Here is a 70,716-nt window from a genome sequence, read left to right as displayed (position 1 = left end):
GTCTACCTACTTTTATTGGTAGACCTCTGTGAACAAAGCTGTAGGTATTAACTTTTCTTATACACTGTATGACTTGTTCAAAGCTACTAGCAGTTCAACTGCCCTCAGATAGTATTCCTATTTGTTATTGCTTTTAAATTTTAGAATGCTACTATCCAATAATCTTGATAACAGTGGCAAACTTACCTCCCCCACACCCTATCCTTGTTGCTATGAAGGAAATGAACCTGTTGTGAATGCTGTGCTGTATCTGTATTTTTGTTTCTGTGCCTCTGAGGCTCTGACTCCATTTCCAACTGTGGTCCAATAATCTGTGTCTGCCTTGTCCAGCATGTCCCCAAAATTAATGGAGAAATCCCATCAATTGATGAAGCCACTATGGACCATGAAAGGCTGACAGAAAGGTCAGTCCTTTGGCTTCATTTCTTAGTGAATTACTACTACTGTTATGTTCTACAGTATGCTTGCTAGTGTTAAACTTATCATTGGCTCTGTTTGTCATTAAATGTCTTTTAGGCTTTGCATTTCCATAACAGGCTAGATTACTTGCATATAATAATATTATTTCTGCTCCATTAGTTTTTCATGCAAAACGTTTTCTTCTGGAGTAGTTCAATGTTCATTTATCATCTTTCAGGTTGAAGCTGTATGAGCTGGTTGAACACAAGGTGCAAGGAGATGGCAGCTGTCAGGTATCATCCATCGTATTCCTCACCCAAATAGTTATTTTTTCTTTCCTTCACCACCTCTTGTCTTCCTTTTTTCAAGTGATCTCTGCACTTTCTTTTTCTCTTCCCTTTTTCCGCCTTTTATCTCTTTTTTCCTCACAAATTGAGAGTCTGTATCACATTCACAACCAATTGATGCTAATTGCACGCCCCCAATTCCACAGTTCCGAGCACTATCAGACCAGCTTTACCAAAGTCCAGATCATCATGAGTTTGTGAGGGAGCAGATAATTAACCAGGTATTTAACCACATAAACTTTTGTTTCGCAATTGCTAGTCGTGTGTACATTTTTGTCTTTTCTCTGATAAACCATCCCTTACAGCTTAAAACTAACCGTGACGCCTATGATGGATACGTTCCCATGGCATATGATGATTACTTGGAGAAAGTTGCACGGTCAGTTCCACACCATGCCAAACAATTTTTTTTTTAGAATGGAGCACAGATTAAGTGCATGTGGATGCTTGTCTAACATGCATTTTACTGCTTATAAACTAACAGAAACGGTGAATGGGGTGACCATGTGACTCTACAGGCCGCTGCTGACAAGGTTAGTCTTTATACAATCTATGTTCCAGCTGTCATTCCTGGCATATCTTGTGTATAGGAGCTGACAAGAATGCTATTTTTTTAGTCGTCCTAATGTAATGTAAGACAACAATCTGGTGCAGTATGGAGTAAAAATCTTCGTGATGACATCTTTCAAGGATACTTGCTACATCGAGATCCAGCCTAAGGTTCAGAAGTCCAACAAAGGTAAACATTTGATCCTTGCAGTCCTCAAGGGCTAACCGCCTGGTATTTCAATCCTTTACTGGTTATTGGTGTCAGGCATCTAAAGTGCCTCCCTGCCTGTGGTTGCAGTGGTACTGTTGAGCTTCTGGGCGGAGGTGCACTACAACTCCATATATCCGCAGAATGGTGAGTAGGCGTGCCATTGGCATGCCGGGCCTTCACCACCAATGTATGCAACCAACATGCTATATATTGTCAGTAGTCTTTCTTTTATTTGAGTAGTAGTAGGAATCATGTGCAACCATATGCAAGCAAGCTCTGTTCGTTGTTGGTGAAGACGATTTGTGGCTTGTGAACACTGCAGATGCACCGAGGTCGCAGACGACGACCAAGAGGAGGAGATGGTGGCCGTTCTCGCAGCACCACCACCGTTGATGGCGGATGACAGAGGGCTCGGCGCATCATCTTCATCTCTGGGACTGGGATGGATGTCGGAGCGGTGGAGCTCGTCATGATTCAGGATCAGGTGGTGGTCCTGTGGGCCCGGCCATCGTCCAAATGATACAAGGGACGTACTTATGATTAATATATCCAGAGCAGACCATACCTGATAATTGGAATGGGATGAATGAAATGAAATAAACATGGGATGGGATGGGAATCGTCGTCCCGTACATAGTTAGAGTGGAGGCCGGTGAGTGCCAACTCAACTCTTGTATTGTTGTTTATATCTACAAATTTTGCCGGAATGAGGCTAGAATTATTGGGAAACGATTATGATAATAATGATGCTGATAATAAATTGGTTAAGAATTGAGATGACCCAGTTGCTGGCTGAGGTCTGATCATCATGAACAGAATGGAGTAAAGCACAGATGGATTTCTCAGTGCATCTGTTTACCTCCGGTAGAAGCGAAGAATATCGTAAAGGAAAACGCTGTACCCTGAAGTGGGAGTCTTTTCAAGGACCAAAGTACCCACAAGCTGTACCTTAGATTTAAGCCCAACAGTTCTTTTTGAAAGGCAATATCTGGTTTCTAGCCCAGGAGTCCAGCACATTCCTGTTCGCTTGGCTGATAAGTCTTGGCTGAAAAAATACGGCTTATAAGCCAAGCGAACATGACGATTTTTATTGGGCCCATGAGTCATTTCACAGCTGAACCATTTAGCCAATGGATAGATAGGCTGGTGCCAAATTAAATCACCATGGTGAACGCATTGAAGCCTTATTTTCGGGTCCGAGTGATTCTTTTGCAGGGTTACTGATAAATGATTAGTCAAGGCCATATAGTTATCTTGGACCTCAGATTTTGGATTTGGTATATGGAGCAAGGACATTCTCACGGTAGTGTCTATGTACAATTTGGTGTTGGGAGCACTTAGACTTAATGTTATATCTTCTTTTATAATTGACCATATTGTTAAGGCCTCGAGACCAGTAGCTTGATCAAAGTCGAAGCCAAGAGTATTTGGATGTACACATTTGATGTTGTGCCCCATCCCCAATTTCTTCTCTAAACCTAAAAGCTAAACCAAGAAGGACTAAATTGAGAGCCCCCTAATTTGGAAACCAAATTCCTTGTCGAAACTAGGAAACCCAAAATGGAATGAAAAAGGACAAAATTGGAAGTAAGAACATAAATAGAAGAGGTACCAAAGATCCAATCCGTGTACCCCATTGATGGTGGCAGCGCTCCATTGATGCTCCAGCCATAGGCGACACTCTGGTTAGATTTGGGGTTAGAGTTTAGGTTTATGGGAGATTTGGGAGGTTGCTTGGCGATAGAGGTAGGATGTGGGCAGGACGACGAGGTGGCACCGCCCATTGTGGTAGTGGTTAGTGGCAAAGTTTGGGCAAAATCTTAGAGGGGGTTGGATCTAGCAACTTAGGAACCAAGGGTAAACTAGGGGAGGGGGCACTAATGATGCACATATGATATTAGTCATGGGTTTACAATATGGTGATTAAGAATTTTTTAAAAGCTAGGGGGCCATGGCCTAGTTTGGTCTAGCCTATGCTTCGCCCCTGGTGATAGAGGAAGGCAGTTAGGAAGGGTTGACGCCATGGAAGGTTTGTCAAATTTGGTTGGGGGAGGACACGGCTGCGTTGTATAGATCAACAACACTAGAGGTAGCTGTGTGCTGGACGTAAAGATGTGATATCAGAGCCTATTTAGGGTAGTGGCCGGGAGAGGCAGGCAGGGTCATGAGATCACTTGGGTGTATGAGATACTACGATGGGAATGCAGGAGAACACAGATGGAGAAAGACTAAGTGGATGTAGAGAGGTTTGGATAGAGGAAGATAAAACTCTTGAATTTGTTTTATCCAAAGAGGTCTTTTTGTGCCGTGTCGTCTATTTCTAAATATCAATTGACTAAAAAGTACTATGGATAATTTTGGTCATTTCCTATCACCAAATACTTTGGAGATCATGCATATGTAGTTAGAAACTTGTTTTCGAATGGTCTGTGCACCGAAAATTATTTTACCACTACTGTTTCATTATGTGTTTGGGCCTAGTTGCTGTTCTTTCCTTTGTTCTGTTGGCTCCTTAACAGGGCCGAAGTTGGCCTGGCACAGGGAGGTGAAAGAGCATGGGTAGTTCATTGTAGCATAGGAGGTAGGGTTATATCGTCTCTTTATTTTTTTTATTTTTTTGTAACATTGATTTTCCGTTATCAGCAGTGATTTATTAGAGCAAATATTGAATTTATTTTTTATTTTCACAGCGCTGAAATTTTTGGCGAATTAATCGAGAGTGTCTTGTATTTTTCATTGTCCCCAAATGATTCGTGTTATCAAGCTCCTTTTTTCTCTCTCTCGCAAGGGATTGTTACATTTTTTGCCAGGTTAGGGTCGAGGCAATTAAATAAATTAATCATTTTGCTTGTTGGTGCAGGCAGTGGCGGAGCTTGGTCATGAAAAAAGAAGGGGCAATACGATATGAAGTGCAAAGAGAGAGAGGGGGGCAGATTAGTGTTTCATCACCACTTAAAATGGTCAAACTAAGAGTTTTATTAAGGATTTTTCTAGTTTAGAGGTGCCATGGCCCACTATGGCCTTCACTAAGCTCCGCCACTGGGTGCTGGCGAATTTTTTGTTTACACCTCAGATTAACAATGTAAACTCTATAATTTCTTTCCTAGGGTGATGTTAGCAAGTGTTCAGCCACTTCGCCACAAGGGAGATTGCTGAAGAGAGTATCATCGGTTGAACCCGGCACAATACATCTTCAAGTTACATATGAAAAAAATATAAAATAAAAAGATAATTTTTTTCTATCATATTCATTCATAGCAACTTTCTTCGATGTAGCCAATGCTCTAGAAGAATAGAGCATTGTTCAACACTGAAGCCAAAATGTAGTTTTCTGCTGAATGTAACAATCAACTAAAAAAATGAACATGTTGCAAATCCAACGTTCCGAAACTAGTCCAAAACACATATGAAGGATGAAAGAAGGCCAACAATTGCATTGCTGGGTACAACATAGGTTGCGGATTCATCACCTCCAACCCTTGATTCGTCATGTTGCATGTCTGATTTCCTCTCTGCGAGCATCCACGATGAGATTGATGATCTGAATTAGAGTTAGTGTCCAATTGCGAAGTGCCTAGGAGCAACCCTTCCCCCATGTAGACAATGGTCACATATTAACCTCCTACTAATGAAATGGATGTCTGCAACGTGGTATTGTCATGAAAATTACCAAAATCATCACACAGGTAACAAGATCTTGGGAAAAAAATCATTTGATTTTGTTAATAGATTTATATTTGGATTAAGTCTAAGCAAATTTGTGCCGTAGTAAATAAAAGATGGACCCTCTTCCTTTGTCACAGGCGAATTAAAAACTCACCGGAGGGAAGAAGGAGAGGGCCCTCGGTGGCGCCGGCGAGGAGCAAAAGGGCGGCAGCGGCTGGATAAAAAACAAAAGTATTGACCGGGTGGCGTTGTGAATAATGTTGCATGGCAAAATAGAACGGGTCCACGTGTACTCACGCGTACGTTGATGGATGGGTTAGTAGTCTGACTTTGACTGTGGAACAAGTCAGAGTCATCAGCAGCAGGCTACACCGTCCATGCATCTGCATCTACCACACCGTCCAGAGCCAGCCCTGACGAGATTCCGGCGAAGTTCGTTTCGCTGAAAAAATAGGTCAAAACACTGTTTTAACTGATTTATTATGAAAAAAAAATACTATTTCAACAAAATAAAATAACTTAAAAAGTATGAATTATAAGACAAACAAGCTGCACCGTCCATGCATCTGCATCTTCCTAGAACGATGCTAAAAATAGGTCTGTTAGACTGTCTCCAACAACTGTTACCTAAAACTAGTATAATGCCCGTGCTAACACAATAGATTTATCTTGAAGACGCACATGAAAACAACCAATGTTTTTTTTCTCCATAGTTCAACGTTTACACAATATCTTTGAGCATGTATACAATCCGGAAAACCAAGAAGTCATAGTAAAGTTTTTTCTCACATAACCATTTAAGTTGCATTCTGTCTAAATCCTTAATCATGACTTGGAGATTTTCAGGAAAGTTGTCAAATTTTGTATGCAGTGTACGGAATATAGTTAGAGAATATATGCTTACAGTGTTGATCGGTGGCAATCTTACACCATCTTATGACTTCATGAAATTGTATACAAGGAAGCCTCCTAATTTTCTGGAGATGAGCATTTGTTTGATTTATTGTACATAAATCAAATAACTATTTTGTGATAATAAGAAAGATGAAACATATTATAGATGATTACCAGTCTTTATGTTTTGGAACTTTTGTACCACATGCAGAGAATATTCGCTTCCTGTAATAAATATTGCCGTCCCACTTAGAATTTATCAGTTTCATAGCGAGACTGAACCTTTTAGCAATAGTGTGAAATGTAGCTATATATGGCATGATTTGAGCATAACCCTTGTAATATACATCATCTAGGAGTGGATCCATAATGTGTATAGTTTTCTTTTGCACAGTTTCCTTGTGTGCGGCCCGAAGATCCTGGGCGACCCGTGCGGACGGGGAAGAGGGAGGATTCGTCTCGTCGACACCTGCCCGTCGTGTTCTGCCGTGTCGGTGGGGGTGACGTGCTACTCCACTCTTGTTACACGATGGCTTTTAATTTTCGCTAGTATACATTTTTGCTAGTATACTGTCTGTGCTAACGCTATAGAAGCATTAGGGTATATACAAATTAGAACTGAAATATTATTGTAAAAAATTTGACAATACTACAAAATATTATTGTTGGCTTGAAATTTCAGAGGCCAACAAATCAAAACTGTAGTAACGGATTGGGCCGAATGCACTCAATTCTTTTCACCTTGATGATGCAATTCTTATTTTCACACACAAGCAATATTGATGCTAGACAAGCTGTTGAAGAAACACTCTGAATAATTCAACAATAAACTCGGTTATTTGGCTCCCAAAATTAACACGCAGTTCAACAATAAACACACGGTTCACTAATTTATCTCTCAAAAATAGAACAGAGTACTCTGGGCTTCAACATTCAATAATTATGTATCGCTACTTTTTTGTTCAAACCTAAGATGTTTCAGTACCAGCTTGTGTGATAACCCATTGCAGAATTACTTATGTAATAAGTTGACAAATGGTTATCTAGTATAATTTCTTTTCATAACATAATTTATCCAATCTCAGTTGCATATATGGTTTCTTATGATCTAAATATAGAACCAATGCACCAATGAAATCATCCATTTCTTATTGAGTACAATTTGGCATGTTATTCCTGCAAGTCTGCAACCTAAGGCCAAAACAGACTTCTCCTGATTTCCATGGACTCCTTCCGTCACCGTCACTCAAAATTCCTAGCAAAGTTTGCCACACAAAAATAGGAAAAATCATAAGAAAAAACATAATTGGATCAAAAGAATAAAAATATATAAGCTTCAAAAGTCTCACATGAGTTTCTAACTCTTGATATTTCAAGCAAATTCAGGGGGAAAACTATAGAGGGAACTTGAATTTACTTATCTAAACTATAAGCATAAGAATACCTTCTCTTTCCGGTATCTAGTTGCCACTCAACAAGAACTCCGTCCAAACCACCTAAAATAGAAAATTTGTCATTGAGAAGTACAGGTCTTCGATGAAAAAACTGAGTTAAATTGACCTACACAGAAGGTAAATGAATCGGTAAGCCAAACCTGAGAACAAGTATGCTCTGTCAGAAGAAAATTTGAGCATCTAAATTACCATAAAAAATTGAAGACTAACCAGGTTAGGCCTCCACTCTTTATGTAATATGTAATGACATTGACACAAGACATTTAGACAAATAGCATCTGGTAACACCCAAGACATTAGATTTATCAATGTAATCCCTTTTGTAGAAAACTATGGGGCTAGAAGATAAGAACTTACTCCTTCCATAAACTGCTTTTTAATTCAGACATGCTTAAAAATATGGGCTCAGCACCACGCCCAACCACCACCTTGGTGTTCTCTGATGTGCCTAATGCAATGTTGGTGAGCACTCATGCAGTTTCAAACTGCAGCAATAATTTACGTGGAACCTGTACAAGCTCCCAAATTAAGTTCAATGAAAATCAAGCTCCCAAATTAAGTTCAATGAAAATCAAGCACCCAAATTAGGTTCAATGAAAATCCAGAGACATCTAATTCTAGTGATCTAACATTTTAGCTTTGAACAATACCAGCAAGCTCTACACTTGCGATTTGAACTTGGAGATATTGGACTCCTGCAGCATCTCACTCTGCAAATAATGAAGCAAGGGCACCAAACAAATGAGCAACAATGTACAACCTTCTAGATTGCATTCACACAGTTCTTATGCTCCATAACAGTGAGGAATCTGAGATGCAGAAATGGCACCTAAGGGTCAGCATGTGCAACTTTACTTAGCCGGATAGGAATTGATATCTCACATGTAAAATTTCTTCTTGTCAATTAGCTGAAGGATGAGACAATATTGCAGTTCATGACATTAACACAAGTGTTGAGTGGGCTACTGGAACCATTCTAGATGTGAATTGAAACATTAGAAAACAATCTTTTAAGTTCTGAACTACAAGCACAGAGCTCCAGAAAACAATCTTTAAGTTCTGAACTACAAGCACAGAGCTCCAGAAAACAATCTTTAAGTTCTGAACTACCAGGAGTAGGAGCAGGTCGTGAGTCGTGAGGGGTCTCAATGACGGAGGACGGAATAAAATCAAGGTATGGTGAAGCCTATAACACGGACAATAAAATTTTAAATTGAAATAATAGCCTTAGAATCTAATGTTCTTGTACTCAACAGTTTATCACAACAGAATAATGCTATGGATGTTGAGGGAAAAAAATCCAAACGGAGAAGCTAATGTTCTTGTACTTAACAGTTTCAACATTGAATCCTGCAAAGACAAGCCAGTCCTATCATTCTATCAACAAAACTATAGTAAAGACATACAATAAGTAGAAAACAGATATATTTCATATTACTAACTTCTGATATACATAGGACGCTCCAAAAGGATGGCATATTATTCAGAAGCCGACTATTTGTCAAGTACTAAACCTACTCTCCAAACAATGCATTCCTACGTGCATATTTGGGAAGATACTTGTTTGAACAAAGGACAATTTTTATATTAAGAAAAACTACAAACAGAATGCATTCCATCTCGTAAAGTGTCAATACACCCCTATTGCATTCCAGCTCATATATTGCGCAGTCTATACCAGACGAAAACTAAATTGAGTGCGGTCACACAGCTAGGTACCTGTGCGAGTTGAGTTGGACCTCATCGATAGAAGCCGTGACGGAGCCATGCGTCCCACCCGTGCATCCCAATCGCCCGCCTGCATGCTATGGATCTCGACCGGCTACCTAGCTGCTCGCCCGCGCATCCTGTTGTTTATCTGGGTGCCGCCATGGACCCCGGCCACACGTTCGCAGATCCAGGCCGCCGGCCTACGAGCCACCGTGGATCCAGTCGGCCACCAGCTCGACCGCCCGCAGAACCCCGCCCACACACCGCTCATGTTTAGAGGCGGGGAGTCACAGAGGATGTGCTCGAAGAAGAGAATGTCGAGGAGGGAGATGAGTGATGACACGAGGCCGCAGATGGCGAAGATTCCGGACCAGCCTATGGCCCTCTGCCACCGCCACCGTACGCCATGGGGGCAGGGGGCACGGCCATAGGGAGGCTTCGCTACCGGTTGGGGCCCCGTGGGGTCACCCAGCCGCCGCACCACGAGCGCCCCGCAGGCCCAGGTGGCGTAAGCAGCCGCCGTGCCCTTCTCCAAACCCTAGGCGCGGGCGCTCCTACGCGTGGAGTGGAGTCGCCGCCGCCGTCTCCCAACGCCGCCTCGCGTTTTCGACTTCCGGCCCGCGAGTTTTTTGCGTTTATTTTCTTTTTCCTAGAAAAATCGAGACGGAGAAGGTGGGCTGGGGACTCGATCTCTCGCGCGCGGACAGAGCGTGGGGGCGGAGCGCGTGCGCGAGCGGGGAAACGTTTGAAGCCTCGCGTGACGAGGTGGAGGGCAGACACACTAAACATGAGCCGTTGGATTTGGATGAGTAATGAGAGAAAATGACTAAGAGATAATCTGATGTATCCGTTTTGATGGTGTTATATTATATTTTCTAGGTGCATTTATGGGTGTGGATGTAGCATAGGTCATGACTGTGGAGCAGGCATTTGTTGTGTGGCTGTAGATTTATTCTAACTGGTGTATTATAGGGTGGGGTAGATATAAGACTCATTTGACGTTTGGGTAGCGCTACAGGCAAATGGTTCGAATACCTATTTTTTTTGTCTTCTCCAACAACAAGACCTAAAAGAGAACCTTTTCTACAAATGAGTCTCCAGGAGAAAAGATACTCAGATTTGGATTATACCTCTCATGACACCCAAAATGGATCTTCCATATAGGTACTCTTTTGGAGGCTATATATATTCTGTTGGAGACTCATTTTACGTTTGGGTCTCCTAATGGATCTCCTGTTGGAGATAGTCTTATACTCAGTCAAATTAAACATGTGGTTAGTATCAATTGTGAAGATGATGCTTGTTGTGGTAGAAATTATGTTTCTTATAAAAACTTAGAGTACGTGTCCAAGCAACATCTACATATCTCGATCATAGCGGGCAGCCAGTGCGTGGGCGGGGGAGCTGGACGACTCAGAGCTCGTCCCCAAGAGGAGTGGTAGGCTTGCCGCCAAGAGCAGGCACAGGGAACAGAAGCCGGAGGCTTAAGCGCGGAAGGTGACGACGAAGCGTCTGGGGCTTGAGATAGAGACTGAGCTACCTGATGAAGCCTCCTTTGAGGAATTCTATATCGCCTTCAAACTCCCCCTGTCGGCGTCGACGAGGGAAGCCCATACATGTCCTCTTTCCGGGCAGGAACCCGCAGGCCTAGACGTTCGCTTTTGTCTTGCTGATTTGGTCGCAAAACACTTTTTCTATGTAATTTTTTCTAAGTGTATCCAGTAGCTTGGTGGTAGGGTGCGTTGTGTCACGAAGCCGTGTGATCACGCACGGGTGTATTGATAACTATTTTTCTTTTAATGAAAAATGGGTGAAAGGCCCGATCGCGAAAAAAAATCGATCATAAACTTTCTAGTGATCACTTAATCAATGTTTTCTGTTTATCGATGTCAAATCGATCGTCAGCAATGGTCGTCTCACCATCGATTGTATTTGTCTTGCAATTTTTCTTTTTCCTGCAATTTCTTTTCAACGATCGAAAAGGGACGGCAAACTGATAAACCTTGACTCATCCAAACAGATTTATTTTTTTATGGAACGACGGGGAACTAAGAGTCTCCACCTGATATATTAATATGTTAGTCGATGACTGGCGGTGAAAGGCCGAGTAGCCTGGTAGGACGAAGTCCTGAATGTTACAACAGAGAAAGGTCGATGGGAGGTTGCATAGAGAGCATTGCACTCGACATCAGAGAGGCAGATCGGAGACGAGTTAGTAACCTGCAGCTCCGGGTCACTGCAGCTTCTTTGCAGTTGGCTAGGAGACGTTCCAAACCGTTTTATGGCCGCTTGCTTTTGTTTTCCTTTCTTGCTGCATGGAAATCGTAATAGATTATTATTATTATTATACTATAGTTGGTGCATTAACGTCCTGATGTATATCAACAGACGTCCTGTTTGTTTGGGCTTGTTTGGTTTATAAGACATGACTAAAAGTACTATTGGCTGATTTGATGTGAGAGAAAAATATTGTTCATTGGCTGATAAATCATGGCTTATAAGCCAAATACGACCAAGCGAACATGCTGAGAGTGAGTGAATGCATGGACAACGTTCTTGGCGCCTGATTTCTCAATCAAACATTTTATTTCACCACTGAAAATATCTTCATGACACATTTCAATTATAAACTACACACTTTCAGATAAGTCTATCATATGAATGCGAATCTTTGATAATGTGAATGTAAAGATACGTGTACATTAGAAAGTACTTGCTTATATATTCTCCCCCGTGAATCCAGTAGCACCAATGTAGTGTAAAGAACGAAGCACAGCATTCCTACCTAAATGAACCACTTATTCTCCCGATTCGAGTAGAATAAAATATATGTGTGTATGTCACGTTTGGTAACAAGAAATAAAACTAAACAAGAGGACAAGATTTTTGCTCCAAAAAAAAAAACAAGAGGACAAGATTCCGACTAATAGCTAGCTGTGGTAGTGCATGAAAGCTAAGAGAAGATCGAATCGCAAGCAACACAAAGAATCAAATGTACAAGCAAGGAAGAAGAAAAGAACCCATGGCAATGTCCAATGGCCGCCTAATAACCGTTCATCCACTCCACCTTACCTTGCTTGTTGAGAATGGAGGCAATGGGAACATGTCGTTTGGCTTCCTTTTGACCTTGGCCGATAATAGATACCGTATGAAACGAATGATTTTTGTTTATATATATATATATTGTACTATAAGGAAACGAAGGAATTGAATTCACAATGCAAGGAGAAACAAAACAAAACTAAACTAAAGCCGCAGAGACCGTGCGTACGTACGCGTGTTCATCCATCAGCGACTGCAAGCAAAGCATCTATGCTTTACTATTGTCTATTGGCTTGCTGGACTCCCTTTTCTTTGCTTCCCTTTCCGCAATATTGGATTGGATGATGCAGGGCTATCCGATTCCAATCCGTGCTTTAAGTATCAAATTTATTTTTTGTTTATTTCTCTCTTATATTTTTACCACTAAACAACGACAATTTATTATTGTTGGCTCGATTTCGTTTTTTCAGAGATGCTCATGAAATAATATGTGTATGGAGAGAAAGAGAGAGAGAGAGAGAGTGTGTGTATATATATATATATATATATATATATATATATATATATATATATATAACTACTACTCTGCAGCTGGCTATAGAATAACTTATTCTGTAGCCACTTTAAGTTACGATAATTACTATGTTAATTTACGGGATTATAGTAACTCCTTACTAAGTGGTTTACTATAACGTTATGGTAAATATCGCCATGTGTTATATTAACCCAAATGTCGTAAATATGTATTGACATTATCGTAAATTAGTATATAAAATTATCGTAAATGGAGGTGGCTACAGAATAACTTATTTTGTAGCTGGCTACTTATGGAGAGTAAGTATATTCAGTAGCCAGCTACAAAATAAGTTATTCCGTAGCCACCTCCATTTACGATAATTTTATATACTAATTTACGATAATGTCAATACATATTTACGATAGTTGGGTTACTATAACACATGGAGATATTTAGCATAACGTTATAGTAAACCACTTAGTATGAAGTTACTATAATCTTGTAAATTAACATAGTAATTATCGTAACTTAAAGTGGCTACAGAATAAGTTATTTTGTATATATATATATATATATATATATATATATATATATATATATATATATATATATATATATGTTATTTCGTAGCCACCTCCATTTACAATAATGCCAATACATATTTACGATAGTTGGATTACTATAACACATGAAGATATTTACCATAACGTTATAGTAAACCACTTAGTATGTAATTACTATAATCTCGTAAATTAACATAATAATTATCGTAACTCAAAGTGGCTACAGAATAAATTATTTTATAGCCAGCTATAGGGTAGTAATTATATATATATGAGTTTATGCTGTGATTTGCCAAAAAAAAAAAATCTTACCAAGCTAAACATTTTCGCCTAGCCTCTTGAACAATTTTCTCTTGATGGCATGAACATTGTATTCTAACATGCACTAACGAACATTGGTCGATTTTATTTTTCTATTATTACACCGCTGGATCACATTATTATTCTAGTTGCTTCCATTGCAAGGATTCAATGGTCAGAAAGATTGATTATATTCATCCTAAGGTAGACGCGAAGAAAAATAAATATTCCTCATAAGGTAATGTAGCACTAGTTCCTCTCTTTTTTCTCTCTCTCCTTGTGCTTCATTTTGGAAAGGAAATTAAAATTAAAGACCTCGCATCTATCAATCCCTTTTGCAAACCTATCTGAACTTTAGGCCGCGCTGTTCTTATTATGGTTTTTGAAAAACAAACACTTATGGTTTGGGAAACGGATAATGCTCCACCGTGAGCGTCCGTCCCGCGTCTAGACATCGGATGTGACGTGGCCTCACGGTGTCCATGTATTGTATACTCCCGTCAGGTACTTAGGTAAAAAAAATATCCCACTCAACAAGCTAGCTCTTCTGCCAGATCCAGTCGAATCCCACTCTCCCTAAGTCCAGCAGTCAAAGCATCGTTCGTCGATGGCGTCTTTGTCCCACTCAGCCGAGGTCCGAACCCCCGGCGAGACTCGCCCGCACCCACGCTTGCCGGCGAGCCGTTGGAGTTGGCCGGCGTTTCTCGTGCCGTCACGAGCCCTGATGCGGTGGTGCACGCGGACTGCGTCATCCACGGCGTTGACCGCATCCTGGTCCCGTGCTATGTGTAGGAGGCCTTTAACCGCCGCCGCAACCTAGCGTCGATCTCCGTGCATGCTCCCGATGGGCACCCCCGAGGTGGACCCGCGCACACACGCTCGGGCCTACGCGCGCTGCTGGGTGCCCCATCGGCGCTTCCCGTGTGGGGCGCCACATGGCGCTAGGCCCCACCATCGCGCCGGCGCCGGCGCCCGGTCCAAGATCCGGGACACGCCACTTCGACGGGCAGGGCAGGTGAAGGACTTCATCCAGACGCTGCTGTTGTACCGCCGCTCTCCTCCGTGACCGCACCCCAGCCCTCATTCGCCCCTACCTCCTGCTCGACTACCCCGAGGCTCGCCTGACATGGTGGTCGGCGCCCACTAGAGTGTCACGCTTGGCATGTTGCAAGCGTATGTTTCAAGTGTTTCAGTTGTTTCAGAGGTATGTTGCAAGTGTTTTATGTGGATGTTGTAAAAGTAGATCGGGATGTTGCATATATTGTAATGGTTGTACACTTATATTGTAAATGTCTGTTTTAAATGTTTCATCTGTTTTTAGACATATGTTACAAGTGTGTTTATTTTGGATGTTGCATGTGTTTTATTTGGATGATGCATATATTTTGCAATTGCTTTTTGAAGCATTTTCTGGTGTTTTTACTAGTGTTTCAGACGTATGATGCAAGTGTTTCAACTGTTTCGAACGTATATTGCAAATGTTTCCATTTCGATGTTTCAAAAGTAGATTGAGTGTTGTATCTCTCTTCTCGTTGTCTCCTCCTCTTTCTCAATGCTGGTGATGTTTGGACGGCGTGGGCTCGCGTGGGGGCGGGCAGCATGGGTAGGGCGCGAGGCATTCGAGTGGCGCAGAACCCGAGCGAGCAGGGCGTGCGGCATGGAGCATGCGCGGGGCACGGGGAGCAGTGGTCCACGTGGGCCCACGTGGGGGTGAACGGCCTAGGTGGGGCACGAGTCGTTCGAGTGGTGTAGAACCCGAGCGAGCGGGGTGTGCGGCACGGAGCAGGCGTAGGGCGCAAGCCTAGGGCCGAACGTCCGAGCGCTAGCCTGTCCGTTTGGGAAATCAATCCATTCTAGATGAAGTGACGCATCATGCATCATGAGTCCATTCATGAAATTGAAATGACCTATCACATTCTTTATACTAATACTAATTATTAGCTTTGTGGTAGTGATGGATCAAATCATTCTATGTCACAAATCATAAAAAAAGTAAGATGATGATATAGGCCGCGCTCCATTCTACAAACCAAACACCTCTTTATCACCTGATTTTTTTTACAATGCTTATCACCTGAGTTGAGGCGTGGATGTAACCAAGAGAAGAAATAAAGAAGAGAGCAAGAAGGCACGAGGCCAGGACCGAGAGCACAAAACAAAGCAAAAAATCTATGGGAAAAAGAAATGAAGTGGGAACGTAGCTCACGAGTCACGAGGATGCTGTAACTGCAAGGGCTTGTCACAAATTCACGTTAGGGCCTCGTTCGCTGGTCTGAAACTTGATTGAAACTGGCTAGTTTTGTGAGAGAAGAACACTGTAACGGTTGGTTGATGAACAATATTTTGTGAGGAGGAGCAGCTGGCTGGTCTGGAAAAACCAGACCAGCGAACACAGCGTATGTGTTCATACACAAGCATCTACTCCATCCGTACAAAAAGACACACTTCTAAGTTTGAAGACTAGACAAACTTTCTCAAATATAACCTATTTTATAGAAAAATATTAAGATTTATGTTTTCAAATAAATTCTACTATAAAATATATTTAATAACCAATTTAATAATATTTATTTAACATAAAAAAACGTTAGTATTTATATATAGAATTGGTTAAAACTGAAATTATTTGATTTTTCGGAGAGGAAGAAATTATGTTCTTTTTGAGACAGAGAGTAGTCTCATGTGTTACATACCTGCATCTTTGTGCATAAATAGGTGTCGTGAATCCACGCATGGTTATTTTACTGGCTCATCTCCATTTTTTTTAATGTCCGTGTGGGGGTAGGAGAAGGCAAAAAAATGCGATAATGATACGATTAAGACACATGGATGGACGCCTCGCTCACTTCCGCAGCGCTCGCGCCCTTTCCTATTCTTATCGCTTCGCGTCCTGTCCCACACCCGATGACACGAACATCGTTGCTTCATTGGCCGCCGTCGGCTCCTTCCCCCACCCCGGCGACCTCCTTCCCACCCTGGCGTCCTCCTCTCCCACCCGGTGGCCCCTTTCCCCACCCGGCCCTCGACGTGGAAGCGTTGGCCGCACCGTGTGAAAGCTCTAGTTTGGTTTTGGTGAATTGATGAAACTCTAAGCGCTAACCTAGTTTATCTAAGTGACGTGGAAGTCGAGGAGGTCACTATGCTGACCGGACACAGGACCGGACGCTGGACCTGCTCGTCCGGTCAGTAGTGGAGCAGTGGCGCGGTCTCGGTCTAGTTGACCGGACGCTGGCGCGAGAAGTGATCGTACTTGTAGCCTCTGGGTCTGGTCAATGATGATGTATGGTGACGTGGCGGCAAAACTGTTGGTGCGCAACGACAGTGAGGACCGGACTCGGCCCTGCTTCCGGTCATGCTCCCTCGGACACGTCCGATCGAGAAAGTGCGGCTCTAGATGCTCTCTGGAAGTCACCGGACTCCGCATTGATGGAGCGTTCGGTCATTCCATCGGTGCGTCAGGTCGCTGGGTTGTCGCCTCGGGCGAGGGTGCGAGCGGACGCTGGGTGGCCGCGTCCGATCTCGGCGTGGTGCGTCTAATCGTTCATTAATTTGAGCATGTGATCGAGTTGATCGTTAGGATCGGATGGCGCACGTTTGAAGCTGTGACACATGGCAGCGATCCCACGACCAGGCGAGGGGGCCGAGCATCCGGTCGATCTGACCAGCGCGTCCGGTCACCACGCAGTGAGCTGCCCGTGGTGCCCAACGGCTCTATTTCGATGGGACACCTATATAAGGCGTTTGGCTGGCTCTAGCTCTCTCTCTCTTGACCATTTACATTGACATAACAACCTTGTGAGCTTAGCCAAAGCCCTCCCACTCATCTCCATCATAGATTCACCATCTTTATGAGATTGTGAGTGAATCCAAGTGCATTGCTTGAGTGATTGCATCTAGAGGCACTTGGTGTTTGTGTTTCGCTACGGGATTCACTTGTTACTCTTTGTGGTTGCCGCCACCTAGATGGCTTGGAGCAGCGAGGATCATCGAACGGAGGAAGGTGCTTGTCTCTGGCTCCGATCATGGTGATTATAAGGGGTTCTTGACCTTTCCCTAGCGGAGAGGCAGAAGGTACTCTAGTGGATTGCTCATGGCTTGTGTGATCCTCATCTTGTGTTGGTTGTGCAGTGCCCGGTTACGGGTTTTGGCGTGTGATGCTAATTAGTGCGTAAACCTCCAAGTGAGTGAATCGCCACAACATGGACTAGTTTGTCGGCAAGTAAGTGAACCTCAGAGAAAAAAATCATTGTGTCTTGATTGTCTCTGTCGGTGTTTCGTACAAGCACCGGCAAGTAAATTTATAGTAATGCGCGTTAGGCTCGGATGGTGCGCTAAAGGACACAAGATTTATACTGGTTCAGGCGGAACGTCCCTACGTCCAGTTTGTTGCTGCTTGTGTAAAAAATATTAGCACCGTGAACGATCTGTAGTAAGGGGTACAAACTATCGAGAGAGGGACTGGTCCCAAGTCTCTGATGGAAGGGTTGAAAGGTGGTCAAGAGCTTCGTAGCCGCTTAACTGTGCGTATGAGTGCGTTCTCTTGTTCGGTCTTTTTTTTTGGTCCCCTCTGATGGAGGAAGCGCATCCCCTTTTATAGATGAAGGGGCTGGCTTTACAAGGGTGAGGGCTCCAGGATGTGTACTCTACTTAGTCATGTGGCTCACGTTTACCTGGTCAGGTCCTTCAGTGCGAAGGAAGATAAGTGCTTACCATGTTGTCGATGTCTCTGTAGGATGTCAGGTTAGCGCAGGGTATGGGCTGCAGTACAGTGGTTTTGACTTATGAGCCTCCCCTAGCCTTGCTCTGCACGCCTTCTGGTTCCCATGAGTCCTTGTTGGAGGAACGCGGGGTCGGGGGTCGATGTAGCGCCGTGGCTAAGGCCTTCTGACTAGGTGGGCCTGAGGGGTCAGGAAGCGGACGCCGCTCCCCTGGGTCCACAACGTGGTGACGGAATATCCGTCGTTCGTGGAGATAGCAAATCCTTTCCTGGAGCGTAGCGGTTGTCGTATATCTTCGTCGGGTTCCGTGTCCCAGAGCTGAAGGCGGCGCCTACAACTCTACAGGGCGAGATGCACGCACCTGTAATACCTTTTGGGCTCTGCGGTGTCCGGAAGGGTCTAAAGCATCAGTCCTGTCGTTCCCTGGCAGTCCTTTTCCTGCCAGGGCGTAGGGTATGGTCGTTGGAGCCATGGTTGACCCGAACGTCTTGTCTCGTCCTGTACCCATCATTATGAGGGATAGATATCGATCAGGGCGAGGCTCGTTCTAGGCCGTCGGGTGAGGCGGAGACCAATCCCTATCTCTTGGGTGAGACCTAACCTATCCCTCTGGGATCGGGCGAGGCGGAACCCATCCCTTTGCCTTCGGGCGAGACCGAGCCCGCCCTATAGGCGTCGGGCAAGACGGAGATTAGCCTTGAGCTTTTGGGGCGAGGCAGGGTTATCCCACAAAGGCGTTGGGTGAGGCTGACCCCGCCCCTCCGGGGTCGGGCGAGACGGAATTCATCCCTCAGCCCTCGGGCGAGACTGAGCCCACCCTCAAGGCGTCAGGCGAGACGGAGTTTATCCCTCGGCCCTCGGGCGAGACCGAGCCCGTCCCGAAGGTGTCGGGCGAGGCGGAACCGAACTCCTGTCACTCGAACAAGGGATGACATGGAGCCCTTATGCGTCCAGAAGTTTTTCACGTTCGGTGGTCATCGGTTCCACCTTCTGGGGTACCCTGGTATTAGGTCCCCGACAGTAGCCCCCGAGACTCCAGGTGATTCGGGTAGAACCGCCTGGAGGGTGTTTTTGATTTCGTTGAAGCTAATTTGCCGGAGGGTGCGCGCGAGCGCACCCGATGGGTGTAGCCCCCGAGCCCCCGGGTGACTCGAGTAGAGTCACCCGGGGGGTTGTATCGGCCCCTTCGTGGGTAAGGCTGAAGGACTTAGTTTTTCATCAACTGGGTGTTTTTCCGAGTGGGTCGTGGCGTCCCGTTCGCTGGGGACTGATTCGGGGCCGTCCTAAGTGGTGCTTCTGCCCTGGGTGGCGGATTGTTCATGGATTCTTTCTTAGTTGGGCCGGCCGGCGAGTTGCTGGGCCCTAGGTGGGCCAAAGAGAAAAGAACAGGCCTTTGTGGCTTGCGCTTCCCCGGTGAGTAGAGAGTCTGGATTCGCTTGGGGAAGGCGAACCGTCCGCTGAGATTTTTTGGGATGAGAGGATAGGGACTGCGGGCGCGTGTCCCGTGACGTGACGCGGTGGCACGTGTGGCAGGCCCGGAGATCGAGGCGGACGGTTGCCCTTCTCGCGTCCGTCGCCCCCTATAAAACCGCGAGGTTCGCCCCCAGGGTCCCGTGTTTCGCTCCCCTTCCTTTGCATTCTGAAACATCCGCCGCCAATCTTCCCAGCCTCTCGTGCCCGCATCGCCACCGTCGACCGGCCTGCGTTCGTGTTCCAGCCGCCGTTAAGCTTGCGCCTGCCCTTCCCCCTACTGCTTCAATGGAGTTGTGGGGAAGATCAAGCATCACTTCCCGGCGTCTGGAGGGCCTCGTCCGCCGTGGCCTTCTCCGCCCACTATCCGCCATCCAGGAGTGGTTACTCCCCGGCGACGAGGGTGAGCCGGTGCCGCCTGAAGGGTATGTCGTCTCCTTTGCCATCTTCCATGAGCGGGGATTCGGGGTACCTGCGCATAGATTCCTTCGGGGGCTATTAGATTACTATGAGGTAGAGCTGTAGCATCTCACTCCCAATGGGATTCAGCATATGGCGGCGTTCGTTGCCCTGTGCGAGGGTTTCCTGGGGATCAATCCCCATTTTGATCTGTGGCGGTATTTCTTTAGCATTAGTCTGTCGAAGAGGAAGATTGGGGGGAAAGAAGTGAATGCGCCGATGGGGTGTGCCAGCATTCACCTGCGCCATACCCGGTCGAAGGGTTACCCGTACATGCGTCTGGCTACATCCAACAAGGGATGGCATTCGCAGTGGTTTTATGTTAGGGATGATGTGAGTGCCACCCTACCGAAGTACACCGGACGTCTTATTGTGGATGCTCCGGAGTCGTGGGGCTGGGGCGTCCAGACTAAAGACAAGAAACATATCTCCGACCTTCTCTCCGCCCTCCATGCCCTGAAGGGTCGGGGTGTAAAGGGGTCGGGGATTATCGGCGCCTACCATGCTAGGAGGGTGGCACCCCTAATGGCGCGCGTGCTTCCTCTGCATCGGATGATGCCCGGGATGTCGTACGAAGGGACGGTGCTTGTTGACGAGGCGCTCCCTTACTCAGAAGTGGCGCAGCGTATCAAGGAGGCGACGGAGCCGACGAAGGATTCTGCGGGCAGAGTCCTTGACATTGTGTATCCGGTGCCCAGACACCCCCCAATGCGGCTGGAGCCTGGGTTCTTTGAATTCGTAAGCCCTCCTCTCCCATGCTCTTTTCTTTTTTCCTAGATCTCCATTTTTTTAACACTTGTTTTATGACGTTGGAACCAGCCGAGGGTGCTGGTCTTTAAGGACAGCCCGGTTCCACTGCCGAAGGACAAGGTCGTGGTGGCGGCGAATCGACTCGCGGCCGAGCGGGACAAGAAGGCAAGGGAAGAGATGAAGAAGGCGAAACGACTGAAGCAGGAGGCACGGGATCGGGGAGAGGACGTGAGTAGTGACGACGACGACGACGATGATGATGACGATGATGATGAGGTAGCCGTCGGCGTGGATTGGGATGTCCTGGAGGACGAGGACACACTGACAAGTGGCCACCCATCCGTGCAGGGGCCCTTCCCTTTCCACGTGGAGGGGAGTGGATCGATGAGGTCAGTGGAGGCCGGCGAGTCCGCCGCTTCGCACGGCGTGCCGGCCGAGGACCGGTGGATGGGGGAGGGTGGGCCTGTCGCCGCCATCCCCGAGGCAACGATGGAGGGGAGCAGCTCCGGTGCTGCACCTCGTGAGACGATGGAGGGGGACGGCTCCGGTGCCGCGCCCGACGAGACGATGGAGAGGAGCGACTCCGGTGCCGCGCCCGACGAGATGAACCCCCCTGCCCCGGAGCAGGGGGCAGGCATGAAACGGTCCCACCCAGATGAGTCAGGGCAGGGGTCTGGGGATCCATCCCCAAAACGCTTGCGCTGGCCGAGGACGTCAACGTAAGCTGTTGATTCCTCTGTTTTCATCCTTTTTCCATTTTTATTTTGACTTAATGGTTATTACCTTTGCGCAGGTTCTTGCGGACGGGTCACCCCCTGGGGCTGGCGCCCAAGAAGAGTCTTGCCCTTCAAGCGGGACAGACGGCGTCGCCTGGAGTCACCCCTATTTCGGGCAGGAGTGGTGCCGATGTCGAGGCCGCGTTGGCCGAACCGACGGCATCCATGGTGGCTCCCACGCCCGTGGAGGTTACTGAGCGAGCGGTCTCTTCCGTGGCAGACGTGGAACAGCCGGCCGAGGACCGCATATCACCGGTGACGGTGGTCGTGACTACGCCAAGCCAGGATCAGCCGGACACGGTCGTGGTGGCACCCGAGGGCGTGGTGCAATCCGCGTCGCCAGGCGCCCATGTGGATCCACCCGTGGCGCTCGAAGCGGCCCAGATAGAGGAGGGTCCAGCCAGAGGGTCCTCGAGTGCGGCGGTGGTGCCGCACAGGGTCAGGAGGGAGCCGCCACCGGCCCCTTTGTCGGGAGGAAGCCGCTCCCCTGTGCGGGGGGAGCCGCCACTCCAGTGGATGGATGCTCAGGACCCGACGTCGGCTCTTTTCTCGCTCGATGATCATTCCGAGAGCATGGAGCGGGAGGGTCTTGACATCGGGATCTCGACCATGCTGAACGCCCTGGACCAGGCTAGAGGAGCCCTCCGTGAGATCGTTATCCCTACCACTCAGGTATTTTCTGGACTTTCTTCTTTCTTCATGTGTTTTTGTGTTCTCGTATTCCTGATATCAGTCTTCTTCCTCCTTAGATTCTTGTTGCTCGTAGCCAGGATAAATCCCAATTCCTCCGCGAACAGAAGGCGGAGAGGGATCGCCTTTCCGAGGAGGCCCGGCTGCGAGCAGACTTGGCCGCCCAGCTTGCTACTGTCCAGGAGCAGGAGGCCCAGGCGCGTCAGGATGCGGAGGAGGCGCACGGGATGTTCGAGGACCTATCGGCGAGGTCTAAGCTGGATGGAGAGGAGATTGCTAGACTCAAAAAAGAGCGAGACGAGCTGCTGCAGAGGAATGCCGCGGCCAATGAGAAGGCCGGCGAAGTCCTGAAGGAGCTGGAGATGGAGCGGGACCTCCGGTGGAAGGCCGAGAGTAGGGCCACAGCCCTCCAGCAGAAGGTGGACGAGGACGTCGAGGTGGTCCGCTCTCTCCGGGCGGAGCTTGATGACGCGGTGAAAGGAAAGTTGAGTGCTGAGAACATCGCCACCAAGCTAGAGAAAGAGGCTGCCTATACGCGAAGGGCCCTTCAGGTTGAGAGCGATGAGCACGATCTTCTACAAGCTGCGGTCGGGGTGGTCCTTAACGCCCTGAATGTGATGGAGCCGGTGGAGACCAGCCTGCTCGCGGCCCGTGTCGGAGGTATCACGGCTCGGGTGGGCCAACTTGAGGAGAGTGCCTTTCACGCTGGGATTACCCAGGCCTTCACCGTCGCCCACGCCCATTATGAGAAGGAAATAAACCTGAAGGTGATGAGCGAAGGCTTTCCGTCCACCTACGAGGATGAAGAGCTGGAGGAAATGGAGAAGATGGTCGCTCCCCTTGCGAAGAACCTGGCAGACAATCTGAAAGAAATGGTTCTCCCTTCGCGGGAGTAATTAATCGAACAATTTTGAGAACAGCTTATATGTAATATGTGGACAAGTGTCGGTACTTTTCGAGTCTGGACGCCTTTCGTGCTTTTGCGTCTTAATTTCGTTTTGTTTGATTTTTTGCGATTTCATTTTTTACGGTCTTACCAATATGTTCTCCTGAATTATGCCGCTGATTATAATGCGAGGAGATTGAGGAGGTAGCCGTACCTTAACAGCCCCCGAGTAAGGTCCAACCCCCGCACCTGCTGGGGTCGGGTGTTACTGGAGACCGGAATCGTGGTTTTGGTGACAATGGATGTCATCGCAATAATCCCCACCCTGTCTTCCAACAGAAATCCCCACTGGGGACTTTATGGGCTCGGCAAGGTGGGGCCTTTGTCCCTGCATTGTTTGGCCCGAGCCCCCGAGCCTTGTTAGGGTCTGATAGGGGTCGGCCATTATTTGCGTGTTACCCCGTCCTCGGTTTTCGCAATCGGAGGGGCTGAGGGAACAACACTTGCCTCGACGGCTTGAGTACCGCGCTCAACGAGCTCGCTAACGGGTACGTTCGTGCGGAATCCGGGTCCATCATTTGCTGATGGGGTCGGCAGAGCCCTCTGGGGGCACTCCACAACTTCTTAACCCGCCTCCCGGCAGATGCCTGAGTCGTTCGATAAGCTCAGGGGGCCCGATGGCCTCTCCTCGATGGAGATTCTGTGGGTTTGGCTCGAGGTTAGAATCGAACGAGAGAAGGTCGAGACGTCCCGGTTCGCTTCTGAGCGAGGTCGGGCAGGGCCGCTGGGGCTCGTCTCGGTTATCTCTCCCTGGCTCTGTTTGGCGTGAGGCGGCCTCGAGCCCTTTGCGGGCCGACCTTCGAACCTCAGCCTGTGGTTGCCTATATCGAAATGAGGCGACAGCCGTTTCGTGGTGCGACACGAATCGTTGGGATGCAATTTTTTGCATATGAAATGTTTTGAATGCAAGATTTAATTGAAAGTAAAGGCGGTGACGTTACCTTGGTGGTATGAGTGGCGGAAAAGCTCCTACCAGATGGGTTCGGGCCCTGACGTTTGTGACGAGGTTGGAAAAACCTGCGTAAGAATTGCTATTCTTTGTTTTCGTGTCTCGATGACAATCCGAGCTATTCGATTAACTTGGGCAACCTGACAGCTTCTCCTTTGGGGGAGATTCTGTAGGCGGACCCCTCTGATCCCCTCTTTGGGAAGGCAAATGTCGAAACTAGAGACGCGAGAGACGTTGAGCATGATTTTTCTGGTGAATAGAAACACCGTAGCAATCGGGGCGTAGGGTTTGCTAGTTCGTCCAGTTTTACTCAAAGCTTTGTGCCTGTATGTCGCGCCCTTAGTTTCAAGCGTACGGAGGGGTCGGGTGGAGAGGATGTCTAGATTGGTAGTCATCCTCGACAGCCCCCGAGTGATGCTCGCGTCCCTGCTATTTGACGGGGTCGGAATCTTGCGAACAAATTTTAACGCATAAAGTGAGAAAGCTGTGAGGCTTATCTTTCTTTGGTCGTTCGTTCGTCGTGTCTTCTGGGCCGAACGGCCGACCCAGGAGATCTGAAAGGTCCCGTCGCCGGGTCGTCCGTGGTCCTGCATGGGGAGGCGAAAAAGTTGTCTGCCTATGTGGGTGCCTTAATCGCCGCGTCTGGAGTGGGTCAGTGGCGGGCCATACCTAGGCAGTGTTTAGTTTGACCAAAGAGGGACGCCTCGTAGACCGGGGTTCGTCCCGTCACCTCTGGCGCGTCCCCTCAGATATCAATCAGCATTGATTGCGTATTAAAAAAAAGGGGAATGGAGAGGGTTTTTCGTCCGACCTTTCGCCTTTCCTTAGTTACAGCGCTTCCTCTTTAAATAGGGAGGGGGAGAGGAGTTCTCATCCCACCTCCCCCTCTGCCTCCGAGCCGCTATCTCTCCTTCTTCTTCCTTTCCGCCAAACGCGTCCGTGCGTCGCGGTGGTTCCTGAGTGAGGAGAGTTATGCCAGAGAGAGATAGAGAACTTACAAACTTGCTCGTGAGTCTGGTGCATGATGTCGAGCCAGAGGTTATCCAACGTAGATGAGATGGTGCGCGCGGCCCTTGCTGAGGAGTCGCTGCTGCTGAAAGAAAAAAGGCGTCGGTGGGCGTCGTACGTCGTTGACTGCGCCGTCGTTCGTCGTGCTCCTCCCTTGGCGGGAGGCGTTTCCTGCCCATACGCCGTTGTTAGGGTTATGGCTGGGGATGATGGCGTAGTCCCCAGACGCTCCGGCGGAGGCGTCGCAGATGGTGGCGCCTTCGAGGATCCAGCGAAGATGTCGCCGATGGAGAGCGTGGCACGGCAACCGCAGTAGTACTTGTGGTAGAGCTGAACCGAGACTGTAATGAAATAACGTTATGGGGAAGCCCCCGAGTAAACAGTCCTCAGAGTATATTGTTCCTTTTTTGTAATGACATCGCTTTGTAAGTGGTGAATTTGTGCAAAAAAAAATGAACAAAATTACATCCTTGGCTTATGGCAAGTCATTTTAACGCTTTCCAACTCTTCTCATGGTCTGAGTCATAGGAAGCTAGGAACATCCTGGGAACTAATTCTGATTGAACTGGTGAGCAAAGGGGTTGCAGCCGCTGGGGCGTGGGTGTCTCGCAGTCCTACCAGTTGTATTCAGAATTGGTTCCCAGGATCTTAGCCCTCGAGACTCGTTTACGAGGCGAATGGAAAACTTAGAGAATGTTTGTAAGTATAACACAGGGATTTTTTACAAATGTAATACTTGTATTACACATGACATATGTTACGATCACATGCCAGCCCCCGAGTGAGGTCTGACCCCTCGCGATTTGCAGGGGTCGGAAGTCACTAAGGATCGGGGTTCTGTTAAGACAAAAACTGATAAGGAAAAGTGTAAGCTTATTTTAAGGATAGAAATGACGTAGCTGCTCAATGTTCCAGGCGTTGGTGAAGACCTCGCCTTTGATGGTTTTCAACCGGTAGGCGCCTGGGCGAAGTATTTCCGCGACGATGTAGGGCCCTTCCCAGGGCGGGGAGAGTTTGTGGCGATCCTTGTTGCTCTGCACAAGACGGAGGACGAGGTCTCCGATGTTGAAGGCTCGACCCCACACCCGTCGGCTGTGGTACCGCCGTAACGCTTGTTGGTACTTAGCTGAACGGAGGAGGGCGATGTCGCGGGCCTCATCCAGTTGGTCCATGGCGTCTTGGTGAGATGCCTCGGCTCCCTGTTCGTCATATGCTCTGATTCTTGGTGCTCCATAGTCGAGGTCCGTCGGGAGAACGGCCTCGGAACCGTAGATCATGAAGAAGGGTGTGTAGCCGGTGGCCCGGCTAGGAGTTGTCCTTAGGCTCCAGAGCACAGCCGGGAGCTCAGCGAGCCAACGCGCGCCGAACTTGTTCAACTGGTTGAAAATTCTGGGTTTGAGGCCTTGAAGAAGCATGCCGTTTGCACGCTCGACCTGTCCATTCGTCCGGGGGTGCGCGACGGCTACCCAATCGATTCGGATGTGTTGTTCATCACAGAAACGAACGAATTTCCTACCGGTGAACTGCGTGCCGTTGTCTGTGATGATGGAGTTCGGTACTCCAAAGCGATGGATGATGTCGAGAAAGAACAGCACAGCTTGCTCGGATTTGATTGTGGATATTGGCCGAGCTTCAATCCATTTTGTGAACTTGTCTATGGTGACAAGCAGGTGGGTAAAGCCCCCGGGCGCCTTTTTAAGTGGCCCAACCAGGTCAAGCCCCCAGACCGCGAAGGGCCACGTGACGGGGATCATCTGGAGAGCCTGGGCCGGGAGGTGTGTTTGCCGAGCGTAGTATTGGCACCCTTCGCAGGTGCGTACAATTTGCTCGGCGTCGGCTACTGCAGTGGGCCAATAGAAACCCTGTCGGAATGCCTTCCCAACCAAGGTTCTTGGTGCGGCATGGTGACCGCATGCTCCACCGTGGATGTCGCTCAGTAGGAGTTTTCCCTGTTCTCTAGGGATACAAAGTTGCAGAATTCCGATGTGACTTCATTTGTAGAGTTCGCCCTCTACAAGAACGAAGGATTTGGCGCGTCGCGCGAGCCGTTGGGCTTCTGTCTTGTCGGTTGGTAGTACGTCGTGGAGGAGATAGTCGAGGTAAAGCGTTCTCCAGTCATTGGGAAGATCGGACTCCATTGCTGGGTCTTCTTCAAGCTCCATGACCTCGGGGTCGGGAGGAGCAGTTGGCGGATCGGCCTTGGGGGTCGGACTTGAAGGGCCATCATCGGCTTGTTCCGACCCCGCATAGCATACCGAGGGTTTGTGTTGATGACTGGCAAAGACGCCTGTTGGAACTGGCTCTCGGTTGGATGCTGCTTTTGCGAGTGTGTCGGCCGCTTCGTTGAGGCGTCTGGGGATATGATTGAGTTCGAGGCCGTCGAATTTGTCCTCCAGACGTCGGACCTCTTGACAGTATGCCTCCATCTTGATATCGTGGCAGCCTGACTCTTTCATGACCTGGTTGACGACCAGCTGAGAGTCGCCCCTGACGTCGAGGCGTCGGATGCCCAGTTCGATGGCGATTCGTAGGCCGTTGATGAGCGCTTCGTATTCTGCAGCATTGTTTGATGAGGGAGAATGAAGCCGAACCATGTACCTCATGTGCACCCCGAGGGGGGATACAAAGACTAGTCCTGCTCCGGTGCCCTTCTTCATCAGCGATCCGTCAAAGTACATTATCCAGTACTCTTGGTCGACGGCTGCTGGTGGCATCTGGACCTCGGTCCACTCCGCGATGAAGTCAGCTAGTGCCTGAGATTTGATCGCCGTTCGGGGGACATAAGAAATGCCCTGATCCATCAGCTCGAGTGCCCACTTTGCGGTTCTTCCCGTAGCGTCATGGCTACGAATGACCTCGCCGAGGGGGAACGACGTCACTACTGTTACGGGGTGTGACTCGAAGTAGTGGCGTAGCTTCCTTTTGGTGATGAGGACGGTGTAGAGGAGTTTCTGGATCTGGGAGTAGCGGGTTTTGGAGTCGGATAACACCTCGCTGATGAAATATACAGGGCGCTGCACCTTGAAGGCGTGCCCCTCTTCCTCCCGCTCTACTATTAAGGCGGAGCTAACCACTTGGGTGGTGGCCGATATATATAGTAGGAGAGATTCTCCATCGCATGGAGGAACTAGGACCGGTGGCTTAGTTAAAAATTGTTTAACCATGTCAAGTGCCTCCTGAGCCTCGGCCGTCCACTCGAAGTAGTCGGTTTTCTTCAGGAGTCGATAAAGGGGGAGTCCTTGTTCGCCGAGGTGTGAAATGAATCGGCTGAGGGCGGCAAGGCACCCGGTGATCTGCTGAATCCCCTTTATGTTTTGGATCGGGCCCATCCTCGTGATGGCTGATATCTTCTCTGGGTTGGCTTCGATGCCACGCTCGGAGACGATGAAGCCGAGCAGCATGCCCCTCGGGACCCCGAAAACACATTTTTCGGGATTGAGCTTGATGCCGTTCGCTCGGAGTTTTGCAAAGGTGCGTTCAAGGTCGGCGACAAGGTGGTCAGCCCGCTTGGATTTGACTACAATGTCGTCGACATAGGCCTCAATGGTTCGCCCGATGAGATCTCCGAAGCAACTAAGCATACAGCGCTGGTACGTTGCCCCAGCGTTCTTCAGACCAAACGGCATTGAAACATAGCAAAATGATCCGAAGGGCGTGATAAAAGATGTCGTGAGCTGGTCGGACTCTTTCATCGCGATTTGATGGTAGCCTGAGTATGCGTCAAGGAAACAGAGGGTTTCGCACCCCGAGGTGGAATCGACTATTTGGTCTATTCGTGGCAAAGGAAATGGATCCTTTGGACACGATTTGTTGAGGCCAGTATAATCAACACACATCCTCCATTTCCCGCTCTTTTTCCGGACAAGAACAGGATTTGCTAACCACTCTGGGTGGTACACTTCCTTAATGAATCCTGCGGCCAGTAGTTTGGCTATCTCCTCGCCGATGGCCCTGCATTTCTCCTCGTCGAAGCGGCGCAGGCGTTGTTTCACCGGCTTGGAGCCCGGGAGGATTTGGAGAGTATGCTCGGCGACCTCCCTCGGGATGCCCGGCATATCCGAGGGTTTCCACGCAAAGATGTCCTTGTTGGCGTGGAGGAAGTCGACGAGCGTGCTTTCCTATGCGGAGGAGAGCGCGGTCCCGATTCGGACTTTTTTGCCCTTGGAGCTACTGGGATCCAAGAGGACGTCCCTGGAACCCTCTGCCGATTTGAACAATCCAGACGACTTCTTTGCGTTAGGTGTCCCTTCAATGACCTCCTCCCTGAGGGTGGTGAGCTCTTCAGATGCGATGACCGCGGATGCGTGTCCGCAGCATTCGACCTCGCACTCGTAAGCGCGTTGGAAGGAGGTGCCGATGGTGATGATCCCACGAGGGCCCGTCATCTTCAGCTTCAGGTATGTGTAATTGGGTACGGCCATGAACTTCGCGTAACATGGTCGCCCCAGAATGGCGTGGAAAGTCCCCGGGAACCCCACTACATCGAAGGTGAGGGTCTCGGTCTGGTAATTGGATCGATCCCCAAAAGTGACGGGCAGGTCAATCTGCCCTAGTGGCACGGCTTGCCTTCCAGGCACGACGCCATGGAAAGGTGCTCGAACGGGACGGAGGTGCGTTCGGTCGACGCCCATCTCGTCGAGCGTCTTGGCGTACATGATGTTGAGGCCGCTGCCCCCATCCATCAGTACCTTGGTGAGCCGCTTTGGACCGACGATCGGGTCAACGACAAGCGGATACCTTCCTGGGTGTGGGATGGCATCCGGATGGTCGGTCCGGTCGAAGGTTATGGCGGATTCCGACCACCGGAGATAAGCTGGCATAGCCGGTCCAGCGGTATAGACCTCTCGACGTGCGACCTTCTGGTGGTGCCTGGAGTCGTAGGCCGTCGATCCTCCGAAGATCATGAGGGCACCGGTTGGAGTTGGGAAGGTGTCGTCCTTCTCCTCCGTGTCATTAGTGGTGGGAACAGGCTCCTTCCCCTGCTCCTCCTTATTCAGGCCCCCGGCCAAGTATTTGCGCATAAGGCCGCATTCCTTGTATAGGTGCTTGGCCAGGAAGGCGTGGTTTGGGCATGGCCCCTCGAGCATTTTCTCGAAGTGGTTCGGAGTGCCCTCCGCGGGCTTCTGGCCACCTTTGCGGTCGGCAGCGGCCGCGAGTGAGTTGTCGCGCCGTTGCTTCTTATTTTTCCCTTTGGCGGGATGGTTGGAGGCGCCTTCGCTGGCGTCCTCGTCCCGCCTTGTCTTTCCGTCGGAGCGATCAAAGATGGCTCCGACTGCCTCCTCTCCAGAGGCGTGACTGGTGGCGATGTCCAGGAGTTCTTTGGTAGTTCGTGGGCCCCTGCGTCCCAGCTTGTGGACCAGGGATTCGCAGGTCGTCCCAGACAGAAAGGCTCCTATCACGTCAGCGTCGGCGACGTTCGGGAGCTCATTGCACTGTCAGGAAAAGCGCCGGATGTACCCGCGGAGGGTTTCATCGGCCTTCTGACGGCAGTTCTTGAGGTCCCATGGGTTTCCAGGGCGTTTGTACGTGCCCTGGAAATTACCCACGAAGATCTCAGTCAGATCCGCCCAGCTCTGAATAGCATTGGACGGTAGGTGCTCCAGCCATGCTCGTGCCGAGTCGGCCAAGAACAGCGGGAGATTGCGAATAATGAAGTTATCATCACTCGCACCACCGGCCTGACATGCAAGCCGATAGTCTTCGAGCCAAAGCCCGGGATTTGTTTCGCCAGAATATTTAGGAATGTTCGTAGGTGGTCGATACCTTAGAGGGAACGCAGCGTTGAGGATGTGCCGGCCAAAGGCCTAAGGGCCTGGCAGGACGGGGCTCGGGCTTCGGTCCTCGTTGCTGTCGTAGTGCCCACCACGTCGGGGATGATAGCCGCGGCGCGCTGCTTCTCCCTCGTCGCCATGGGCACGTCTCCGGGCATTGATGATGCTGCGAACGTCGCGGCCACGACCGAGGCGTTGATGTATAGGGACGACGGAGGGCTGCCCGCCGGCTGGCGGTGTTTGGTGTACGGATACGTCCTTGGTGGGACGCACTGAGGGCGTGCGCTGGCTGGTGTCGGGTTCGCGTCGTCGAGACAACGAACTTTCCGCCTGCTGCGCTGCTGCACGCTCGAGCAACGTGCGAATCTCCCGATAAGCGCGTCGATCCTCGGACGTCGCGGCCTCTGGGAGGCCATGCAGCAAGGCGGTTGCTGCGGCGATGTTCTGGCTGGCTCGAGCAAAGTGAGGAAAGGCCCCATCGTCGGTGAGGATCCTTTGATATACGGTGCGGGCTGTGGCGCGCGCGCGCCCCCCGTCTTTGCGGCGTTCAATCTCGCGATTGATGTCCGCGTATTCCCGTGCGAGCCCTTGCCCGGCCTCATCGATCTCTTGCTGACGAGCCCTTAGCTGCTCCATCCTCAGGTGAGATGGGGCTGTCCCCTCTTCCCCGGATCTGCTGTCAGGATTGTTTGTAGGGGTGGCCTCTTCCCTGGAGGCGCTTTCGACGTGACCCTCGGGGGTCTGCGTCATGTAGCATTCCCGGGAAGGGTGGTGGCTCCCCCTACTGGAATCTGAGCTGGAGAGCGATACAGGTTCCTTGTTGAGAAGCTCGTAGAGGGTCTCCGTATCCCGCTCAATCGCCCCCACGAACTCGATGTCCGTGGGTGGTTGAACCACACGTAGCGCCAGAAGGAGGCCAGCGGTTGCCGCAACGTTGCGAAGACCGAACGGAAACGCTGTCGGGGCGCTCCATACGGACCCTTCCGGACACATGGTGGCGTTGTGAGAGGCCTCCTTGGGTGACGGGACTCCTCGGGAGTTGCCCAGTGGGCCCCTAAGCCTGAGACGGCTGAGGTTGATCGAAGGGGGAGATGGGGCGGCTGAGTGAGTCAGCGCCAGCTCTCCTCCTAGTGTGATGATGAAATCCAGGTCGCCGAAACGCACGTGTGCGCCCGGGGCCCAGGTGATTGCGTGGGTGGCCATCCGAGACCTGATTTGGAACGCGCAAAGCCCCTACCTGGCGCGCCAACTGTCGGTGTTTCATACAAGCACCGGCAAGTAAATTTATAGTAATGCGCGTTAGGCTCGGATGGTGCGCTAAAGGACACAAGATTTATACTGGTTCGGGCGGAACGTCCCTACGTCCAGTTTGCTGCTGCTTGTGTTATTAGCACCGTGAACGATCTGTAGTAAGGGGTACAAACTATCGAGAGAGGGACTGGTCCTAAGTCTCTGATGGAAGGGTTGAAAGGTGGTCAAGAGCTTCGTAGCCACTTGACTGTGCGTATGAGTGCGTTCTCTTGTTCGGTCTTCTTTTTTGGTCCCCTCTGATGGAGGAAGCGCATCCCCTTTTATAGAAGAAGGGGCTGGCTTTACAAGGGTGAGGGCTCTAGGATGTGTACTCTACTTAGTCATGTGGCTCACGTTTACCTGGTCAGGTCCTTCAGTGCGAAGGAAGATAAGTGCTTACCATGTTGTCGATGTCTCTGTAGGATGTCAGGTTAGCGCAGGGTATGGGCTGCAGTACAGTGGTTTTGACTTATGAGCCTCCCCTAGCCTTGCTTTGCACGCCTTCTGGTTCCCATGAGTCCTCGTTGGAGGAACGTGGGGTCGGGGGTCGATGTAGCGCCGTGGCTAAGGCCTTCTGACTAGGTGGGCCTGAGGGGTCGGGAAGCGGGCGCCGCTCCCCCAGGTCCACAACGTGGTGACGGAATATCCGTCGTTCGTGGAGATAGCAAATCCTTTCCTGGAGCGTAGCGGTTGTCGTATATCTTCGTCGGGTTCCGTGTCCCAGAGCTGAAGGCGGCGCCTACAACTCTACAGGGCGAGATGCACGCACCTGTAATACCTTTTGGGCTCTGCGGCGCCCGGAAGGGTCTAAAGCATCAGTCCTGTCGTTCCCTGGCAGTCCTTTTCCTGCCAGGGCGCAGGGTATGGTCGTTGGAGCCATGGTTGACCCAAACGTCTTGTCTCGTCCTGTACCCATCATTATGAGGGATAGATATCGATCAGGGCGAGGCTCGTTCTGGGCCGTCGGGTGAGGCGGAGACCAATCCCTATCTCTTGGGCGAGACCTAACCTATCCCTCTGGGATCGGGCGAGGCGGAACCCATCCCTTTGCCTTCGGGCGAGACCGAGCCCGCCCTATAGGCGTCGGGCGAGACGGAGATTAGCCTTGAGCTTTTGGGGCGAGGTAGGGTTATCCCACAAAGGCGTCGGGTGAGGCTGACCCCGCCCCTCCGGGGTCGGGCGAGACGGAATTCATCCCTCAGCCCTCGGGCGAGACCGAGCCCGCCCTCAAGGCGTCAGGCGAGACGGAGTTTATCCCTCGGCCCTCGGGCGAGACCGAGCCCGTCCCGAAGGTGTCGGGCGAGGCGGAACCGAACTCATGTCACTCGAACAAGGGATGACATGGAGCCCTTATGCGTCCAGAAGTTTTTCACGTTCGGTGGTCATCGGTTCCACCTTCTGGGGTACCCTGGTATTAGGTCCCCGACAGTCTCCTTGGTATTCATTGTTATTCATTGATTGATCACTTGCCACGGCGGTATACCTCTCTACCACTCTCTTGTATTACATTGTGCCTTTACTTGTGTAGAGCTTGTGGTAATTGAAACTAGTCAGTGTAGCTCTTAGTTGTAATTCTCTTGTTAGCTTGCTCACCTAGGTGTAAATTAGTGACCTAGCCTTATGATATACTAGAGATAATAGATTTTAGAATTGGGTAGGTGGCTTACAACACAAGTGTAGTGATAGCGCAAAATTCACTTCGCTGTCTTATTTACTAATCACTTGCCTTAGTGTTGTTGTAGAATTATTAATAGGCTATTCACCCCCCTCTAGCCATTAGAACCTTTCAAGTGGTATCAGAGCCGTGATCACCGTGATTTGAGACTTAACAACCTTCGGTGTTAAAATGGTTCAAATCAACAACACCAAGAAGCCACCCTAATTTGATAGCACAAATTATCCTTATTGGAAGTCAAAGATGACCACCCATATCAAGTCAATCAATAGAAGAGTGTGGAAGATGGTGGAGATCAAAATTGAGATAGCCGATCCGGAGAATCCCACTTTGGGCGAAGAAGTGCTTTCTCTAAAATAATGACATTGCTCTTAGTGCTATTCATGATGCTATTGATGAGAGAACATTTGAACAAATCAAGAACATCGAGATGGCTCATGAAGCTTGGAAGAAGTTGAAAGAATCATTTGAGGGCACTAAGGCAATAAAGGGTGCAAATGTGTTTATCTGGATGTTGCATATGTTTCACACATACGTTGCATATATTTTATTTGGATGTTGCTTATGGTTGCAATGGTTTTCAAGTGCGTTTTCAGGTGTTTTTTTTTTCAAGTGTTTCAGAAGCATGTTTCAAGTGTTTCAACTATCTTCAGACTATATTGCAACTGTTGTATTTGGATGTTTCATAAGTAGATCGGGTGTTCATCTCTCCTTCCAACCTTCTACTGCATCGTCTCTTCCGGAGCCGGCAGGGCATCTATACAACGCCACAACCGGGTCCTTCCGAATTGGAGGCGCCGCGTGCCCTTCCCCTCTTTGTCACTCGGCGGTGCGGGCCCTGCGTGCAGCGCGAAACGGGCGAGGAGCTGCATGTCACGGCAGGGGCCTGCAGATGGGACGCGGCGGAGGCTTGCAGAGGGAGCGCGCTTAAGATGGCAGCACGGTGACGGGATAGGGGTGTGGAGGAAATAGGCCGCGGACGGGGACATGTGCACATATGCCGACGCTGATTCTTTAAGTGGGTGCTTTTTTTTTTTTAAGGTGTGTCCAGACGCGTGCGGACACCATACGTTCAGGCGCTAGGCGTAAAAAAAAATGACATGTCCTGTCCTCTCGAACTGGTGCCCGGGTGGAGCGCGGCGACCGTTGTTTTTTTGGCGCGCCGCGGACGCCGTCTGTTAGTGCTGGGCTGGGCTTCGGTGCGCCGGACGGGCGGGACCCCACCAACGCCACGCATCCACCACTTCTGGCCGGCTCCACCTCCATCGTCCATTTCTTTCCTTTTCATTTGTTGGCTAGGGAACGCTACTCGATGCCACGCACCGCAAAAAGCAAAGGGAAACAAGCGAGGGCCAACCCATGCTATCTATACGTATCTATCTCAAGGTTATCGCATTTAATTTTCAATGCAAAATAAAGCTATACTGTATGATGAAGCACTCATGAATCAGTATATCTGTTAATATTTCTCGATGTGCAAAAAAATATGAGCACTGTTTTTTGATCACATCGAGAGAGTTCCAAGATGTTTAGTTTGTGGAATCAAACCATTTTAAATGAGATGGTGTATTATGAGTTTATTTCTTAAAATTAATGAAATAATTTCATTCCTTATATTAGTACTACTTACTGCTTATGAGAAACGATATGATGATAGATCAACCTATTTCATTTGGGTAGACCAAACAAAAAAGCGGAATAAGAAAATGATCGACTCACTCATTCTTCAAATCAAAGATCCTATAAAATTATCTTTAATAACTTCTTAGAGTCCTTGCATCGCCTACTTAATTTTATTGTGGCAAGGGCAATTGTTGAGCCCCACAAAAGCCCTATCGCTGTATGTACCTCTAAGTGTATTCTTAGAAACCAGTGGAAAAATCTATCTAGTTGGTACTACGCTATGATAATTTGTAATTTATAGAAGAAAGAATGCTAGTACAAGCTAATAACGTCTTCCCTAGATGCTTAAAATCTAAGGATTAAGCTACAAGCCGTGTCAAAAAAGTGTTTTTTTTTCTTCTTTTACTTAGCCGCGTTGGTAATAGTAGAGACATTGTCTCTTGTCCCTGTCGTTGCATTAAACAAGGCTACAAACAAGGGTGGTCGTCACGTCGTGCAGCTCGCAGTCGCCACATCCTAAGCCTATGCTCCATCTGTACCACTAAGCCCATGACAAGTTGACCTCTGGCCAGGAACAGATCAGATTGCCAACATACAATTCTATGCAGTGTCTTGGGAGTTTAGCCAAATCAAAACCTTATTATATTTACTTAAGCAGACACGAAACAACTGCGAAACTAGCTAACCTTTGTCTCTTTGCCTGTTTGGATGTATGCATAAGCTTAAATATCTACTTTGCATTATATACTTCCTCTGTCAAAAGAAAAAAAAATCTCACTTCAAGGAGTGAAACAAATTTAAGCTCAATTAAATCTATACAAAAGAGTAGTAAGATTAATGATACCAACATTTGTTATTAAATTATATATATTTTCATGGAGCCATAAATATTAATAAAATATTTACTATAAATAATTTAATAAATTAAGAAAATTTAACTCAATCCAAACCTAGAATTGTAATCGTCCCTTTTAGAACGAAGACAGTATTATAGTACAAATAACAAAATAACAAAGGCATCCTAATCGAACTGCTAGTGGATGCCGCGTGTAAGACTATTTGTTAAACATATAACCGAATACGATTCATCGGTTTTGTATGAGACCAGATCTCTCATACGCGTTGCGTTTTTCAGCAACAAAGACGTACCAAATCACATGCCTTGCAACAAGTTGTGTATATATAGTCAAAGATCTCTCACGCAAATGGCGTGGAGGTGTGGCAGAACCGCCATTGAAGCGGGAAGAAATTCGAAGAACCCTCGAAACTAGTAGTATAGGAGGAAAAGAAAACAATTCCCGTTCCCACCCATCCCGAGAAGAGAAGGCAAGAGCAGGTGGGGAGGGGACACCGAGCAAGGTAGGCCAGCAGGTGGGGGAGGAAGCGAACAAGGCCGCGCGTCGCGCGGGCGGCCATGTGGACGCCATGCGCGGACGCGGCGTGGACGTCGTGACGACACCTGCCGCCCGCCGCCCCCCCCCTGCCCGCACCGCCATGGCCCCGCCGCCGCCGCAATGCGCCTCAAAACCCCCCTCCGCGTCCTCCCGCCCTCCAGGTCCACCGCTCGCCAAGCCCCCGTCGCCGCCGGCTCCCCTGATCCGGCCACCGTTCGTTTCTTGATCCGTCCTCCCGGCACCTCTCGTTGCAGGTAGGGGACATGGCGGAGGAGGAGGCGCCGCCGCCGCCGCCCAAGCTGCTCTACATTGCCGTCGCCGACGGTGGGGGCCGCCGGGCATTCCGGTACACGCGCCCCGTGCTGCAGAGCACCCTGCATCTCATGGGATGCAAGCCTCGCCATGCCTTCAAGGTCCCTCTCTTCTTCCCTCTTGCGTGTGATCTTGCTTTTTGCTCCTAGCTTTCTTTAAGCTTGGGTTACTACTATGATTGAGCCGGGCTGTCTGATCCTCTCGTGCGGTAGATCCCTGCATCGAAAGCTAAGCTTGCTGCTTAATTTCTGTGGGCGCTTTGGGCGTGAATCACCTCCTCTTGCTGCATGTCTACTGTAGAGCTGACATGTGTGGTTTGTGATCGGCGATTTTGACATGAAAAAAGGTGGCATCTTTTAGCCTCCTGCTGCGGATGCGCAGATTTGTTCCCGGCTCGAACCAAAATCCCCATCTCCTCAAGCCCTATCCTTTTCGTCTCTGTGACGGAAGATGAGGGGCATCTTTCAGGCTTGAGCTGAGCTCCCAAGGCTTCCAATCGGCTCAAATTTTGCGTTTTGTGGAAACCGAAAAAATTCCAACTTTAGTTCTTGTTCTTGTTCATCACCAAGTGATACTACTTGCTTCTTTGTGAGGTCGCTATCATCATAAGATATACTGTCATGCAGCTGTTGCCTGTTAGTTCGGCTGGTGTGAATTACTATTGCTTTCTCGGGATTATTATGTTCCATTGACAAAGACAACGCCATGTTATGTGATGTAGACGCATTTTTGTATTGCCTTCCCATGATGCATGATCTTTTTGCTTTCGGACCCTACTTTGATGGGTACACGATTCTAGACAGTATCTGGCAATTGACTTGGAATGGGTATCAGGTTCCCACTCGACGCGCCTTATTTTTGCTCTGATTGGGTCATGGCTGGTAACTGGTTGACATCTTTGGTTCCTGACGGTCCAATTGGGCTGAGTATGAAATCAATTACAAGACTTGTCATACCTACTTCTCTGCAGACTTGTGTGAGCTGCTGTTCCTTTCTAGACTTGCTATGGTAATAAACCTCTTTTTTTTTAAAAAAAAAATCCTTGTTGCCACAACAGATTAGCAAGAGAGTATTCAATGTGATGAAGAGTGAATTCTTGGCTGCATCAAAGTCAGATGGGGCAACCAAACAAGAAAATTATCCTGGCCTTGGCCTTGGAGATGGTACAGATACTCCAAAAATGTTGGAGAGAAGCAATAGCAGCATACCGTTTGAATTATACAAGAACCAGACTACTGTTGTTGTTTCAAGAGAGGTGTTTGTAAGTGTTGTATGTGATGCCCTCTCTTTGTACAAGTATGTCGGACCCAACCAGAAAGCTGACCTGCTTCTGGCTTGCAGGTAAAACAACTTGCTTATCAACTGTATTTATCTGTCCATTTAATGCACATATCCATCACATCAATTTCCATGCATGTTTGGCATTCCTTATTTAAGTCAAAGATATTTGTCGTAACAGAATCAATGTATTTAACCCTCAACAATTTATCACAGCCACTCCAAAGCAACCTGAAAGTAATTGATAATGTTTCCTTTTTTTGTAACATTTCCTTTTTTTTCCTTTCCAACTGTTCTTATCAGAATTAAAGAGAGAAAGGAATCGGTGACAATACTCTTGTGTGGGACAAGCGGATGTGGCAAGTCCACTTTATCATCTTTGCTGGTATGTTTAATATCATCTACAACAATTGTCCATTTCAGGATTAGCAATTTTTGTACCATATCAGCAATCCAGTAAATTTGGCCACCACAGCCTGGTCCAGGCAGCTTGCTCAGATGTCCGATTCTAGACACCTGGTGTGGATCTGCTGCCTGGCCGGCACAGCATGGCTCAGGTTCCAATCCAAACACACGCTTAATAACAAGTGTCCATAATAAACAATCAACTTCGAAGCATCTAACCCCTTTTAGTTTCACTTACTGTTTAGTTGCTTTCAGAACTTTTTTTTTATCAAACTCAGAAATGAATGTGGCGCTCATGTTGGGTTTTTTTTTTTGAAATGACTGCTCATGTTGGGTTTCAACTCTAGACAACCCCATCTTGCTTGGGACTAGAAAGGCTTTGTTGTTTTTTCGTCAAATAAATGAATGAAATGAACAATTCCTGAGTCCTTGATTTATTTTTTTGTTCACCAGGGTAGTAGGTTGGGTATCACGACAGTAGTTTCTACTGATTCCATACGACATATGATGAGAGGCTTTGCAGATGAAAAACAAAATCCTCTTCTCTATGCCTCAACCTACCATGCAGGCGAATATTTAGATCCTATTGCAGTTGCTCAGGCAAAGGCAAAGCGCAAGGCAAATAAACCCACAGTTGTTTCTCATCCAAATACCAGTGGAGGCAAAGATGTGACTTCAGACAACAAATCTCAGCAAGGATCCTCAGAATTACCTCCTAGAGCTGAATTGATTGGCAACAAGCAAATGGCAGTAGAAGGCTACAAGGCGCAAAGCGAGATGGTGATCGACAGCCTGGACAGGCTAATTACATCCTGGGAAGAACAGAAAGAATCTGTGATTGTCGAAGGAGTGCATCTAAGCCTTAACTTTGTGGTACGTATTAGTCAAGAAACAGCGCAGGGGTATTTCATAAATTTTTTTAGTTTATGCTATTTTGCATCATTTAGTTATATATCTCATTTCTCCTGGCCACTGATTAAACTCTTCTTCTACTGTTAACTAACAGATGGGATTAATGAAGAAACATCCTTCCATAATACCATTTATGGTATACATTACAAATGAGGAGAAACACATGGAACGATTTGCTGTACGTGCAAAGTACATGACTCTAGACCCAGCAAAGAACAGATACATCAAATACATCCGAAATATTAGAGCTATCCAGGAATACCTATGCAACCGAGCTGACAAGCATCTTGTGCCGAAGATCAACAACACCAATGTTGACCAGAGTGTGGCTGCTATACATGCCACAGTCTTCAGCTGTCTTCGCCGGCGAGCAGCCGGGGAGCAACTGTATGACCTCAACACAAACACTGTTGCTGTAGTGGATGAGGAATACAGGAACCAGCGTGCAGCTAACACCTTGGGTTCTAAGGGCATGTTTCAGTTGATCCAAAGGAAGGGGTCTTCAAGGAATCTGATGGCACTCCTTAACACTGATGGTTCTGTCACCAAAGCTTGGCATGTAGGTGCGAAGTGATGGCAATGGGGATCTTAATGGTATCACAAACAGCAAGAAGTCTGCTGAAAATCCTATGCTGGATGCCTCACAAATTGGGAAGGCAGAGGCAGTTAATCTCCAGTTTGGTCCTTTTGGGATCAGTGCCTGGATGAGTGACACGGGTGGAACCAGCCATACTGGGAGTGTAGAAGACCTGAGGGCTGATAGCGTAGAGACTGGTGGTAGAAATTATTCGTCATGCTGCAGTTCGCCAAAGATGTCAGATTCCACTTCGAAGGAGGTATGCCCTGGTCTACCAGAATTATGATTTTAGTGGCATGTCAAACTCTGAGTGTCCTTTTCTGTTGGAAATATTACAGCATCTACTGCAGACACTAGAGGGTTTGGCACAACCTTATTTATTATAGAGAACTTCAGATTTTTTTCACATGCGAAACGATATGCCATATGCAGGTCCGGCAAACTAACAGATGCTTTAACCTTGCCAGCTTATGGAGGACTACTCAGTCTATGGCAGCGAAGAAGAAGAAGCTGACGACCCTCGTGATGCTGAAACTGATGAAGACCTAACTGATGAAGAAAAGGACATGCACGAGGTATGGGCGATTTATCTCTTGCAGTGTTCAACAACTTGGTTTTGTTTTTTCCGTATCTAGTTTCACCACACCAATACACTGAAAAATTGAGATGACGCTGAATGTTCTCTCGCATCTCTGGATACTTGCAGATAGATGCAGGCTCTGTGGACGAGCACTCAACCAAGTCGGATGAGGAATATGAGGACTTAGCCATGCGCGATGTGATGGAGAATGGCGACTGGTCCGACGACGAGGAAGCTGTGAGCAAAACCAAGAACTCACCAGCCCCGGAGAGCATCCATGGGAGTGTGGCAGCTGAAGATGATGGCATAAACCGCCGGTACCACCACAACCTGGACCTGTTCCTGAAAATGTCCAAGGAGGTAGCTGGCACCAGAATGCCATGCGCGTCATAGCGCCACTGGGGTGAAGAGAAGGCCGGCGACACGCTGCGCTGGTCCCAGCGGGTGATACGTTTCTTGGGCATCTGCTTTTGTGATGCTGTGAGCTGTGCTGTAGAGCGTATACTGGTGGCTGTGGCTTTGTAGCATGTACCTGTCCAAACTACAAAATGCCCTCACTTGGCTGAAAACAGAGGACCTGATGCTTTGTACAGGCAACCATGCTCTATCACACCCTGTAGTAGGAGTATTATCTTTGGCAAAATAATGTTCCGAGCAAGGGCAAATATGTATCCTTGGGGGAAAAAAATAAGACCCCTTCTGTTAATAAAGTCACCTCACGTGGCTAAAATATGTGTCATACATACATGTCCTATGGTTGAGCAATATAGTAACACGAATAAAAATTTGCACGAAGTTCCGAACATTATGCCATTGATGCGTCATCTATAAAGGTTAACTACAACATTTGATGAACATTATGCCAACGTTGATTGGTGAGAAACTGATATTTGAAGAGCTGCTCAGATGTTGGCATTTGACTAGTACCAGAAAACATGCATTTGTTTTGATTTCAGAAAAATGTCAGTAAACTGAAGGCAGGCTTTACAGAGATTAACATCACCATGAACCTTACTTATATACAATGACTGATGAAACCCAAGGAAAAAGGATAACCTACAGCTGTCCTTGCTTCCCATCATCTATTGATCCTAAAACCTTTATCCTTCTGCTAATTGCTTTGCTTCTTCCACAATATTCTGCACTTCTTTATCCTGCTGCTTCAAGAGGGGAAAATAAACCATACAAATATACAACTTTCCTCAAGGACAAGAAAAATCTCTTCATCTTTTTTCATTCTTGTTTATTTATTTCCAGAGGCTCTCCTTTATTTACATCAAAGGATTCGGGAGCCTTTTTTAACTTCTGCGGTTGTACTCGCTCAATATTACCGACTACTGGTAATGGTAAAAAGCTAGGCCTCGCTATCTTCTGTCTGTCTGTACAGGTGTTATTCTGTAACCTAACCATTGCCATCTCAGCAGGAGGATGGGGCACCAATGCGCCGTTCTGATAGATGATAAGAAACACAACCAACATGCAAATGGTCAGTGGTCAAAAGATCAAATGACAAGGACAAATGGTTTTCAGTAGCCTTGGGTCTTGGGATTTATTTACCTCCTGCGGCAATAAGCTTCTCAACACGTGCCACAATATGCTTCCCGTAGGTGTATCTTTTCAGTGCATTCAAGTGCACCTTGATACGGGAAAGAATCAATTCACGGTTCTGGTCATCACATATCTCTAGAACCTTCTGCACCACATAGTTTGCGAACTGGTCTTTCATCATTGCCTGGAGAGCATAAGTTCACATTACAAGTGTTGTTAGAAACTTAGAATGCATGGAATTCAACCCTGCAGCAGCAGACCCCGGTACTGCCGGGTTTTTTTTTAAAAAGCAAGCTCAGTCCAATTGTTGCCAAACCTGTAATGGCTCATTCTCATCAGTTGTGCCAAGCATTTCATTGATCAGAATCTGGCGTTGCTCAGGATTACCAAAAGTAAGACACTTCTCAACAACATTAGAAGCAAATTTCTGCTGGCTCATCTTCACTATCTGTCCGGCGAGTTGTGTAATTATAGTAGAACGCTCTTCTGGTTTCCCATGCTGCAAGACATGCTGCAAAACAAGAAATGGGATTATAAAAAGCTATTTCTCAAAAATGGGATGAACCAACATGAAGCGTAAGGCAACGGCAAGTCAATACAGAATATCATAACATAATACAACACTCTAAAACAAAAGAAAACGACTGAAAGTCAAATACCACTTATTAAGCAACAATAAATAAAGCCACTTCTAAGTATCATACATATTTTCAACAAGAAGCTAGAAAACTTGGTCATAATAGACAAGACTTATGAGATATACGCAAGCTAATAGGCACAAGAGATAGTGCTAAAATGATTGACAGAAGAACGATTCAGTGCCTTTATCAGAAAAAAGAACAGGAAATGAATAGACAGTTACCTGGATTACGTAATTACCATACTGGTCCTCTGTTAAAGTAACCACAGACTGCATGATCTCTTCCATCATGGCATTTTGTGTGCTTTCATCATCACAATGCTCCAATACCCTCTGGCGATATGCAAGAACACATTTAAGAAAATCTCTATATATATATAAAAAGATGGCAAAACCAGAGGAGCCGATGTAGCACCTGAATAACACGGCAACCATAGGGATGCATGGAAAGCTCCACCACATGTCCGTAAAAGGCAGAAATGATAAATCGTATCCTCTCCTGAGGGATGCATTCTATACATTTTTGAATAACATGGTTGCCATTCTGATCACGAACACATCTCATGATAGATCCATCAAGTTCCAAAGCCATTTGTGTTTGTTGTTCCACTTCAACAACTTCCAAAGCCTACAGAAAAACAAGTACCCTCCTAAGCCTCCGCAGAAGTTATTTTGATCACTAGATGACTGGGATTTAAACTAATAGGGTGGAAACCTTGCTTGTAGCAGTATACAAACCTTCTGAATCACCCGGCAGCCATACATTTGAAGACTCAGCTGTAACACATAACCCTTGAGCAGGGTTGCCAGTTGCTTCGTTTGTGTTTCAGTTCCGTATTCAAAGAACTGCCAAACTCAAGCAATTACTAATTAAAAAACTAAGCTCTCAATTATAAAAATGAATATGCAAATCGTCGAAAAACAAACCAGACTCATTCTGTTCCAAATGAGGTTGCTCACCTTCTGTATAACATAGTTCCCGAAAACATCAGTCATCAAAGTACGTGCCTGGGGAAGTATCTCAGGAAAAATCATATTCTTCTCTTCAATAGAAGCAGTTTCTAGTTTCTGCTGTATAAAGCGACTCCCATACTGATCCGAACTGAAAGGTCAAAGAGAGAACCATATTAGCTTCAAATCAAAACAAATGAACTTGACTCTGTTGGAATTCCAAGGAAATAGTACCTGAACTCTACCACATGGCCTACAATATCTAACAGCTCAAAAGATCTGGTTTTGTTAGTTTTGAATTCCTCCAGCAGGGAGGACCCATAATCATTATCCATCAGACCATTCTCTGAATTCCATGATCCCATGGATCCTCCAGCAGAGTTCCTCACCATGGCTGGAAGTCGAGTCAGTCCATCTCCTTGCCTGACATGGCCTTGAGGAGATGAGATGTACGGACTGGATGGTGGGCTTGTTAGATAAGTCATTCCGATGCCAAATGCAGGATCGTTGCCATAGATATTTTGATTAAGAGCACCAGACTTGCCCAGGTATGGCATCCCATACTGTAGCTTTTGCTGGGCAAATAATGACCCAAGGTAAGCTTTTTGGTATCCAGGACTATCCAAGTGTCCTGAACCAGTAAACCCCCTCCCTTGGAAAGGACTCAGGCTTGCAGCAGCACCAAGGGGGGAATCAGGGTTTGCCTGCAAGTATTGTGCATACATTGTCTCTGTTGGTTGGCCCTGATAACTCGATCCCCCATGGTTCGAAAGAACATTGCCATAGTCACCATCTGGACATGAAAACATGGTTCAAAAGGTGAGTGAGTGAACGACAGACAGGCAAGGGGAGAGGAAGAGAGATGGGGAAAGGGATTAAGGGTACCAGGATTCAGTTGATTATTCAGCATGGATGAAGTAAAACCGCCTGCATGAGTCTTCATATGCCATCCAGATACATCAATGCCATGGCTATCACCATTAAAGTTCTGGTAGTGAGAAACTGATCCAGCTGAGCTCATCAAAGATCCTTTCTTGTTCGCATTACCGTGTGGTGACTGCATAGGGAACTTGCTATTGCTATGAGATGTCAGCTTACTAGCATGCAAATTACTGAAGTTACTCCCCCCATTTGGAAAAACTGCATATTCAGGGGCATTAAGCGAGTCTTCATCGGTATTTTGAGTTAAATTTTGTGGTGAAAGTTGCCTATGTTCCTTTGGTACATTAAACAGCACATCTGCCTGGTCACCAAAGTTCTGATAAACATGATTCTGAGCATCATTTTCCACATTCGACATCCTATTTCCAGATAGGCTTAAGCTAGACAGAGTTGCCGCAATGTCAGCAGCGTCATGATTAAGTGAAGCAACAGCTGCAGCTTCAACCTTTCTATCAGAACTCCCCATCCGAACTCCAACTGGAGGAAGGCAAGGACTTGGAGTTCTCCGTATCAGCTGGGGGTCAGGGGTGGTGCTTCTTGAGATAGATGAACCTACTGCAGAAGCAAAGGTATGAGACATTGAAGAACCAAGACTTTGGACCCTGACCAGACTGGGTGAAGTGGATCCAGATCGCAGGCCATTCATGGATTCTGATCTATTCTGCAGTTGTGGCTTGGGTGAATCAGATGACCTGATTGGAGTTGGGCCCTCAAGAGCATTACGGCTATTAGAACGTGAAAGATGACCGACTGTAGCAGCAGGACGGCTAATATTTTCCTGCCATTGAAACAATTGCAGATGAGAATAAGAAAACAAAACAAAATGAAAAACACAGTAATAGATATAGTGGTGCTAAATTGTAGCAGTAGCCTATAAATATCTGTGCGCGAAGTTTCATATGATAATGTCAGGCACAAAAAAAAAACAATCACCTCCATCAAGTTCAGCAGTGAACACAACTCTGGTGGATTTTAATGTTACTAGAAGTATGATTTGTGAATAATCTGCTAATTTCACATATGCATTCCGTCCCAAACGGTTCAAAAGAGAATTTCACTATGCAGTCGCTGAGGAAAAATAAAATGTTTGCTTATACTGAAGATGGGTAATATAATTCCATTCAACAACAATGTGTGCTTCTACTGAAGACGTAACTACAGCAACAAAATGAAATCAAAATCAACGATGAAATATGCTCCAAACCTGCAATGCATCAGCAAAGCTCTTGCGCCGAGACCCAAGGCCACTGACATCTGTCAAGCCGATGAGCCCATCGGCGCCTCTCCCAAGCCACTCTGATGACTGCTGCCGTGCAAGCCCATTCCTTTCACCCCTCCCCATTCTATCACTCAGCAGCGCCTTCTCTCCACCAACCTCACGGCCTGGCTGCACCGAGAACAGAGAGTTTCCACTCCCGACCTCCGAAGGCCTCCTCCTCCTATCCCCGATACCTCCGGACACAGCCTGGAACCGCTGCGCCGCACGCCAGTCCTCTTTGGAGACCATTGGTGGCGGAAGCCTTGGGTTGAGGTGCTCATTAGAATAGTAGTACGATAGATATGCTGGGTGCGACCGTATCTCCTCCTCAGTGAGCATGTCAAGGCCAGCACCAGCCCCGCTGCCGCTACCACCAAGGTTGTTGGCAGGAAGCGGCGGACCAGAGAAGAGCGCGCCAATGGCCGTGCGTGAGCCCTCGACTGTTGGGGGAGCACTGCCGCTGCGGAACATGCTGAGCTCGTCCGAGGGGGGCGTGTGGTTTTGGTCCATGAGAACTGCCTGCAGGTCGCGCTCGAGGTCCTCAAAGGTGGGGCCAGCCGCCGCCGCTTGAGATGGAGACATCGACGAAGCGCCTGCCTCTGTTCCAATCTCCTTCCTTCCTTCCTTCCTTCTTGGTTTCGTTCAATCCTAAACCAGTAAGCAGATGGTGATCAGTACTGTCTTTTTTTTTTCTGCAAAGCTTGTATAGAGTCGAGTTGTAATCCGAAGGTATGCATGAAAATTGAACTGGAAGAATGATCGATGCATCTTTATGAGAAATCATGATTACAGAACACATGAAATCGTTTGAATCCCAAGTTCCTCCGTTAATTGTATTAAAAAGAACCCGGTTTATAAGTACCGCTTTTAAGGGAAGTACAGGGAGCTGGCGCATCAAGTTACCTTGGACGGAAGAAACAAGAACCAAACCAAAACACTAAGCCACTGGAAACCTAACTTGCAGGAGACTCCCGGACAAAACTTGATGGGAAAACATCCTAATCCGCGGAGGAAACACCCAAACATTCATTCCCTAGCCCAACTAAGATATTATAGATATAGATAGATAAAACGGAAGAACCAAACAAAAATACAAACACGGCATGGCAGTCCTACCCCTACCCGAGGAACCGATCGGGAACCTACGCGACACCGCCGAGAGTCGATCTCACCTCTAGAACGGGTGCCGCCGCCGTAGCAGCAGCATGAAACAGGCAGCCTCGCCTCCGCGAACCGAGCGCCTCCAATCCACTACGGAGCCGCCGGCTGCGGTCCCATCCGACGGTGGCTGGATTCCCGCGCGCGCCGATCGAGGATTTATTTAGGGTTTGAGGGGTGGATTGGGGAATTTTCCGGAGGGAGGGAAGGGCGGAGGCGGCTGCTGCGGCCGGAGCGAGGCGAGGCGGCAGGCGAGAGCGAGAGCGAGACGAGACGAGACGAATGGGAAAGGAAGGGAGCGGAGGCGGAGGCGGAAAGCGACGTGTGGCCTTTTCTTCCTGGAGACCGGTAGCCCGCCTCCCCACCTGCTCCCAGGCGTCGGATGTCCCGCTGCACGAATCTCAAAGCGCCGTATTGCGCTTGTGCATAGGCCGGCCGTCAGGCGCCAGGTACTCGTCCTCTATCGCTACCTTGCAGATCATAAAGGCAGATGAGGTGTACGTATATATGTGAGTATGACGCAGCAGTACACATCTTGAAGAACACAGCGACAATTTTGGAAATCGACAAAATCTTTTAAAAATATTCCTTTTTTCCTGGTTAAAAAAGAGATGGTTTATATCTCTCTCTGTTCTGTTTCAATGTGTTGCTGTTCCTTTTCAGAAAAAAAAAACGTATGTTACCGATGGTAAGTTTCTGTGTTGTGTTATTTTCCTTACTTGTCGGAGCTGTGGCTGACAGGTGGGTCCATGAAAAATCCATATGTATCTCTGCTACTCCGATTGACGGGCAAGTCAAACGAGGAAAGGATGATGACGACGACAATAATTATTAATGATATAATATCTGAGGGAGCTTGATAATCGAGAGGTTAACTTTGCCTAATGCGTTGTGATTATAAAATACTAACACCGAAACCGACAGACACAAGAAAGTGGCGAGGTTGCGATGGCGCTAAGAAAACACGGCGCAAGAAAAGGCACTGCGCATTGTTTGTGGTTGAGAAAAAGATACATATTTCTCATCAATCTCGGGCAGGCACATGGTATATATATTATAATTACAATAGTATATGCAGGAGCAGACCAAGCAAACAGGGGAACCTGCTGCCACTTCCCAGCCGATTGTCTCTTCATAATTCAAGAACAAAGCTAGTACATGCTAGTATTATTTGCAAACAAGACTAGTGTTATTTTGGAAAGCCTAATACAAAGATAGTACTCACTAAGCTATCTTTATATCCGATTCTGATGATGAATGGGTGAATGAGTAATCTACTAGGAACCACACTGCTACCATCCAGATCCAGTGGCTAATATCAAGGCCAGTCAGTACACAGGCAATAAGTCTTGCCGTATTGTATTATTGCTGATACAGCAGGTTCCAGTTAATACACACACATGGATACATCAAGGACATCGCAGGAATGCATGCAGCAACTGGGAGCCCAATTCCTTCCTTCACCACTTTCTGATTCTGACACCAGGGAGTCCTACCCTGAGTGTTTATGCACGATGAACCGATGATTTTCAAAACCTCTGATCATGGATGATTCCTAATATGTTGATACGAGACTGACCAAGCGTATGGCCCAATCTATGACTTTGAGCAAGTTGTAATACTGAATTATCATCATCTGCACACGATCGCTGAGCTAAGAGACACGCCGGATCATTCCTCCTGCTCGATCATCCTCCGGACGTCATCAATCACCAGCCAAGATTTGTGCCCGCCGATCACCTCCGCCTGTTTCTGGGAGTCGCTCCACAGCTGCATAGGACAAAGGACCTTCCTCAGGATAGACAGTAGCGGGATAGAAACCATGGACAAGGGAACAAGCTTCAGTTGTACCTGTATAGAAGGCATCTTCTGCTCGAGCCCCGCGGTACAGATTGCACAAGTTGGACAAAAGGAGGCATTAGTGTGTGTGTTAATTTAACAAATATACTAGGGGATCCGGTTTGTCACTTGTGTATGCACGTAGTTGCTGCAGATAAGCTAACGATGAGGCCAAATGCATCATGGGAGAATATTTGATATTGTACTCTAATACCAATGCTGAAGGATAAGGCTAGGAAACATTTAGGTGCAAGTTGCACAAAGCCGGCAACTGACATCAAAGTTTCCAGGGCCAATAAAGCTGAGGCTTCCAGTTTCAACCACAACAGGGAAAGAAGCACAAGAAAGGAATTCTAGAAGCTTACTGGTGAAAAAAAAAGATACATCTACGAATGGTATAATTAGCTTTAATCTAGCTGGTCGGATGCTTCTGCTCTCTTTCTTACTCTTCATGTTCAAAACATCTGTATTTCTGTTACGCATTAATGGAAATGGGGGTTCCTTGTGTGGGAAAAAAAAATCTACGAATGGCATAAAGTTAAGTACAATTGGGTGTACATACAGTGCAAGGGTAGACTTACTGTTACTCCAGCACGGTTTACAAGCTTTTGTGGAACACAATTCACATCGATACAGTAGAACCGGATTCTGCATATTATGTTGTAACAGAGATCATCAATTTGTCAAGAAAAAAAAAACAGCCACAGTACTTCTTGTCAATCTAGGGGTTAAAAACTCTCTAACCTTGGATGGTATTCTGCTGCCAACTTCTCAAGCTTAGGTTTCAGATATATACATTTTCTGCACCAACTCGCCATCCTTCATAACACAGACTAGTATGAATTTGTGCATAAGCTGACATATATTAGGGGAAAGTTTTGACAGACGCAACTATAGAAATTACTCAAAATACAGTTCCATATTGGTAGCATATTTCTTTATAGTATAAAGGACCTATGGTTGATTGGTTGAAATTGATACAGATCACGCATCTTGCTACGTTAAAAAACGTATAGTTGAAGTATTTTCCTTGAATCCTACATATGAGTTTTCTTTTTGTTTTGAGTGAAGAGAGAGACATATGAATATCAAATTCAACAATGGCACTGCTATTTATTTACATGGTAAAGATACTACAAGAGAGCATAATCTAACCATAGGCTGCAACTCATGCACTGAAGAAAAAACAAATGAAGTTTGGTCTAACATTTATATTTTTCCCTCGGCCATAAATAGCAGTTCTACTGCCCATATAGTAGAAACAAGCAGATAGAAATGGAAATCAGGAACAGACAAAAAGGTAGATTCAGGAAAAGGCCACTGTCATGCATTTATCATTCCATGCAATACGACGATGAAATCCATTCCTCAACCGCAATGACACCAAACCGGGCCATGTAAATAAGTGAACCTACGAGCAAATGGACAAAGTTGTCCCTCTTTCACTCGCCCAAGGTGCTAAATTTGCACTCCAGAAATGACTGCCTAATCAAACAACCAAAATCTGCTAACCACGCAATCATACACGACCATGATCTCCCTACCGGAGAAATTACGAGCCAACGTTACCGCAGCCGCTCTACAGACACAATCCAATCCAACGCAGGAAAGTGGGGGGTACCAGAGCAGGACGATGGGGATGTCGAGCTGCTGCGCGTCCGCAAGGACCCGGTCCAGCTGCTGCTCGCTGGTGACGGGATCCAGCTCCACCCACACGGGCCCCTCCTCCTCCGCGACCCTCTCCCTGGCCGCGGCCGCCGCCGGAGCCGCGCGGCGAGGCCCCGGCAACAGAGAGATCGCGGCCCGGCGGGAGGACGGTTTGGCGAGGAAGCCGAGACGGGATGGGGCCGGACCCGGACGGACTCCAGTTCGGCCGTGGGACAGCGCCGCTTCGCCGCCGCCGGCGGCTGCTGCTGCGTGGGCTGGGGTGGCGGCCATTGCCGGCGTGGGAGCAAGAAACGTGGAGACCTCCGTTCGTTTTGACTTTTTACCTGTCGCTGCTAATGAAGAAAGCCGCACTTGTTTTCTGTTCTCCTCTTCGCCAACCTGTGTGCCACTGCGTGTGGGCCCAGTACTACCAGAAAGAACAGGAAAACCTTGCACAGGCTTTCTCATCTGTGTCGGACCCAAATAAATTCAGGAAATGAATAACCAAAATTTTATTATTCAATATGCTAGTATAATTTAATATAAAATTCGGTAAAGGGTTCGGTAAAAATCATAATACCTGGGAAAATTTGAGAAAATTGCAACACATGTTCAAAACTAACTTCACAAATCCATTGTTTTCGTATAGTAGATTCGGACACGTGAGATGAAAATCAGTTTTTGGATATTCGTGTTATCTAATATAATTTTTCTTTTGTCGCAAAGAAAACAAATATATTTGTACACACAAAAAAAAATTGAACGGAATACATGGAGATCGGGAGGGGAGAAGAAGCTTTACGTACTGTTACAAGATTGGGAAAAGGGCTGTAAGGTTTCTTCTACATGGTAAGAAATCCAATGGAACATGACTACAAGAGCAGTTTGGGTACAAATGAACTCGTGAAGAATGTTTGGGACCAGGACTGGGATATTTTTACAGATCAGATGGACCAAGTTTCAGTCTGATGCGTAAACGTTTTTTTTAAGGTCTGTATATAAAAAGTTGTAAATTAAATCCTCAACACTCAGAGACGAATATGGCCTAGGGCCACCGGCCACGGCCCTAGACGTGGCCCAAAGTACCTCTGTAGTGCTCTTGAATTTTCTGGCCCCAACTTGAAGTGGTCCTAGGCATTGGGCCAAAATCGCTGCACTTCCAACCAGCCCAAAGGAACAGGAACGCTTCTCTTGATCTCCAGGCTCTCCGCCGCCGCCAGGCCGTAGCGGCGCAGCCGACAGCTGCAGCGCACTGGATGCCCAGGCGCCTGGCCGGCGAGCGGCTGGATGCCCGGGCCCAGCCGACTACCCACTCCCTTTGTTTTCATGATATGAATAGAATGACGTTGGCGGCTGCTATATGTTGCTTCGAGTTTTAAGATTTGCGGATCTAGCTAAAGTTCAAAGAAGAACACATATGGATACAAAGGAAATCAAAATATAAGAAGCTGGCTGCACAAGCGAATTGTTGTAACGAAAAAACAGATTTGCTAATGTCCGGACGTCTGATCTGTACGCTAGCGTCCGGATGCTGCTCGTACAGGGAGCTAAGGAACACCTAGCGCGTCAGGCTCGCAAGAGAGCGCACTAATAGTCGTCCGACACCGCCTTGGGCGTCACCCATGCCACCCCGAACGTCGTCCACGCCGTCGGCTGCTTCCCACGCGCATCACATATATAACACCCGATCTACTTTTGAAACATACAGGTGCAACAGTTGCAACATACAAAAAAAAAAGACAGATGAAACATTTGCGAAAACGACTGAAAAATATTTGAAAACCATTGCAAACATATGCAACATTTAGATAAACACTGTGGGGGTACGACCCCGGATACCCACGGCGGACCACATGGGTTGTGCCCTCAGGGGTGGCCCGGCCTACAGGACGAAGCCTTGCAGAGCACGACTCTGCTCGGTGCCTCCCGCAAGACACCGAAAAGATATCCTGAAGATACTACGGGATCTGTTAGGATATGTATGATCCCATGATTCCTATAATCTATTATTCCTTTTCGGTTATCTCTCAGATCTAACCGACTTGTAATCCTACCCTCGGACTATATAAGGCGGGCAGGGACCCCCTTCTAACTTACGCAATATCATACGATAGCTAATACAAACCAACAGACCACAGGAGTAGGGTATTACGTCATACTGACGGTCTGAACCTGTCTAACTCGTGTGTCTCTGTTGACTTCTTGTTCTTGATTTCACGCTTCTCTACAGATCAATCTACCTTCGCGGGATACCCCTCGGAGGACTACCGATGATATTCTATCGACAGTTGGCGCGCCACGTAGGGGTTTGCGTGCGGTTTTCTTGTTGAACAATATGGCTTTTTCCGTAGGCTCTTCGTCCCTCCTGTAGCCTGGCCAGATCTTCACGGTCAGATCGATCTCGTGGATCATCAACGCTGATGGAGTCGGAGAGCTCCTCGAGCCGGTGCAGATCGATTCTGCGTCGATCACCCCGCGCCTACGACTGCAGATCCGATCTCAGAACCACCTCTGAGGTCACCTTCATCAACAACTCGCTGACTGCTTCCTTGCTACTAGAGGAGGCAGATCAACAACGATGATCTGATCGCATCAATCGATCATGTTGGTCAGAAGCTCGCCGATTGCCTCTCCATCGCCGAATCGGCTCTAGACACTCTGGTCCAGCGCTGACCATCCTCCGATCCAGATCTGTCGGAGGCTGCTCAGAAAACTCCAGGAGTTGTGGCTCTGCCCTTTGGGCTCGCCAACGTCGCCGCCACCTTCCAAGACGCCCTAAGGGGCAAATTCACCGACTAGGTGGGAGACGTACATCCTCTCACCGACCATCCTCCGTCGGCCGTCAACATGCTCCATGTCGGCCGATGCTCTAGAGCGTCCCTCCAGACCATCCCAGAGGAGAATCCAGACTCTGAGTCCCAGGGCTCTACGAAGACCCTGGCCGAAAACCTTCATCGAACAACTTCCTCTCCCTCCGTTCCGTGGCGGCGCAATCTTCAACATCAGCGTCGATAGCCCCCTCAGAACGGTGAAACCGAGGAGGAACACGCCACTCGTGAGAACCGGAATGTCAACCACGCACAACGCCGAGCAAACAAGATTACCCTTGCGATGGTCGAGCAGCAGCTTGACTCGCAAGGAAGGCTAATCCAGCGCAACCTCGACGACGAGTTTCTCCGCGTTGACGGCCACGACGTCTACAAGACTCCAAGTGCCAATCTGGTCGTGGCCGCCAATGAGCTCGCCAGGCTCCTGCAGACACCAAAAGTCGTCAAGGTCGCTGTAATGCTTAAAGCGGTGCATTGCCAGGTCAATGAGATCTGATAGGATCAGAGACCTTCTTACTCCACAACCTTGATTCACCGATCAGTCGTCACAAGATCCGATCGCCGCCCAAGTCACTTCACCGACCAGCGCCGCGACGATAGGCAACCCTACAGGGTGGAGCTAGGGGCAACTGCATGGAACATTACCGCCAACCTGACCAGGAGGTCGACCAGGACGTCCGAGTGCACCTCAACAATCTCCGAGATGCACGACGACGTATCGACAAATGCCGCTTCGGTCACCATGAAGATGAAGTACGCCGCCGCCAGGAGTACAAGCAAGAGTACGGTAACCCGGACTCAGCTCTTGAGCTGCTCGCTGATGGCAACACTGCAGACAATGGCGCCGACAACCCCGAGGGGCCCCCAGCATTCACAAGGGCGCTCCAAACACTTCAGTGGCCCCATGGTTTCAAAATCACTGGAGTCGAGCCCTACGAAGGAAGGATAAACCCGACATAGTGGCTACAGGCTTACGCCACTGCTGTCTGCGCCGCCGGAGGAGACACCAGTGTCATGGCGAACTACCTTCCCATCATGCTCACGCCGGCCGCCATGAGCTAGTTTACAAGCCTTGCCCCAGACTCCATCGGATCCTGGGAAGAGCTGAAAAAAGTCTTCACCGATAATTATATGGCTACCTGTACTCGGTCGGGCACCAAGCACGATCTAAACCGCATCAACCAGAAGCCGTCCAAGCTCCTTCGTAGCTACATCCGATGCTTTTCCGAGATGAGGAATTCTATTCCTAATATCACGGAAGCTGAGGTCATCACTGCCTTCATCCGAGGACTCCATCACCGCGAGCTTCTCTCCAAGTTCAACCGCAAGCCGCCCACAGGGATTGGCGAGATGATCATGATCGCCAACCAGTACGCCGATGCCGAGGAAGCCGAGGTGCGCTTCAATGAGGATGTGGGCACTCATCGCCCAACACGTCGCTATAATGACCGCCGCTATGATGAATGCAGTTACCATCATGACAGCGGCCGTGATCGACCTAAAGGACCCAAATCTAGCCAAAATCACCGCCGTCGGCCAAACCACATCGTTGTCGCCATCAATGAACCTTGGGCCAAGCGTAACTACGATGAGCAATACAAGAAGATCCTCAACAGCCCGTGCCCACTCCACAAGAACGCCAACACATAAGATGAAGAACTGCCTTGGCTTGGCTAAGGATTTCTAGGACAAAAAGCTAGATGACGACACCAACGATAGAGCCGGAGGCCACCGACCACCTGGGGACAATGGCAATGTCTTCTAGGACCACGACAAGGTGGTTGCCACCATCTTCGAGGGCCTCTCCTCCACCGAGAGCAGAAGAGAACGGAAGCTCGCCACTTGGTGGGTGCTCGCTGTCACTACGGAAGACGCCGCCGTCAACCCCAACTATCGCCCATGGTCTGAGGTCCCAATCACCTTCAGCAAGGCTGACCAGTGGGTGGACATCCCCTACATAGGGCGTTTCCTCCTCGTCCTCGGCGCAACCGTCCAGAAGGTGCTTTTTAAAAAAGTGCTCGTCGACGGTGGGAGCGCTCTGAATCTCCTCTTCGCTGGAGCCCTAAATGAGTTGGGCCTCGGGTTAGCAGATATCACACCCTCCGACTCCTCCTTTTGGGGTGTGGTACCTGGCAGGGCCTCCAAACCGCTTGGAGAGATCACCCTACTAGTATAGTTCGACACGGCAAGCAACTATCGCGTCGAACACATCAACTTCTACGTTGCCGACTTCAACATCGCCTACCACGCCATACTTGGTCGGCCAGCTCTGGCCAAGTTCATGGCTGTACCACACTACGCGTATCTGGTGCTGAAGATGCCCTTGCCTGCAGGAGTCCTCGCCCTATGGGCCAACCTCTCCATCGCCTACGCCTGTGAGATAGAGAGTCTCGCCCTCACCGAAGCCACTGACCTCTCCATCCAGATGGCTAGCATGGTCACCGAAGCCAAGACAGTGCCCCCCGATGACATGGAGATCCTAGACCTAGAGCCTCCTCATGCCTTCGCCAAGTTCAAGGAAGTCAAGGAGATCGGCCTAGGCCTCGATGACCCCTCCAAGACCGTGAAGATTGGGGCTCACCTTGACCCCAAATAGGAAAGCACGCTCGTCTCCTTCCTATGTACCAACGCCGATGCGTTTGCTTGGAAACCTGTAGACATGCCGGGGGTACCACGGGAGAAGATCGAGCACTCCTTGAATGTCTCACCGACCGCCAAACCAATCAAGCAGAAACGTCACCGATTCATGCCAGACAAGAAGAAGGCTACTAGGGTAGAAATAAAATGGCTCTTAGCTTCCAGATTCATAAAAGAAGTGTATCATTCTGAGTGGTTAGCAAACCCTATTCTCATTCAAAAAAAGAATAAAGAATGGAGAATGTGCATTGATTACACTGATCTTAACAAACACTGCCCTAAAGACCCCTTCAGTCTGCCTCAGATAGACGAGGTTGTAAACTCCATCGCAGCTAGGAACTGCTCTCCTTCCTTAACTGTTACTCCGGCTATCACCATATCTCCCTCAAGGAAGAAGACCAGATCAAGACATCGTTCATCATGCCCTTTGGTGCATACTGCTACACCACCATGTCCTTCGGACTCAAGAACGCCGGGATGACTTATCAAGGGGCTATCCAGATGTGCCTCGATCAACAGATCAGCCGCAACATCAAAGCTTACATCAATGATGTGGTCATCAAGTCCAAGACCACCGATGATCTTATCGCCGACCTCAAAGAAATGTTCGCCAACCTTAAAAGGTACCGATGGAAGCTGAACCCTTCAAAGTGCATCTTTGGAGTTACATCCAGTATACTCCTGGGCTACATTGCCAGCGCACGAGGCATTGAGCCTAATCCTAATAAGGTCTCTGCCATCACCAACATGAAACGACCAACATACGTCAAGGATATACAGAAGCTTACAGGTTGCATGACTGCTTTAAGTCGCTTCATATCGCGCCTTGGCAAAAAAGGGCTACCGTTCTTCAAACTCCTCAAGGCCTCCGAGCGCTTTTCCTGGCCGGAAGAGGCAGACATAGCCTTCGAACAGCTTAAGTTGTTCCTAACAAAGCCTTCAATCATGACGGCACCACGGCCAGACAAAACTCTCCTGATCTATATCGCCACTACTTCTTGTGTCGTCAGCACAACAATTGTGGTCGAACGTGAGGAGACCGGGCATGCCTATAAGGTGCAATGTCCGATATATTTCATTAGCGAGGTTCTTAATGAGCCCAAGACTCATTATCCTTAGGTCCAGAAGCTGCTATACGTTGTTCTGATTACGTCGTGCAAGCTCCGCCACTACTTCGAGTATTACAAGATCACCGTGGTCATCGAGTTCCCTCTGGGGGACATTCTCTGCAACAAAGAGGCCAACAGCCATATCATCAAGTGGGCTATTGAGCTTGTCACTTACTCCATTGAATTCAGAAGCAGGCCTACCATCAAGTCTCAGGCGCTTGCTGATTTCATCACTGAGTGGACCGAGATCCAAGAGCCCATCATTGCCACCTGCCCCGAGCACTGGGTGATGTACTTCCACAACGCCCTTAACATCAACGGTGCTGGTGTGGGTATTCTATTCATTATGCCGACCAAGGATAAGCTCTGGTATGTTCTCCGGATACACTTTCTAGCCTCCAACAATGCCGCCGAATATGAAGCATGTCTCCACGGACTCCGTATAGCCGTTGAGCTCGGCGTCAAATGCCTCATAGTATACGGGGACTCTGCACTGGTCATCAACTAGCTCAAGAAAGATTGGTTTTGCTCCAGTGAGAAGATGGATGCATATTGCACCAAAATCAGGTAGCTTGAAGGGAAGTTCTATGGTATCGAGTACCACCACGTGGTACGCGATCAAAATCAGCTCACCAATCACCTATCCAAGCTAGGCTCCTCTCACGCCATGATTCCACCGAGGTCTTCATTCAAGATCTTTTGGCGCCATCCATTAAGGAAGATAAGGAAATTCAGGAAGTTCCTCCCGCCGAGCAGTTGGTACTTATGGTACCTTCGCCGATCGCCGATTGGAGGGAACAGTTCATCAAGTACCTCTCCAGCACCGAAGTACCTGCCGATAAGACTAAAACTAAATGCCTAATCCATCAAAGCAAGCATTACGTGTTGGTGGATGCCAACTTGATGAGAAAAAGTGCCAAGGAAGGGATACTGCAAAAATTCATCACCCAAGAAGACAGAGTGAAGCTACTTCTCGAAATTCACTCTGGTTCCTGCGGCAACCATGTGGCCTCAAGAACACTAGTCGACAAAGCTTTCTGAGCTGGTTTTTACTAGCCCACGGCCATCTCTGATGCAGAAGACCTTGTCCGATGTTGTGAAGGATGCTAATTTTTCACCAAGCAGATACACGTGTCGGCATAAGAGCTGTAGACCATCCTAGCTTCCTGGCCCTTCGCATGCTGGGGACTGGATATGATTGGGCCTTTCAAGCCAGTGCTAGGTGGTTTTCACTACGTATACGTCGCCATCGACAAGTTCTCCAAGTGAATCGAGTATAAACCGCTCGTCTCGGCTACTACAAAGAAAGCTGTCGAGCTCTTCGAAGATATCATCCATAGATTTGGTCTCTTGAATAGCATCATCACCAACCTCAGAACTACGTTTACTGGCCACCACTTTTGGGATTTCTGTGAAGACCGATGCATCTCCATCAAGTATGTCTCCGTTGCCCATCCTAGAGCCAACGACCAGGTCGAATAGGCGAACGGCATGATCCTTAATGCCCTCAAAAAGAGGCTATATCAGAAAGAAGAAAAACATTTGGGCAGATGGCTCAAGGAGCTACCAGCTATAGTCTAGGGACTGCGCACTCAAGCTAGTCGCAGCACCGGGGTGTCTCCATATTTCTTGGTCTATGGCTCAGAAGCTATACTTCCAACGGATATTGCCTTTCGAGCACCTAGGGTGGAAAATTATGATGAAGAGCAAGCCACAGTTGTTTGGATAGAGGACATCGATAGGGCTAAGGAAGAATGCCTAATCACTTGCATCCGCACAGCCAAGTATCTAGAAGGCTTGCAGAGGTACTACAACCGCAACATCAAAGGTCGTTCATTTGCTGTTGGCGACCTCGTTCTCCGCAGGAAACAAAAACCGAAGGGATACATAAGCTCTCCTCCCCGTGGGAAGGGCCTTACGCCATCAAAGAGGTTACTCAACCAGGGTCTTATCGCCTATGTGACTTAGATGGAATTGATGTCCCCAATTCATGGCACATCGAGCACCTTATACGTTTCTATCCTTGAAACGCTCCAGATATATACTCTCCATTCTATGATGAATAAAGTTTTGGTCTCCATAATTTGTCTCCATTATTTCTCTATTATGGTTTAATCTCCACTTACGGTCGCTGAGCTTTCAGCTACTCCATGACGAACTCCAATACGAAATCGTCATAACGGCGCCGCCCACGTTTCTCCAAATCTCCAACATTTTCGCCGAACGGTTTTTCTCCAAATCGCCAACGTATATCGCCGAACACGTTTTCTCCAAATCACCGAACACGTTTTCTCCAAATTACCAACGTATTTCGCCAAACATGTTTCTCCAAATTGCTGAAGACTTTTCTCCAAATCTCTAAGATATTTTGCCGATCAGCGAGCATCATGAGTTCTGCTCTGTTCTCTATGGAAAAGACCCAGTCTCTGATCTCTCTCTACATGTGCTACGGGCTCCGCGCTCTGCGTTATGGGTGGTCAGCTATGGTTCCTTGGTCATGCCTGTTCCTCCTATACGTTCATGGGCTCCACGCTCGACATTATGGACTATGGGCTAGTGAAAGGTCCTTGTTGGTTTTGGTAATTGAGTGACAACCTAGGTGGACTAATTATGTTTATGTGAGATATACAGGTGATTAGTCCACAGGTACATGTGTATGAGCAACATATGCCATGGAGGTGAAAAGGGCTTGGAGATATTGCAAAGCTCACACATGTGATGACGAAGGAGCTTATTGCACATGAGACATGACATTGAGTCATGTGATCAAGGTGGAGAAGATCAAGACAAGACTTGGCTTGATGGACCAGTTGCAAGAGTGAAGGGCAAGTCAAAGGCTTTGGAGTGATGGACCGCGTGGCGGTGAAGCTTGAGCAAGACTTGGCGCCGATGGACGATGGCAACGGTGAAGAGCAAGTAGAGTCAAGATCGATGAACCAATATGATCATGTGATGATATGAAGTGGATCATATCATTGTTGATCGTGTTGGTGCATGTGTTGCATCGACATTGAAGGAGATGGAATGGAATGCGCAAGGCAAAGGTATAATCTAGGGCATTTCATTTCACCGGTCATAGGTGTGTAGAGAAGTTTATGATAGATGGCCGTACTATCAAGAGGAGCAAACTTTTTTGCATATCGGTCATCTAGTGCCACTCGAGTGATCTAACTTTGCATTGTCGCTAGGATCGAGTGGCGTGGCAAGTTGAGTGGCTAACATCCTTTGGGAAATGATTGTGAAAAATGCTAACACACATACACATGATGGTGTACACTTGGTGGTGTTGGCACATTTACAAAGGAGGTGGTGTTTGCAGGGGTGAGATGGGTTTGGGTCCCTCGGCGCTTTCGGGAAAATAGAATGCCTATTTTCTATTGCGCCGGATGCAAATTCTTGGTGGTTAGCACATTGGAGCAAGGGTGAAGAAGTTAGAAGTGAAAACGAGTTGGTCGCGAAGATGCTGGCGTCGGTCAACTGACCGGACGCTAGGTCTGAAAGCACCGGACGCTGGCTGGCTACGTCCGGTCAGGCTGACGTACGATGACGCAGAAGCTGGAGTGTGACCGGACGCTGGCTGCGTCCGATCAAGTGTGACCGGACGCGTCCGGTCGAGGTCGGTACCTTACTGGAAATGACCGGATGCTGGGGGTTCAATGTCCGGTCAGTTGAAGCTGCTGCGTCCGGTCAGGTCAAGTGACCGTTGGAATCGGGACACGTGGTCGTCTGTGGGCGACCGGACGCTGAGGTCCAGCGTCTGGTCAACACGATCGGAGCGTCCGGTCGGCCCGACCGTTGCCCAGTGAAGGGGTAACGGCTAGTTTAGCCCTTGGGGCTATAAATAGAAGTGGCCTTCGGCCATGGCTGGTGTGGAGCACCTCAAGGGACTTAGTGTCCATGCTTGTGAGTGCTTGGGAGCCCTCCATCACACATATACTTGATAGTGATCATTCGATTGTGTGAGTGAGTGATTCTAGTGTGATTGCATCGTGAGGTTGCATCGAGTGGCACTAGGTGATCGAGTTGTAAGCCGGTGGTGCTTGTTACTCTTGGAGGTTGCCACCTCCTAGACGGCTTGGTGGTGGTCTCCGTCGAAGCCCGCAAGAAGCTTGTGCGGGGCTCCGGAGAAGAGCTTGTGAGGGGTACTTGTGCTCACCCCGCGGGAGCCGCGAAGAGCAACTCTAGTAAAGCATGTCATTGAGCTACCCTCACTCAAGGGGTAGGTTCTTGCGGTGCCCGACGTGCGGGCTTAGCGGGTGATGCTAATTAGCCGCCGAACCACTAAGTGAGCGGTCGACACAACGGGGACTAGCGTGTTGGCAAACACGTGAACCTCGGGAGAAAAATCATCGTGTCAACCTTGTTCTTCCTGTTGGTTTGCATCCCCGTTACACAAGCTTGCGTTTACTTTCATATACATTAAGCTTGTGTTGTTGCTTTTGTAATTAGTTAGCTTGTGTAGCTTGCTAGTTACCTTCATGCTTGTGTAGCATAGAAGTAGCTCCCTTGCGTGGCTAATTTGGTTTGTGTAACCTTGTTAGTCACATTACTTAGTTTGTGTAGCTAAGTAATTGCGCTCTCTAATTTGGCATTGGTCGCCTTATTATTGAGCATTGCTAGTGAGCTTAATTAGCTTTGTGCTTTTGCTTACTAGCAAGTGTAGGAGCTCCCTTGTTGCTTAAAGTACTAGTGGCATAGGTTTGTGTGACCTTGCTCCTAGAATTGTTTAGGAGAGCTCTAACTAGCCCAGCACCTTTGTTGCATAATTGTTATCTTTGCAAGGTGCTAGTGAATATATATAGTGGGGTATAGTCTTGGCTAGACCGTTAGTTTTAATTTCGCATTTGTATCGGTTAGCCGACGCGATTAATTTTAGAAAAGACTATTCACCCCCCTCTAGTCCGCCATCTCGACCCTTCAGCTAGCCAAGGCCGAGAGCTCAGTAAAGAACTAACTGCTCGAATGCCACTTATACTATGTTTATCTCCAAGTCTTTTCGCCAACCGCCGAGCAGCACACGTTCCGTTCTACGCTCTATGGAGAAGACCTAGTCTTTGATCTCTCCCTACACGTGCTATGGGCTCCACGCTCTGCGTTATGGGTGGTCGGCTACGGTTCCTTTGTGATGCCTGTTCCTCCTACATGTCCATAGGTGAAAGGTCCTTGTGTGGTTTTGGTAATTGAGTAACAACCTAGGTGGACTAATTATGTTTATGTGAGATATATAGGTGATTAGTCCATAGGTACATATGTGTGAGCAACATATGCCATGAAGGTGAAAATGGCTTAGAGATGTTGCAAAGCTCACACATGTGATGATAAAGGAGCTTATTACACATGAGACATGACATTGAGTCATGTGATCAAGGTGAAGAAGATCAAGACAAGACTTGGCTTGATGGACCGGTTGCAAGCGTGAAGGACAAGTCGGAGGCTTTGGAGCGATGGACCGTGTGGCGGTGAAGCTTGAGCAAGACTTGGTGCCAATGAACGAAGGCAACGGTGAAAAGCAAGTGAAGTCAAGATCGATGAACCAATATGATCACGTGATGATATGAAGTGGATCATATCATTGTTGATCATGTTGGTGCATGTGTTGCATCAACATTGGAGGAGATGAAATGGAATGCGCAAGGCAAAGGTATAACCTAGGGCATTTCATTTCACCGGTCATAGGTGTGTAGAGAAGTTGATGACCGAGTTTAGGATAGATGGCCGTACTATCAAGAGAGGCAAACTTGTTTGCATATCGGTCATCTAAGTGCCACTCGAGTGATCTAACTTTGCATCGTCGCTAGGATTGAGTGGCGTGGCAAGTTGAGTGGCTAATCCTTTAGAAAATGATTGTGAAAATGCTAACACACATACACATGATGGTGTACACTTGGTGGTGTTGGCACATTTATAAAGGAGATAAAGTTGGAGTTGATATGGATCAACTCGGCGATGAAATGGAGGCAAGAAGGGTTCAAAACTCCACCGATGGAGTGTCCACCCATAGAGTGCGAACAGTCCGACGGTGCCATTGGTGCCCTATACAGAAAAGATAGGGTCTCACAGAGTAGACCGGATGCTAGTCACATGGTGACCGGACGCTGGGGTCATGTGTCCAGTCAGTGGCGGCAGAGAGCGTGCAGGGTGCATTTGGTCAGGCTGACATATGGTGACGTAGGCAACACTAAAAAGTTGGAGAAGGACCGGATGCTGATGCTACGTCCGATCATGACCGACCGGATGCGTCCGGTCACGACTGGTACCTTACTAGAAACGACCAGACACTGGGGTTGCTACGTCCGGTTAGTTTGTGCAGCTGTGTTCGGTCATCACTTGACCGTTGAGATCAAGTGACGGAGGTTGAATGGAGGCGACACATGGCGAGCATCCATTGACCGGACGCTGAGGTCCTGTGTCCGGTCGATACGACCGGAGCATCCGGTCGTCTCGAGTTTTGCCTAGTGAAGGGGTAATGGCTAGTTTAGCCCATGGGGCTATAAATAGATGGTGGCCTCAGCCATGGCTAGTGCTGAGCACCTTGGGGGACTTTGTGTCCATGCTTGTGAGTGCTTGGGAGCCCTCCATCTCACATATGCTTGATAGTGATCATCCGATTGTATGAGAGAGCGATTCTAGTGTGATTGCATTGTGAGGTTGCATCGAGTGGCACTACATGATCGAGTTGCAAGCCAGTGGTGCTTGTTACTCTTGGAGGTTGCCACCTCCTAGATGGCTTGGTAGTGGTCTCCATCGAAGCCCGCAAGAAGCTTATGCGGTGCTCCAGAGAAGAGCTTTGTGAGGGGCATTGTGCTCGCCCCGCGGGAGCCATGAATAGCAATTCTAGTTGAGCATGTCATTGAGCTACCCTCACTTTTAGGGTAGGTTCTTGCGGTGCCCAACGTGCAGGCTTGGCGGGTGTTGCTAATTAGCCGCCGAACCACCAAGTGAGCGGTTGACACAACAGGGACTAGCGTGTTGGCAAGCACGTGAACCTCGGGAGAAAAATCACCATGTCAACCTTGTTCTTCCCATTGGTTTGCAATCCCCTTTCACAAGCTTGTATTTATATTTCATATACATTGTGCTTGTGTAGTTGCTCTTGTAATTAGTTAGCTTGTGTAGCTTACTAGTTACCTTCTTGCTTGTGTAGTATAAAAGTAGCTCCCTTGCGTGGCTAATTTGGTTTGTGTAACCTTGTTAGTCACAATACTTAGTTTGTGTAGCTAAGTAATTGCGCTCTCTAATTTGGCATTGGTTGCCTTGTTATTGAGCATTGCTAGTGAGCTTAGGTGGCTTTGTGCTTTTGCTTACTAGCTTGTGTAGGAGCTCCCTTGTTGCTTGAAGTACTAGTGGCATAGGTTTGTGTGACCTTGCTTCTAGAATTGGTTAGGTGAGCTATAGCTAGCCCGGCATATTTATTGCTTAATTAGTATCTTTGGAAGGTGCTAGAGAACATAAATAGAGGGGTGTAGTCTTGGCTAGACCGATAGTTTTAATTTCGCACTTGTTTCGGTTAGCCGATGCGATTATTTTTATAAAGGACTATTCACCCTCCTCTAGTCCACCATCTCGACCTTACAACGGGCTCCGCGCTCGACGTTATGGACTATGGGCTAGCTGAGGCCAAATTCAGTAACAAACTAACTGCTCGACTGCTACTTATACTACGTATAATTGCATTGGGATGTTACTACAGCAATTTTTCGCCGCAAATTTGAACAAGTCGCATAACATGCACTTCATAACATTTATAGAAATACATAAATGTTTTCCACGCTCTCGCGTGCTCTAACTACCTTCTCTAGATGTTACAGATAATATTATTTGAGCAGATCACCAAGCTCCATCATCACCATCCGTCTCGCCGAACAGGTCTATATCATCGGCCAACTTTTTCGCCGCGTCCTCCACCTCATCCTCTAGCTATTGGGTCTCCACCTCGCCTAGCCCTTTGGCGAATCTGCCCCCTATCGCCTGAAGGTCAATGGCTAGATAGTGAGACCGAACCACCGCAAGAGTGTGAGTAGCGGCGATAACAATGGTGTCGCGGTTGAAGCTCTTGAAGTTCTCCCACGCTGCCTTGCACCTTTGTATGACGGTGTCCGAACGCTGCGGCCGGCCATTGGGCTGAGGAGCTACCTCCAGGTCGACACAGTCGAGCACCGATTTAACTCCGATGACTATGATGTTGAACTTGTCCCTTTGGGTCCTGGCCTCCTGCACCAGCACATCAAACTGTGCCTTGACTTTATGACGGTAACCTGCAAGCATTACAAGGTTCCATCAAACAAGAAAACCACTTCAGTAGTAACTCCGGCCAAGAAGTATTCACCTTTTAGCTCCTTAGTCAGTTTGTCTGCTTGCTCTGACTCCTTCACCTTCTCCTCTTGGAGTTGTTCGAGGGCCTGGCGTAGCTGGCTGAGCTCTGCATCTTGCTCTACAAGTACAACAGTCATCACCAAAGATATAACTATTCAGCAATACAAAGCACATTCGCTGATATTACATACCTTTCTTCTGCTCGGAGACTTTCCACAGGTGCTCCAACTGCTTGGAAGCACCCATTAGTTGCTTGGAGACAGTGGCCAGCTGCTCGAACTTGCTCCGCAGCTGCTCGGACATGGTCGCCGGCCGTTTGGATAGGATGCCCTTTGGGTTCTCTAGGTCCCGCGCGTTGGACTCTGCAAGGTCTCCCTCACGCTGGGCCTTCTGGATGTTTCTCTCCGTGAGGTTCATCGCCGCCTTGAGTTTTCGTTCTCCTCGGTGAGGGGCTCCATCATCTTTATCAGCTAGTGTCACTGTTCAGCAGTCCGAGTTATCCCCTACAAATGCACAATGATAATGATGAACTCCAATCTACAACGTCAAAGACAAGCACTCCTGATGCAGTACTGACCTCGATTTGTTTCATCACCCCGCCAAGGGTGCACTTCAGTCTCCTCATCTCCCTAGTGGTATCCTCCTTCTCGATAACCACCACCTCGTCACCGCGCTTGTGGAGGATTTGAATAGATTGAGGTCAAGGTTCATCATGCTCGATCTCTTCCACCTCATCCTTCTCCGCTATAGCTGGAGGCACCATCTGGCAGCTCGATGGCTGCGCCTGGGGGCTTGGTGGCCGAATAGCGTGTCCGACCATGCCCTCCAACACCTCAGGCAGCGTCGTCTGCTCCACCGGTGCCGCAGGCCCCTCCACGCCAAACGCCGGTGCAACATCGATAGCTATAGCCTCTGCCCTTGAAGATCTAGCGGTTTCCACAGTCACCTCCAGCACCGTCACCGACCCATTAGCCAACCTCTTGTCGTCGCCAAGTCTGCCAGTAGTTGCGGTTGACTCCTCCGCAGGCCGCCGAGTAATTGGGGACTCTGGCATGGGGTCTACCAGCACCTTTTCTGCTCTGGTACCAACCTTCGATTGCTCGACAGTCCGGACGGGCAGGGATAGATCCTCCGCACGCTTTGCACTGCATCCGATCTTCTCATCAGTCGCCAAAAAAGCTAAGAAACGACAGCAAAGTAACTCCAAGGCAAGGATACTTATGGTTTGGTCTGTCGGTATAATTTCTTGAACCGGTGACACCTACCCAAGCACCCAGGTGAGGTCATGGGGTCGACTTCTATGCTCTGGGCTAGAGGTGCCGCCTCCTCCACCGCCGACCTCTGGTTTGCCCGTCGCTCTAAGACTTCCTCCGTCTACTGCTCGGGGATTCCCGTCGCTTGCTGCGCAGAGGCCCCCATCACCTGCTACATAGGGACTCTCCTCACCCACTGCTCGGGTACTTCTTTGCCTCCTTTCAATTGTTCTTCTGCGCGCATGTTGCGTGGAGGTGCTTCAGTGCTCGGTGGAGCAGCCACCGGATTTTCATCATCATTCGACCACTCAAACACCGTAGTCCTTCGCATTCGAGTGGTCTAGTCGCCACCAAGCGAGATGTCGCCCTGTTTTAGGGGAGCGACGACTGCCATCTTTCTCTTCTTCTAGGCCGACTCGTTTGCCGCTGCCCTTTTCCCCCAGATTTTCTCCAACACTGGGGATGGACTCTCCGATGAGATGCTGACAGTGTCCTCCTCTGGCCGCGGTGGTGGTCGGGAATCTACTCCTTTCGGCCATTCATGCCTCGGCACGCCCGAGAAGTACACCGTCCTATCTTATGAGTGGATCTTCGCATAAGTGAATCAGTCCAATGCTCGGAAATGACAAAAGGTACAAAGCATCAAGAGCATACAACTGAGATTTTTACCTGAGAAGGCAGATTCTTGTAGTTAAAGGGCTTCATATACCCTGACATATTGAATGAGGCAAATAGAGAGAATAGCTCTGTAGCCCGCTCTTTCACAATGTCCCTCGACAGCATCTTCGGCCTCTCCCGGGTACCATCGGTCTCTCCCTTGAATTCAAAGGTGGGGTGGGCTCTCTCCTTACAGGGCTAAACGCAGCGCACTATAAAGCTCGCCGTCACCAATCCACCGTTGTTTTCACACCCTTTATTAAGTTAAGGAGCTCCCTCACTTGCTCCATGTCAGCGCTGCTTAGCATCTGCAACTAGCTCTTCTGGCTCTCCGGGATATGGTCGATGTCATAGTGGATGGCCGGGTGGCTCTGCCTTATGTAGAACAACATGGTGTTCCACCCCTTCAATGATGTGTTCAGTGGTACAATAAGGTACTCCCCCGCCATTCCATCACGCAGCTGAAGGTACACTCCACCGACCACCTTGGAACCACCACCGCCTCTCTTCTTCAGCCAGAACAGGTGACGAAAGAGGTTGAAGTGGGGAAGGATTCTGAGATATGCCTCATAGAAATGGATGAAGATTGAGATGTGTAAAATGGTATTTGGGTGGAGATTGCACAGACTAACCACCCAAAGCTCCAACAAATCCCTCAGGAATGGATGAACAGGAAATCCCAACCCACGCCAGAAGTAATCCTCAAATACCACCACTTCATCAGTATGAGGCGTTGGGAAGGGCTCACCGAGGGCCGGCCGCCATCCGACGGTAGCGCGGCCAGGAAGAACGCCAGCTTCCACCAATCTGTTGAGCTCCGCTTCTCCCGTTCGTGACGGCACCCACTCTTTGTCACGCCAGGCTTTGGCGCTCGCCTTCTTAGGGCTCGTCTTCTTCGATTTGGCAGCTCCCTTCTTTGGTGCCATCTCTCAGATCTGATTAGGGTTTGATGGCGGAAGCAAGTGTGGATGTGAATCTGGAAATGTGAGGGCTGAGGAGGAAGATGAAATGGCAAAGTGGCAAAGGTGGGAACGCGCGATGCGGCAGCACAATTATAAAGCATTTTCCCCACACTTTCGCATTCGAGGGTTTTTGGGGAATCGTTCTCACGATTTATGCCATCCTAAATTCTCCGCAACAGCAAGGTGGTTCGTTACTTGGGCTTTTGCGCGACCGTGGCCTGTATCGTCGATTTATCTCCGCAATTTGTTATGGCGCATTGAATTTTCACCGACTTCTCCGCCAATCGTTATGGCTCAGTAATTACTACTGTACAGCCATTACTCCGCTATTTTCTCTGTGTTTGTTTTTCTCCAAGACTTCCTCTTATGGCTCGGGGACTGCGTCAGCATTACATCTTAGTTCCTCTCCGCATAGGGGATTTTACTTCGGTTGACAACTTTTCTGATCCTGGCACCACGTGACCACGTCACCTACTATCAGGCTTAGGGACTAAGTGGGCACACTTCACCTTACGGTGAATGTGCTTTTCGGGGCTACGCCCGGGGCCTGGCTACCTGCTCGGCTGGTCTTCTATTTTTTCTACTTTGGACCCTAGCACCACATGACTACGCCATCTAATGTCAGGCTCGGGGACTAAATGGGCACACTTCACCTCGTGGTGAATGTGTTTGCTTTATTCTAGAAGACTCCGTGCCTCTTGAAACTGAAGAAGATTATCTCCTTTCCTCATGGTCGGACTCTAAGTGGGCACACTTGGTCCACTGGGAAGAAATTTTTGATTCTGAACTTGAGCTCCTTACACCCTTATGGCAAGCCGTACTTGGGTTATACTGCTCGGCAATGGTTCACGCTGCTCGACTACAGGTTCACGCTGCTCGGCAACTGCTCACAACTGCTCGGCAACTCATCACGGTGGTTGGGCCATGAGTTTGACTGCTCGGCTTTGTTCGCACCTACTCGAACAAGCTCAAGACGACATTGAACAACGGGTACAAGGCGCTCGGGGACTAGCTGTGGGGGGTACGACCCCAGATACCCACGGTGGACCACATGGGCTCTGCCCCCAGGGGCGGCCTGGCCCATAGGACGAAGCCTTGCAGAGCACGACTCTGTTCGGTGCCTCCCGCAAGACACCGGGAAGATATCCTGAAGATACTACGGGATCTGTTAGGATACGTATGATCCCATGATTCCTGTAATCTTTTATTACTTTCCGGTTATCTCTTAGATCTAACCAACTTGTAACCCTGCCCCCCGGACTATATAAGGCGGGCAGGAACCCCCTCCAAACTTACGCAATATCATACGATAGCTAATACAAACCAACAGACCACAAGAGTAGGGTATTACGTCATACTGACGGTCTGAACCTGTCTAACTCGCGTGTCTCTGTTGCCTTCTTGTTCTTAATCTCACGCTTCTCTGCCGATCAATCTTCCTTCGCGAGATACCCCTTGGAGGACTGCCGACGATATTCTGTCGACAAACACTTGCAAACATACGTATGAAACATCCAAAAACACTTAAAACATAAATATGCTTGCAACATACATGTATATGCAACATCTAAATCTACTTTTGCAACATCCAGACAAAAGACTTGCAACATTCGTCTGGAACATATGAAACATTGGAACATACACTTGAAACATATTTTATAGCCATTACAACATGTGCAACATCTCGATCTAATTTTGCAACATCGATATACAACAATTGCAACATACCTCAGAAACAT

At 48.3% G+C, this 70,716-nt stretch overlaps 4 protein-coding genes and 1 pseudogene across 10 annotated transcripts in view; 3 read left to right on the top strand and 2 right to left on the bottom strand.

The window, feature by feature from the left end:
* LOC136468033 (OVARIAN TUMOR DOMAIN-containing deubiquitinating enzyme 12-like) overlaps positions 1-2,290 on the top strand; it is a 3,938-nt gene extending 1,648 nt beyond the window's left edge. For 5 of the 7 annotated variants that reach the window (XM_066466884.1, XM_066466887.1, XM_066466885.1 and 2 more), the window contains exons 5-12: positions 331-404; positions 638-692; positions 893-967; positions 1,052-1,125; positions 1,231-1,279; positions 1,401-1,485; positions 1,594-1,650; positions 1,829-2,290. In XM_066466884.1, the coding sequence (XP_066322981.1) occupies positions 331-404; positions 638-692; positions 893-967; positions 1,052-1,125; positions 1,231-1,279; positions 1,401-1,485; positions 1,594-1,650; positions 1,829-1,899 (540 nt within the window). In that variant the 3' untranslated portion in view covers positions 1,900-2,290. Of the gene's footprint in view, positions 1-330; positions 405-637; positions 693-892; positions 968-1,051; positions 1,126-1,230; positions 1,280-1,400; positions 1,486-1,593; positions 1,694-1,828 lie in introns of all 7 variants that reach the window. The other 2 variants (XM_066466889.1, XM_066466888.1) reach the window with 1 other exon arrangement.
* A 34,685-nt stretch (positions 2,291-36,975) lies between these two features.
* On the top strand, positions 36,976-41,976 carry LOC136468032 (P-loop NTPase domain-containing protein LPA1-like; annotated as a pseudogene).
* Positions 41,977-42,159: 183 nt separating this feature from the next.
* On the bottom strand, positions 42,160-48,030 carry LOC136468031 (pumilio homolog 3-like). The gene is made up of 11 exons (XM_066466882.1): positions 47,747-48,030; positions 46,521-47,222; positions 45,260-46,094; positions 44,609-45,167; positions 44,384-44,525; positions 44,162-44,269; positions 43,839-44,051; positions 43,646-43,756; positions 43,100-43,294; positions 42,793-42,967; positions 42,160-42,684 (listed from the first exon to the last, which is right to left on the bottom strand). Exons 2-11 carry the CDS (start codon positions 47,154-47,156, stop codon positions 42,653-42,655), a joined length of 3,006 nt encoding a protein of 1,001 aa, XP_066322979.1. The 5' UTR covers positions 47,157-47,222; positions 47,747-48,030; the 3' UTR covers positions 42,160-42,652.
* A 739-nt stretch (positions 48,031-48,769) lies between these two features.
* LOC136464856 (thioredoxin-like 3-2, chloroplastic) lies at positions 48,770-51,554 on the bottom strand. The gene is made up of 5 exons (XM_066463800.1): positions 51,193-51,554; positions 50,316-50,390; positions 50,153-50,219; positions 49,584-49,601; positions 48,770-49,502 (listed from the first exon to the last, which is right to left on the bottom strand). Exons 1-5 carry the CDS (start codon positions 51,507-51,509, stop codon positions 49,404-49,406), a joined length of 576 nt encoding a protein of 191 aa, XP_066319897.1. The 5' UTR covers positions 51,510-51,554; the 3' UTR covers positions 48,770-49,403.
* Positions 51,555-56,327: 4,773 nt separating this feature from the next.
* LOC136466313 (uncharacterized) lies at positions 56,328-56,642 on the top strand. Its single transcript, XM_066464694.1, has one exon. The coding sequence runs from the start codon at positions 56,328-56,330 to the stop codon at positions 56,640-56,642; it is 315 nt and encodes a 104-aa protein (XP_066320791.1).
* The last annotated feature ends 14,074 nt before the right edge of the window (positions 56,643-70,716 follow it).

The sequence above is a fragment of the Miscanthus floridulus genome, chromosome 7, assembly GCF_019320115.1.
Source record: "Miscanthus floridulus cultivar M001 chromosome 7, ASM1932011v1, whole genome shotgun sequence".
In the NCBI taxonomy this organism is placed as follows: domain Eukaryota; kingdom Viridiplantae; phylum Streptophyta; class Magnoliopsida; order Poales; family Poaceae; genus Miscanthus; species Miscanthus floridulus.
Note: the sequence above shows the minus strand (reverse complement) of the source record. Positions and strands in the feature narration are given on the sequence as shown.

Coding starts and splice junctions, on each gene's coding strand:
- LOC136468031 (XM_066466882.1), bottom strand. CDS start 47,156: ATGTCTCCATCTCAAGCGGCGGCGGCTGGCCCCACCTTTGAGGACCTC. Junction 43,757..43,838: donor ATGGTTGCCGTGTTATTCAG/GTGCTACATCGG, acceptor GCATATCGCCAG/AGGGTATTGGAGCATTGTGA. Junction 42,685..42,792: donor GAAGCTTATTGCCGCAGGAG/GTAAATAAATCC, acceptor ATCATCTATCAG/AACGGCGCATTGGTGCCCCA.
- LOC136464856 (XM_066463800.1), bottom strand. CDS start 51,509: ATGGCCGCCACCCCAGCCCACGCAGCAGCAGCCGCCGGCGGCGGCGAA. Junction 50,391..51,192: donor ATCCCCATCGTCCTGCTCTG/GTACCCCCCACT, acceptor TGTGTTATGAAG/GATGGCGAGTTGGTGCAGAA. Junction 50,220..50,315: donor GCAGCAGAATACCATCCAAG/GTTAGAGAGTTT, acceptor CATAATATGCAG/AATCCGGTTCTACTGTATCG.
- LOC136466313 (XM_066464694.1), top strand. CDS start 56,328: ATGGCTGTACCACACTACGCGTATCTGGTGCTGAAGATGCCCTTGCCT.